General features: G+C 43.2%; 2 long non-coding RNA genes and 1 pseudogene across 3 annotated transcripts; 2 read left to right on the top strand and 1 right to left on the bottom strand.

Annotated features, from left to right (window-relative positions):
- Positions 1–25329: 25329 nt before the first annotated feature.
- Positions 25330–26828, top strand: LOC136463436 (uncharacterized). Its single transcript, XR_010761017.1, has 4 exons — positions 25330–25678; positions 25753–25949; positions 26043–26112; positions 26531–26828. It is a non-coding gene; the product is annotated as an uncharacterized lncRNA (long non-coding RNA).
- Positions 26829–43126: 16298 nt separating this feature from the next.
- On the top strand, positions 43127–53668 carry LOC136463433 (uncharacterized). 2 transcript variants are annotated; one of them, XR_010761016.1, is made up of 4 exons: positions 43127–43282; positions 51643–51844; positions 51926–52200; positions 52976–53668. It is a non-coding gene; the product is annotated as an uncharacterized lncRNA (long non-coding RNA). The 2 variants fall into 2 exon arrangements; XR_010761015.1 differs by having other exon boundaries at positions 51926–52886.
- Positions 53669–54556: 888 nt separating this feature from the next.
- Positions 54557–56864, bottom strand: LOC136465654 (serine/threonine-protein phosphatase 7 long form homolog; annotated as a pseudogene).
- Between the last annotated feature and the right edge of the window lie 15225 nt (positions 56865–72089).

The following is a 72089-nucleotide window of genomic DNA, read 5'->3' as shown; positions in this document are numbered from 1 at the left end:
TTATTAGTTGCTATAATTTATAATATCTAATTAAATTAAAACTCTCGTTATTGTTATATATTTTATTTAAAGTCCTTATTTTATAACTTTTTTGAAAATAAGGATTTTATATCGTAAACTATATTTTTAATTACTATGATGACATAAATGGTCGTTAAATCATACATCATGACTCTCAAGATACTTGAGAATTTAATTAAGGATAAATAAACCATATAAAGGAGTATCTCTCTACAATAAATAACGAGACATAAATATTAATTGTGACAAAGACTACTTCTCTTATCATGGACAACACCCTACCCAGCCCCACACTCTTGCAAAAAAATTATCATGGACAAATATTGTGGCACGTACTTTGTTAATTGTCGACGAAATCTAGTCGGCAGTCTATCGAGGGGTATGTCCACGGTAGTAGATGAATCGGTGGAGGTGCGTGAGATACGAACTAGATGGTGACACAGAACGCAGAGAGCGATTTAGGCAGGTTCAGACCGTCAGCTTGACGTAATATTCTACGTCTTGTGTCTTTGGTAGATTATATTATGAGATCAGGTCAAAATGAGGGGGTCCCTACCCGCCTTATATAGCTCCAGGGTAGGGTTATAGGTCGGTTGAACTTATCCCTAATCAGTTACACGATATCTATTTACAAGGAATACAATATCTAACATATCCGATCAGATCATCCTTCGTCATCAATGATTCTTGTAACACCTCTCGTGTTACGAGCTCACTAAGCACTAGGATTATGGCCTGAGAAGTAGATCTATAAATATAGTAAGTTAGTTTACTTTAATCTGCTAATGAAAATCTAACTTGACGTAAGATAAGCTCATTTCGTTAAATCGGTAAATGCTTAAATTTATGTTTAAAGTAACATTTTTGGTGAATTATATGGAGCGAATTAGTTAAATGGTGCTTAAATATTTTGATCCCACGGGTTAGTATAAGGTATGGAATATGGCATGAAGTATTTATTGGTTGAGGTTAGCAAGGTTTAGAGCTATTAAAAATTAGGATAAAAGAGTTAATGGTTACTTAGTCCTAACTGAAAACCTTAACGTTTCTAAGTATGAAGGGTGGTAGACAATGCTATTTTGGCATTTCATTTCTAACAAAAATGCCTAAACACTAACTTTATGTTTCCGCATAGTTGGTTGCACCAAGGTGAGTACACGAGCATGGTGTAGGTCGGCATTGTGTTGAATGTCACGTGGTTCGCTCTAAAATTGCCCTAACATCGCTAGAATGTGTTGCGGTCAGGTTTTGGCGCTCTGTTTGTGAACGAGCGTTCGGCGCGACGAGCTCATATTGGCATCCATCTATCTCCTTCTCTGGTTGCTCTCTGGTCATGATGATGGTGTTGCTAAGATGTTGGCAATGTGGACTTCACGATAGGGAGTTAGTTGGACTTCAACTGTGATCGTTATGAACTTTTGCTACGCTTTAAAACACGTCCACGTCACCTAGGGCAGTCTGATTCCTCTCTCCAGTAAGAGGCATAGGAGGTCAATTAGGTGCCCCATCTTCCCCATGCCCGGCCAGGTGTTACCAACCACCAATTTAGCGTTTTGCCCGCCGCCGGCCATGGGCGCCGCCGTAGCCCGTGGATCGGGGGTAAGTCCTTATCCGTGGGGAAAGAGCCCAATTGGTGGCATTTCTAGACTCGTGTTGATACCCTCCAGCTGGTGCTCATGACAGGTTGGTCTGGTTTCCTATCGTTGGCATGGTGCCACGTCGATGCCACGCTCAGGGCACTGCCGCATGGTGCGGGCGCACGTGGATAGCCTGCCCCAGCGCTCCCGCCGCCTCTACCCTTCCGAGAGCGCGTAGGTTCATCGGAACAAGCGTGCCACCACCGCGGTTAGCCGCTCACCATAGCCACTCCTGGTAGTACGCCGCTAAGTCCCTAACCGCCACTCAAGCTTGCCGATTTGGCCGTAGATGGTGGGTGGCCCGTTGTTCCTATCGCAGCGGGTCTAGCTCGCCCGGTGTAACCATCGTTGTCGCTGGCGTGCCGCACCATCATGCGCGGGTATGCCGGGGACCACCCCATTGCGAAGGCAACATGTTCCAAGGTCCTTAATGTAAAGTACGTCTCTCGTTCAATAGTGATCCGAGGTGCCTCGTAATAACCGATTAGTCTGGGGGTTCTTTTGCATAATGCAAGCGTGCGCAGGGGCCTTTCCGGTCTTCGGATGTGCTGGGCCATCACGACGCACATGTGGCCGCCCCTGCGCTGGGCTGTTGAGCCAAATCGGTTACCGCCGGCCCTTTTTTATTTCTAGAGCATTTTCTAATTTAGCTTATATGGTAAATTTGTAAATTCGATATAAAATTTTGCAGTCAACCAAAAATTATGAAACTAATTTTGTTAGACTCCTAAAATTATGATATATCTACTAGTATATTTTGTTCATATAGTTTTATAATATTCTTAGAAGCTATATAATTAAATTGAGATACTTAATATTGTTAAAATATAAACTTATAGGAATTGTTGTGGTAAATTGATGATGGTGTTGGCTCTGAAATTTTTACACTAGATTCCTAACAATATTTGGTGCTCACTGTAATTTTTGTAGCTCCATAGGAATTATTTTGTTAAGGTAACTAAATGAGACCTAGTATAAAAATATATATTTAATCAATAAAAGGTCAAAAATAATCGGGGGTTCGTAGAACGAAAACATGTTTTAGGGACGAGCCTTACTTGACAACGTGGATACGTAGACTAGCACGTTAGAGCTATCTCGTTAGCTCATGAGGCGTAATCAAATTTCTAAGAGTTTCGGCTATTGTTGATTATTTACATCTGTCGGCACGAAAATGTCGACACACAGTAAGCCAGAAGGATCTACTTAGGATGAGCCTAGAGATCCGCTTGGCTTTAACGCAGGAGTAACCGATCCTGTGAATTCCTCCCGAGGCATGCCAGTCAATTTGACCTGCAATTGAAAATGAGAGAAAGTTTATTAGTAATTTAAGGTGGAATATGCCGGTCTTTGCCCAGATAGTTCCAAGTGTGCCGCTTCAGGAGCAGCCAGACAGGAAAATTGACTAAATAGTCGATACGCGCAGAAATCAACTATTACGGACTGTAAAGCTCGTGGGTAGCGATTGATTTTATGTTGATGGGTATAGTGCACGTAGATGTAAGTGAGATCATCAGCTAGGTAGATATTACCAGTGTGAATCACTGAGCCGATGAATCTAATGAGAAAGGATATAACATGCAAACAAATCAACTGTTTAGTACAAATGGATCTACAAATGCTCTAAATCTAATATGTTACCATCAACAGTGAGGTTTGACCAGATCGATGGCAGCTATGATGATAATAACAAACTAAAACCTTAGAATTTGTAAAACCATCTATACATTGATAGGCTTTCTAAAAGACATGCTATATGTGTGAAAGCTCAAAGCGGATCGGATGAAATAGTGGATTCGAGTGAAGATGGACTACAGCATGCGAACAATCGACTATTTAACACAGATAAACCTATAAATTCATCAGATCTAACATGTTATGTCTAACAGTGGGGTTCGATCGAATCGATGCAGCCATGATAAAGATAACAAATTGAACCTTTAAAGTAAACAGATCTACCTATGTTTAACAGAATCATGTAGACACACTATAGGCGTTAAAGCATAGGCGATCGGCTATTTAGCCGATGTAGGCATAGCAAACAGTTAAGGTCACACCTAATCGAGAACAAATCTACTAACTAGCGTCCTCCAATCTATAGTGCCATCAGTGGAGATCGACCGGATCGTTGTAGCCATAATAGCGAACCATAGACCAGACTTAACTAGCCAGCAAATCTCTTCAAGATCATATGTGCCTTAACCATGTACTATGCATGATCAAGATCGAAATAGAATAGCCGATGAAACATAACCCATCGCTCAAAGTAAGAAACATCGTGTTGTGACAAAGCAAACGACGGTCTAAAAGGATATGAGGCTGATCTAAATCGATCTTGACCGGGCAGATTGATGTTGCTACAAACTAATAACAATAAGAACATCAGCAAGATCAGTAACTTAATGAATCTACCCGAAGGACGCCACCCTTAGGTAGAGCCGATAACTTGGCCTTAATCTAATTCGAGTAGTGGAGGTCGACCGGATCGATGCAGCCATACTTGAACTAGATAAGAGTTGATAACTAGCTTATACTAGAGTTCACAGTGGAGGTCGAACTTAATCGATGCAGCCAGACAAAAAGAAGTATAAGCCATGATGGTACTTACAGACAAGCCGAAAGTCGTCCGGACCGATGCAGCCCTGCTTGTTGAAGAACTCGCCGAGATCTACACTACTCCTACTCCTAACGGTTGGCACAGAGCAGAAAAAATTAAATTGTATTTGATTGATTGGATGTCCTTTTCACAATAGCTAGGGTCCAATATTTATACCTGGAACCTAAGCATGAATCCTACTTAAGTATGACTCATTACAATTTCTGGCATAAGATAAAACATTCCTAATTTAAGATAACTTGGACCCTAATCTTTTCTTTTTTGTAGAGTCCGACATTTTTTACCCGACGCTAACCGTAGCTTTTGTCATTATCTCCTGGCGTCATCTGAAGAGAGCCGATTCTAGTGCTGCATTTGAATCGGCTGATATCAACCCTTATGCAATTGATTCCTTGATGACATGATCTTAGAAACTTCAAGTTCCTGTGTTCCTCTTCCCAAATTTTGGTGTAAACACATGCCTCCCAATTTTAGGATAAAAGTAATTTTATTCCAAAATTACCACGCCTATGCCTTCGATAGGTCCATAGTCATGGGTAGAGAATCTTGATCTAGGGTCTACTATCTATCACCGCCTTTGCCAGCTTATGAACCCATGCTTCAAAGCTTTATGAGAGCATCATTGCTTCATGGATGCTTGGATCCATCTTTCCAGACCGACTATAAATGTCTATCTAACTCTAGCGAGAGCAACTCAACAACCTAGTTATGTTTTTCTTCTGCTTGCTTCCTCGAGTGCCCTTGGCTCCGCCAGACCCTCCATGGTCTAATCCTTTGCTATGAGGATCCTGAGTGGTTAGAAGAATTCTTGTGCATAGGGTGATTGTATCGCTCATTTCAGTGCCTTGTCGAGCAAGAGGATCAACTACTGCGGTTAGAAGAATTATTGTGACATCACCTGAGTTTTCTCACCATGATCACAGAGCTGTTCTAGTGTTTGCGAGGGCTAAAATGTGTGGACACCTTCCCCTTGTTTGCTTCATCAAATGCCCATCGGGAAAACCATATACTTCTTTCCCATGGTTTCCCAGCCACCGAGAAATGGGCATCTTTTAGTAAGCGGCTTTCTTTCCCATTGTTTCCCAGTCACCGAGAAATTAGTTGGGTATATGAGCATCTTTTAAGCAGGTGGCCTTTCCTCTTCCCCTGATGCAATTTTATCAATGGGCCGATATGACTTGGTCCATGATGACCTTCAGCCTTGTGGGGATCCAAACTCCCTACAATCCAAAGAAGCCTTAGTGGGTTGATTGTTAATTAATGTAAACCTTTCGTATCAATTCCATGATATTTTGTAATTATGGGAAGCAATAAGTCTGGATCTGTTGTCTCTTCATGAACCGTCCCCTGAATTTTTGGAGTGTCGACCCGTTTCCATATCTGACTTTAATTCCATAACCCCAGCGAAGCCTATCTTCTCACATTACGGGCTATATATACGGGCCACAGCTGTGGATCGAAAAACAACCTGCTTTGTCCCAAACCTTCTGTACCTTTGGTATGATTCTGCTTTCCCATAGGTTTGAAGGCATGGAGAACGGCAAGAGGTCTACTGAGGAGGCCTTCAACGGGTCTATGTCACCACGCCGACGTCTTCATCATCAAGAGGGTGCAACCTGAGATGCTCCCATCGTCCTAGAGCATAGGGCCAACTCCGCTCAACTTCTAGGGTTAGCTTCATCAACAAATCGCCACTAGCTCCCCTGCTACCCGAGGAAGCGGATACATAACGATGATCTGATCGCTCCCATCAATCAGGCTAGCAAGAAGCTCGCCGACTGCCTCTCCATCGTGGAATCAGCTTTGGCCATGGCTCAACACTGATCACCCTCCAAGGTCGACTAGGTGGAGGAGAGGTTGGCCAAGGCTAAGGCTAGAATAATGGGTGAGATGCCTACCACAATTTTCTATCTCTTAATTTTTGTGTTCAAGATCTTGATCATCTCTCCCTTGAATATTTTTAGATCTATCGGCTCAGCTAGAAAGCCTCCGATCAGCTATGAAGTACATGGCAGGATTCATCAACGCCAGGGGCACCGTTCTGATGGTTTGCTTGCACGACATCTCGAAATGTGTCAGAGAGCTTGCTCTTCATGGCATTCGCCATGGCACTGCCATGGCACTAGCTGCTGCTCAAGCTCATTCTGGCCATGAGCTTCGACTTCCTCCCCATGGTTTTCTAGCCATCGAACACCTTGGGGATCATCAGCGCCTAGTCAAGGATTTCTTCGATGCCACCAACTCCATAGCCCATGCTACCTAGGCCGAGGACATAGTGAATAAAGTGTTCCCCGGCCTTTAGCTTGTAATAGGAGAAGCTGGCAAACAATTTCTTTGTTTTAATTGGTTTCTTGTGCTCATATTCCTTGTATCAATCTGTGCTTGTTCTTGCTCTATAGGCGATACATATCGTACCAGCTTTTACCCCTTCGGGTTTATTTTTGAACTAGAGGCGATACCCTTCTGGTATCGGCTATTAGAGCCGATGACCGAACAAATCGGTTGTCAAGTATTAATCCAAACACTGGGATAATATTTCTTTAGATATTTCCCATTGATTGCTTTATCAAACTCTTCTTCTCCTCCTAGTGTTTCCAAAATATAAGCATTGCTAGGCGCACAACGTTTAATCCGATAAGGTCCTTCCCAATTAGGTGACCATTTGCCGAACTTGTTATCTTTTGACCCGATCGGCAATTTCACTTTCTAGACTAAGTCGCCTTCAGAAAATTGTTTGCTCTTAACCTTTTTATTGTAATACTTTGCAATCTCAGTTTATTGGCTTTGATATTCTCAAGAGCACACAGCCGATGGCAACTCAAGTCCTCTAAGTCGTCTATCATAAGATTCTTGTAGACTCTGGCTAACAAATTATTTTGCAATGTGACATGCCTTGATCCAGTTTGAATCTCCCAAGGAAGGATTGCATTATGGCCGTACACAAGTTCATAAGGTGATGTTTTAATCGATCCATGACAGGCCATCCTATATGCCCATAATGCCTCATTAAGCGTTGAATGCCACTTCCTTGGCTGCTCCTTAATCTTTTTCTTGATCAGCTTAATCATAATCTAATTGGACGCCTCTACCTAGCCATTAGCTTGAGTGTAGTAAGGAGAAGAATTTATCAACTTAATTCTCATACTGGTAGCAAAATCTCCAAACTCATCTGATGTGAACATTATCACTTGATTGGTAGTGATAGTTTGAGGGATCCCAAAATGATACACAATATGCTCCTTGACAAAATCAACCATGTTCTTTGAGGTTATCGTCTTCAAAGGAATTGCATCAATCCACTTAGTAAAGTAATCCGTTTCTACCAATATGAACTTATGTCCTTTACTTGAATGCGGAAAAATCTGGCCAATTAGATCAATTCCCCAACCTTAAACGGTCATAGTTTGATTATTGGATTCATAGCCGATGCGAGTGATTTTTGAACATTACCAAAACATTGACAGTCCTAGCACCCCTTACAATATTCAAAATAGTCTTCTAGTATTGTTGGCTAGAAATATCAAGTCCTGTGAATAATCCATTTCATCTTATAAGCTGATTGATGAGCTCCACATATCCCTTCATGTATTTCACCCATCAACACCTTAGCTTATTCTTGATTTAAGCATTTAAGCAACACCCCATCGACTATTTTGTAATACAGTTGATCATCTAGTAAAACATACTTAGTCGATTTATACCTTAGCTTCCTGGTAACCTTCTGTTATGGATTCCTAAGGTAATCAGCTATTTCAACTCTCCAATAATTATTCAAGGTTTCACTACTTAAGACCTCTTGAAACACTCGATAACCTAATGCACTCTAAGCGAAACGATTAGCCTCTTGATTATGTGCTCTCGGAATATGCTAAAGAGAGACATGAGGAAATTCCTTGAGCAACCTTTGGCACTCATCATAATATCCCCTTGGAGTATCTTCTTTGCACTAATATAGGCCGATCAACTGATTAATAATTAACTATAAATCTCCAAATACTTCAATTGCTTCGACCTTTACTTCATGAAGAAGTTGAAGCCCCTTAAGAATATCTTCATATTCTGCCTAGTTGTTGGTAATCATTGGCTCAGTTGGAAAAGCAAACTCAAAACTTGCCCCCTCTCGAGGCAAAATAATAACAATACCAACGCCACCACCTTGCTTGCATGATGACCCATCAAAGAACAACGCCCAAGGTACCGGCTCTATGTAGCCAATACTTGGCTTATGATGCTGGGTGACAAAATCGGCTATTACTTGTCCTTTGACTGCTTTAGCCGATTCGTATCTCAAGTCAAATTCTGACAACGCAAGAATCCACTTCCCCATCCTTCCATTTAATATTGGCATTGATAGCATGTGCTTGATCACATTAACCGTGGAAACAATTGTACACTCAGCTAATAACAAGTAATGTCGCAACTTAGTGCAAGAGAAATATAAGCATAAGCATAACTTTTCAATAGGAGAATATCTTGTTTCTGGATCCAAAAGTCTTTTACTTAGATAGAAAACAACTCGTTCTTTTCCTTCAAACTCTTGCATCAAGGCCGATCCAATTGTTTGGTTATTGGCCGATCTGTACAACTTAAAAGGCTTAACTTGCTGAGGAGGGATCAGCACAGGTGGACATTTCATATATTCTTTTATCTCCTCGAACGCCTTTTGTTGTACGTCACCCCACTTAAATTCTTGATCATTTTTCAACTTCAACAAGGGAGAACGGTAGAACTTTTTCCAAAAAAATTGAAATAAACCTCCTAATAAAATTAATCTTACCAAGCAAAGATTGTAACTCTATTTTAGTAGTTGCGGGTACTACCTCATCAATTGCTTTCATACCTTTTTGACCGATTTCGATTCCTCTCTCATGGACCATGAAACCCAAAAATTGTCTAGCTGATACTCCAAAAACACACTTATTAGGATTCATCTTTAGACCATGTTTTCTTGTGCACTCCAAAGTCTCCCGCAAATCAGCTAGATGCTCCATGTACCCCTTGGATTTTACCATTACATCATCAATGTAGATTTCCATAATTCTGCTGATCAACTTATGAAAAATATAATTCATTGCTCTCTGATAAGTTGCACCGGTATTCTTCAAACCAAAGGTCATCACAATCCATTCGAACAAACCGATTGCGCCAGGGCATCTGAAAGTTGTTTTTGCTGTCTTCCTCAGCCATAAAAGTTTGGTTATATCCTGCATTGTCGTCCATGAAACTAGTAACCTTGTGCCCGGTTGCTGCATCTACTAACATATCGTCTATCGACATCGGATAACCATCCATGGGCGTGGCTTTGTTCAGATCTCTGAAATTGATGCAAACTCTTAACTTCCCATTTTTCTTATACACAGAAACAACATTCGATATTCATTCTGCATATTAGCACGGTCGGATAAATTTCACTTCTAACAACCTTTCAATCTCCTTTTTGATATCATCAAGAATGTTTGGGTTGAATCTCCTCGGAGCTTGTTTAAACGGCCGATATCAAGGTTTGATTGGCAACCGATGTTCAACAATCGATCAATCTAGACCAGGCATCTCATAGTATTCCCAAGCAAAACAATCTTTAAACTCTTTTACTAGATCTACTAACTCTTGCTCATACTTAGGATCTAACTTGGCACTTATATACGTTGGCCTAGGCTTATCTCCAGAACTAATATCTATCTCTTCTAATTCATCAGCCAACGTAAAGTCATGTCCTAGTTTACCGTCTATACCATCTATTGGATTATCCATTAAAACAAACTCTCAGAGCCGATTGCTTGGATCGGCTGTTGGCTTTCATTACTAACCTTAATGAAGCCTCCTTCCCATATTTTGCTAGAAAAACACTCGAAGTCTTCTAGCTCCCAATACACTGGATCGACTGTTGCGACACTCACAGATTCATCAGCGTGAACCAGCTTGACATCATCCCCATGCCACTGAATCAAACATTGATGCATGGTTGATGGTACTCAACAATTAGCATGAATTCAATCCCGACCAAGGAGTAGACTATATGACTCTTTTCCATCAATGATGAAGAATGTAGTGAGCAAAGTTTTACTTTCAATTGTCAATTCGACGTTCATTGCCCCCCTGGTCTTGGATGCATTACCTCTAAAATCCTTAAGCATCATATCAGTTTCAATCAAATCTCCTAGCCCCTTGTCAAGCTTACGAAAAGTGGTGTAAGGCATAAGATTGATAGAAGCACCTTCGTCCACCAACATCTTGCTCATCGACTTCCTATCAACAAAACATTTTACATATAAAGCCTTTAAGTGCTGATGTTTGACTGGCTTATTGAATATAGCCTGCTATATAACCGTCAACTTGGCAACTATCTCTTCATACTCCGATTCATCAAAATCCGAATAGACTTCTTCATCTGCTGGAGCTATAAATTTTGATGGTAATAAAAAAGTCATTTGTATATTAGCTGATGGTTGACCCCTACCGGCTGTTTGTTCAGCATGCCACACTTGAGGCTTACCAAATGCCTGAGCCTATTCTAGCTCTCTGTTCCTTAGGCGTTGCACTCTTTTTTTCTGGCTTCTTATTAGACCTCCAGGACACCATTGGCTATCCTACCAAACATATTCTTCCTCATTACTTTCTTCTTCATAATCAGCCCAATTTTGATCAACAACTCGTTTCCCAAGCCGATCATGAACACTTCTATTTTTTAAGCGCCGAACCATATTATGATGATACTCATCTCGAGCATGGATGGACCGGCGGTTGGCTTGAGTTTACCTAAACTCCCAATATTGCTTGCTGCACTCCGGATAGTTATTTCTAGTAGGCAATTTCAAACCTTTGTTCCAGCAATGTCTGAAGAAAGGACAATTCCAATGTAATTCAGCTTGCTTTCTTTCATACCTCTCTTTTTCCTATTGACGTTGACATTCTTGCTTTTCTAACCAACGCTGATAATCCTTTTCCTTCTATCACTGCCATTTATTTTACAAAATTCAAGATGTAACACGCGGCCTTGTCGCCCCATCCTTCGACGTTTCTCTCTGCTCATATCGGCTCTTTTGTTGATCACGACACCCTCTAACCTCTCTATATTTATCAGCCGATATTTGCATCTCGAGATCGACTGTTCTAGTTTCTTTTGATCTAACTGATGTTAGGACTTTAGTCTTCCCTTTGAGCAGCCTAGCATCAACCATGTTCTGATCTCTTGGGAAAGGATTATTATCAACTTTCATCTTTCAAGGCGTATTAAATTTGAGCCTTCCTTACTTAGCCCTCTATATATGTTGCCAGAAAACTCTACACTCATTAGTGGATTGAGAAATGGCGTTATGAAATTTTTAGAACTTCTTGTTCTTCAACTGATCAAGGGGCAACATAACATGATTATCGAGCAACTTGATCTGTCCCTTCTCGAGCAAGAAATCGAAGAGCTTGTCTGATTTTCTGATGTCGAAATCATAGCTCTCTTTGACTCCTCTTCCCCAAGAATTTGGCACCATTACTGTCTTCTTACCCCAATTCTATTCGACCATAGCAACCTCTTCTTCTTCATCGTCTTCATAGCCGTCATCAACCGAATATGGATTATAGGTTTCGGCAATTGCGGCATTCTTCTGGAATGGGGTATCTCTATGCATGTTCTAAAATTGGCTATTGAACGTTGCCACTCGTTGAGCCAACTGACCTAAATTGTCAAACACTTGTCCCAGCAGCTTCTCTCTCTATGTTGGTAACATTCCTTGAACAGCCAAAGCAGGTAGCTGATCATCAGTTAAGTTCAGTGAGAAGCACAAATTTCCGGTCTCTCAGAACCTCTGAAGAAACTCGATGCCCAATTCATTAGTTCTCTGTCTTATAGTCATCAAATCGGTAATTTTCTTTTCTCCTATCCCAGTATAAAAATATGTATGAAACTTTTTCTCTAGGTTAGCCCAATTGACAATGGAGTTAACTGGCAGTGACAAAAACCAAGTGAAGGCTGGCCCTGATAGAGACAAGGAGAAGAAACGAACTCGATGGGCCTCTTCAATGGATGCTTCGCCCAACTGTGTAAGACACCGACTGACATGTTCTATCGTGCTTGTGCTATCTTGCCCAATGAACTTGGCAATCTCTAGGAGCCTATAATTTGTAGAGAGAGCAACCAAATCATACCACCCTGGATATGGGCGTTTGTACGAGAAGGTCTGCCATTTTGGCTTCAAACCAAACTGATTCTTCATCATCTTGGTCACTCTAAGCAACAACTCATCAGCATTTGAATTTGAATTTCTCTATAATTGCTGACCCATCTGTAGATTAAAATTTTGGACACCTTGATACCCCGGATTGGGAATCATGTGAAGGGTGTTGTAATTTGTGCCATAATGATACCCTTGTAGAATCTCTATCCGCTAGGTCCTTTGTTGGTTTGCTGTTTGAAGTCTCTGGTTATAGACGTTAGGATCTATATCTCTACGAATCCTTTGAACTGATGGCGCTATCTTTTGAGCCGACAACGGAATTTGGCCTAATGTGCCAAAATTGACCATTTGATTCTGAACTTGCCCCATCGGCTGTTGCACATGTTGTACTGATGATTTATGATTATACTGTATCTAATTATTAGTAGCACCTTGAACTTGCTCAGATGAGCTATGAACTACCTGGACATCGTCATTACCAGCTAGTGCTGCGTCTTGATGGCTAGTACCAGATTTATTAGTCCCCTGAGTCGACGGATGTGGAATGTTATAATAAGATGGCCCAACCTGATCAATTGGAAACCCATGAAACACCTCTTTCATGGCATTGTAGAATGTGTTCAAGAAAATTGCATTATGGTTTAATATGGCGTCATGAACAAATTTGTTTACAGCCTCCACGAAGAAACGCCTATCCTCAGCTTTATCTGCATTTGTCTGCCCATGCAATAGAACTCTTGGTAGTGAATATTTCTGAACAATTGTATTGTCACATGTCTTGGTGTAAGACAACAAACACTTGTTCTAAAATTCTTCTATAGCTTTGTAGATGATATCTTTATCTCCATCAGGTAGGTCTTCATAAGGCACCATAAGGATGTCATTGCTGTTGTAAGTCACCATGACTATTGTGGGGTCCCACCGAGCATGCCAAAACATGTGTCAGCACGAAAATGTCAACACACAACAGGCTAGAAAAATCTGCTTAGGATAAGCCCAGAGATCTGCTTGGCTTCAACACAGGAGTAACCGATCCTGTGAATTCCTCCCGAGGCGTGCCAGTCAATTTGACCTACAATTGACAAGGAGAGAAAGTTTATCAGTAATTTAAGGTGGAACATGCCAGTCTTTGCCCAGACAGTTCCATGTGTGCCGCTTCGGGAGCAGCCAGACAAGAAAATCAACTAAATAGCCGATACGCGCAGAAATCGGCTATTACGGACTGTAAAGCTCGTGGGTAGCGATTGATTTTATGTTGATGGGTACAGTGCACATAGATGTAAGTGAGATCATCAGCTAGGTAGATATTACCAGTGCGGATCATTGAGCCAATGAATCTAACGAGAAAGGATATAACATGCGAACAAATTGACTGTTTAGTACAAATGGATCTATAAATGCTCTGAATCTAATATGTTACCATCAACAGTGAGGTTCAACCGGATCGATGGTAGCTATGATGATAATAACAAACTAAAAACCTTAGATTCCGTAAAACCATCTATACATTGATAGGCTTTCTAAAAGACATGCTATATGTGTGAAAGCTCAAAGCGGATCGGCTAAAATAGCCGATTCGAGTGAAGATAGACTACAGCATGTGAACAATCGACTATTTAACACAGACAAACCTATAAACTCATCAGACCTAACCTGCTATCTCTAATAGTGGGGTTCGATTGGATCGATGCAGCCGTGATAAAGACAATAAATTGAACCTTTAAAGTAAACAGATCTACCTACATTCAATAGAATCATGTATAGACACTATAGGTGTTAAAGCATAGGCGATCGGCTATTTAGCCAATGCAGGCATTGCAAACAGTTAAGGTCACACCTAATCGAGAACAAATCTACTAACTAGCGTCCTCCAATCTACAGTGCCATCAGTGGGGATCGATCGGATCATTGCAGTCATAATAGCAAACCATAGACCAGATTTAACTAGCCAGCAAATCTCTTTAAGATCTTACGTGCCTTAACCGCGTACTATGCATAATTAAGATCAAAATAGAACAGTCGATGAAACATAACCTGTCGCTCAAAGTAGGAAACATCGTGTTGTGAGAAAGCAAACGACTGACTAAAAGGATATGAGGCTGATCTAAATCGATCTTGATGGGGCAGATTGAGGTTGCTGCAAACTAATAACAATAAGAACATCAGCAAGATCGATAACTTAATGAATCTACCTGAAGGACGCCATCCTTAGGTAGAGCCGATAACTTGACCTTAATCTAATTCGAGCAGTGGAGGTCTACCGGATTGATGTAGCTGTACTTGAACTAGATAAGAGTCAATAACTAGCTTATACTAGAGTTCGCAGTGGAGGTCAAACTTAACTGATGCAACCATACAAATAGAAGTATAAGCCATAACGGTACTTACAGACAAGTCGGAGGTCGTTCGGACCGATGTAGCCCTGCTTGTTGAAGAACTCACCGAGATCTACACTACTCCTACTCCTTAGGGTTGGCATGGAGCCAAAAAAAAAGTAAATTGTATTTGATTGATTGGATGTCCTTTTTACAATAGCCAGGGTCCAATATTTATATCCAGAACCTAAGCATGAATCCTACTTAAGTATGACTCATTACAATTTCTAGCATAAGATAAAACATTCCTAATTTAAGATAACTTGGACCCTAATCATTCCCTTTTTGTAGAGTTCAACATTTTTCCCCGGCGCTAACCGTAGCTTTTGTCGTTATCTGCTGGCATCATCTGAAATGAGCCAATTCTAGTGTTGTATTTGAATCAGCTGATATTGACCCTTATGCAATCGATTCCTTGATGACATGATCTTGGAAGCTTCAAGTTCCCTTGTTCCTCTTCCCAAATTTTAGTGTAAACAATATCTATGCGTTGCATCCTCGTATATCATTATAGGAACAATGATGGACTATGGAGACGACTGGAGTAGCAGAAAAGATGGTGCCTTGGTGATCGTGTCGCCATGATGGGATGCTAACTTTTGGTTATATCTTACCTTGGCAAGTCTCGGTGCATAACCCCTACTTTTCTGCACTTTATATTATGTTTGTGCATTAAGTTTTAAGGAGTTGATGAAACCCACTTGCATATATATATCTTTATCCTATGAGTCTTACTAGTATGACAAGATCATGTAGATTGCTATGCTATAGGACTCCGGTAGAAGTCGAGTGATTATCTATCACTCGCAAGAGATAGAAAACATATTATTATTGCTATTATATTATTATCACCTGAAAAATATATATGAATAATAATTGGAGACCGAGCAGAATGGTACTTTGGATCTGGACTTGGTTTGGCATTCGAGCGAGGCTCGGATTGCACTTGTTTCACCTGTGTCGGTTAAGGATCGGTCGTTGCATTGGATTCTAGGCAGGTCACAGACTTATTATCCTGAGCACATACTTGTTTATGGGACTAGGGAAGGCTCGTTACTCTCTTGTCGTGGGTTCTGGCTCTTTCCGGACCGACTGATTGGAGGCGAGGATGGTGGAGGTCTAAGCACCACACTGAGTTCGGGACTCAGGTGTGGGGGCTTGGAGTCCAAGTTTGGACGGGGACCTAGACCCCTTGATAGGAGAGTGGTGGGTTGGTCCTGCTTGTGCTTGGGGTACAAGCGGGGCATGTGTTTCGGGGTACCCAGCTGGGCACATTGATTCGCGAATCTTCGGGTAATCTGGTATGACTTGTTTATAGTCTAGCACCGTAGTAAGAAACCAAAGATGAAAGATGGTAAAATGATTCTAATTGCTTACCACCTGCTTGAAAGTAGCACAAGTGCTTATATAGAATGGTTAGTTAATGAACTAATGCTAACTGCTAATAAAATTGAATATACGGACGCACGTTTAGTAATGCTCCTGCAAATGCAATAAACCCACAAGCCAGATAGCCTTGCATACCCTTGGAGTCTTTTCTTTCCTTCTGACGGGTAAGTCTTGTGGAGTACAATTGAGTACACAGGGTCTGTTCTACCATGTTGCAGGTGACAGGAACATGTGAAGCTAACACTTGGGTGTGGAAACCTCCTGGTGGGCTCAGCAAGGATTTCCTTAGCGATGTGGACATAGAGTTATTTGAAACTTTCACCCAAAATGTTTTACTATGGAAAAACTTATAACATGTTATGATGTATATAACAGATCATCATGTTAAAGTTTAACTTATCATTAAATGATTTTATTTCCGCTGAAACTCTGATAACATGATTATATTTCGCTGTTATAAACAATAAATATTATACTCTGATGTTGCATAAAAAGTGATGTAAGAAATGGCTAAATGTTGTAAGCTTTATTCTCTCATTTGTGATCATGATGGAAAAATGTGGATTTTCAGGTTCTCCCATGGGGTGTGCTCGACAGAACTACGTAATTTAGTGTCTTCTCTTGAGTACTTAGGGTCTAATAGAAGACAAGTACTCCTAGAAGGCATTAGATTAGGCGGTTTCGACACAGGTGGTATCAGAGAATAAATGAGGAAATAAAGCTTCGGAACCTATTTCTAAATTAAAACTTGACAACAAATTCTTTTCAAAAAGTTAGGATGTTGCATACGAAGTTATATAAGTAGCCCAATTACTATGGTTATGTATCTAGGATAGATGGCACTCTACTGACTTATGTAGGTGTAATCAAGTTTTCTATAGGTACACTGACCCCGAGCATAGTCCGATAGTATCGACTAGCTACAGGGAGAGAACGAGGTGCCAAAAATCTAAGAATGGTTGCCCTATATGTTGGCAATAGTAGAAGGATGTATAGGATGTGGATTCGTGCATATCCTGTTTGTCAAATGTAGTGGCTATATTGCTTGCAGATACGCCATCTATAGGTGTCACGCGTGTCATATTGCGCACGACTAACCCGTCCTTGTTCCGGAGTTATTTCTGCACTGTGGTTTCGTGCTCTACGTTCACCTGTGGTTCATGCCTATTGTGACCCATGTCTCCCCATACTCTTTTTGCTCTCTTGTTAGACTCTTGTCATGTAGTCGTACTAGTCATTAATGGCCTCGGACATCGCTCGCCTCGAACGCGCAAAAAAAATCAGTCGATTCATTTGTAGTGGCCCGCGTAAGAACCTTGGTGGACTGCGCCAGGACCACTGACCGCTCTGCCATTATAAGCAGGGCCTGGCCTAGCCATTGGTACCACCACTCGATGCACTTTAGCTCGCCTAGCTCTTTTTTTGAGCAAGCTTTTCGCTCAGTCCTTCCTTGCAACCATCGCCAGGGATGGTAGGAGCCTAGGTTAGTAGTTACTGTCTGAACACTGCCGATTTTCCCAAAATCTTGTATGTCACCCTACAAAAGCTCAGAGTCAAAGATCGTCCTGAGTATGAGGGTCATGAGTATGGAAAGCATGGCACTGAGTGGTGTGAAGTTACCATCTATATTGGAAAGAGTGAGGAGTTCCCCGACATCACTGAAGCCTAGAATATGACCGCAACTGGGTTTCGCTTCGTCGACACCTATCAGGTTATGGCCGCAAAGCCTTGTGGTATCTTTGCATGATCTATGAAGAGCTCATTCCCCATACCCCCATGAGGTTCTTTCCACCTTTGGAAAAGAATCAATAGGCATGGAGGGCTTGCATGGAGGCTTTGCAAGGGTGGGATGCACAAGAAGACAGTCCAACCATGGTGCACTTGACCACGTACCTGCTTGCTCTAGATGAGCAGTATGACCGGCAAGCCTTGGAGCTGAGGAAGTGCCTCCGGCGAGCCGAGGAAGCCGAGATCTTTTTCAGGATGCTCTAGGTGTAGCTTGCCGAGGCGCATGCCAGTGCGGCAGCCATAGAGAGTCATGACGCTGCCATGTCGGAAGCCCTAAAGGAGGCTGAAGATTGACATGCCCATTAGTTGGGAGAGGCCTACCTTGTCACTAGGGCCAAGCGGAGGACACTGGCTACTGAACGGCAGGATCCCTTGATCGTGGAGGGAATCCCTATCCACACACCAGAAAGAAGGAGAACCGGTGTTGTAGTACCGCTAGCACCTCCACCCTCGGAAGTGTCAGAAGTAGAGCCTTTGCTTCGTCTCACTCAGCCACTGCCAAGAGAGGAGGTAGCTCCATAGCTAGGATGGTAGAAGAATTTGCAGAGCTCGAGAATGAGGATGTGAGGTCCAAAGTAGATTAGTTGCCTTGGGATGATGTACCCGTAGTTAGTAGTGTCTTTCATCGCTGTCCTCTAGTATTGTAATCTTTTCATTGTATTTCGTCCATAGTTGTCGAGATTGTTCGGCCGTAGGGAAGGTGAATGATGTGTTGAGAATGGGAGGGTGAGTATATGTATGTTGTGCTAGCATAAGAACGTTTGAAATGTGCATTTTATTATTTTGCTGTGGCTATTATGTCCATCTACTCTTAAGTTTCGTTAGACGTGCTTAGGGTTTTTAAGGGCTATGTTAAGTGGGTTACAAGAGAAGTTACTATTTAGATGCCAGCAGACCAGCCGTGATTGGATAACATAGGACGTTGTATCGACTAATTGTGGATGTCCCAGCAGAACACTTGGATCTTTTTAAATCAAATCTGTCACTGGATTTGAATTCCTTGTCCCTTGTTGCAAAAGGAACCCTTGTTGCCTAAATCTTCCCTTGCAATACTCCTCTTATTCTGAGGTCTATGACCCCACCACCTTCATTGCGTGTAAGTTGGTAGTAGTTGCCTAGTTAATAGCTTATGGTGCCACGATGAAACTGAGGGCCCCTATGGAATAGCTACCACATGGTGACGCTGCTCGGCACACGCTGGTATCGAGGTTGTTGACCAAGTACCTTTACCAAGTTGCACCGCCATACCGCTTTTGATACAAATATTCTTCTTAGAAATATTCGGGTGTTCCAATAGGAAATCCACAATGGGTTGATGAAATAGTGTTCCCTCAAAGTACACAAGAGAATGTGGTTTTGGAGGAGGAACGTATGACATTGTCTTAGTCTAGATGAAAGACGGATGTGGTCAAGGAAGGGAAAGAAAATGAAGAGTAGCAAGGAAAGTTAGCCATGGGTAGTCGGGAGTGATTGGAAAAGGCTTAGTGAACGTCATGTCCCAAGCCCTATGTCTAGCTTGACCGCACTACGCATGCCATGTCATTTCATCGCGTGCCCTGTGGAAGTCATCTATGTCAGGACCATTAGCACTCCATTCTCGTGTGGCCACGACATCATGCTGCACTCGCCGTCCTTGTGTACTATGCGCTTCCCCTCCTATCGGCTCTCGACCCCACACCCTTGTCCCCATATAGGACCCCCCATTCCCCCTCCCTCATTTTCTTCTTTTGGGGACACAGTCGCCCGCACACCTTTCCCCTGAGCGAATCTCCTCCCCTCTTCCTTATCCTCCCTCCGCCCGCTCGTGCAGGGAGCGCACCATGGGCGACTTCATCCCCACAGCATGAACCGTCAGTGTCTTCCATCCATGCTGTCTCCACCTCTGGTCAATTGTGCCCCATCCATGTTCACCACTATAAGATACCCTTGGTCCTTGCTCCTCTTCTTCATCCCCATCCCCCTCACATTCGAAGCAGAGCTACGAGATCCAGTCATCATTCGAAGAACTAGGTCGTCAGTCAGAGGTGATGGCATAATTCGGGAAGAAGGGATCAGGATTTCTGGCAAAGAAGTTCAAGTTCCCTTTAGTTAGTTTGGTCTTATGGTTCACAATGTTTGAGTTCTCAGTCTCCTGTTTCTGGATCTATTGGACATACGCCATGTTTTGGATAATCATTTTCTTGCTATTCCTCCATTGCCCTCGTCTATCTCGACTTCTAGATTAAGCTTGGGTTGTACTAGGTTGCTCTTAACCATGTATCTTTAAATCCCCATGTAGTTTAGTGTTCGACGTCGTGTAATCTTTCGGGTAATTTTTGATCTATGAAATATAATCGTGTTTCCCCTCTTCTGATTCTTGCTCTGAATCTCGGGATGAGATTCTTTTTAGGGGGGTTGGTTGTAACACCTCTGGTGTTACGAGCTCGCTAAGCATTGGGATTATTTCCTGAGAGGTAGATCTATAAATATAGTAAGTTAGTTTACTTTAATGTGCTAATGAAAATCTAACTTGACGTAAGATAAGCTCCTTTCATTAAATCGGCAAACGCTTGAATTTATGTTTAAAGTACCATTTTTGGTGAATTATATGGAGCGGATTAGTTAAATGGTGCTTAAATATTTTGCTCCCACGGGTTAGTATAAGGTATGGACTTTGGCATGAAGTATTTATTGGTTGAGGTTAGCAAGGTTTAGAGCTATTAAAAATTGCGATAAAAGAGTTAATGGTTACTTAGTCCTAACTGAAAACCTTAACGTTTCTAAGTATGAAGGGTGGTAGATAATGCTATTTTGGCATTTAATTTCTAACAAAAATTCCTAAACACTAACTTTATGTTTCCACACAGTTGGTTGCACCAAGGTGAGTACACGAGCATGGTGTAGGTCGGCATTGTGTTGAATGTCACGTTGTCCGCTCTAAAATTGCCCTAACATCGTTAGAACGCGTTGCGGTCAGGTTTTGGCGCTCTGCTTGCGAACGGGCATTCGGCCCCGACGAGCTCATATTGGCATCCATCTATCTCCTTCCCTGGTTGCTCTCTGGTCATGATGATGGTGTTTCTAGGAAGTTGGCAATGTGGACTTCACGATAAGGAGTTAGTTGGACTTCAACTATGATCGTTATCAACTTTTGCTATGCTTTAAAACACGTGCATGTCACCTAGGGCAGTCTTTTGGATGGTGTTCACGATCACCGCGTGCATGGGCACTACTGGCACCGGGCTTAGGCCGTGGCCAGGCTGCTGCCACTAGCTAGCTTGCACGCTCGGGTGATGTCACATAATGCCTATGGCCTGGCTTTGGTCGGTCCCATCTGGCTATGGCTGGTACCACCGCTGCATGCGTGTCACGCTCACATGGCTGGCCGCTAGCCATGGAATGGATGCGACTATGTCGTGCAAAGGACATGGTGCTCGCCCCGCCCCTTGTTCTACCTACCCCGCCTGGTCCTTAGGCTAGAGCCTTGCTGACGTGACAAGTAGAGGGTCGGACACAGCGATGATGGACGTTTTCCCTGCCTCTCCCTGTTTCACTAGCTGACGCCGGTGAGCCGCTCGGGTGTTGCCACTTCATTCAAGCACACCGCAATAGGCCGCCTGATCACGTCACCCATGTGCACGTGCTCTTAGTTTAGCTATCGGTCAAAGCCGCCGTCTTAACCCACTCGAGCTCACTCGCGTACCTCTCCACGGCATGACCTTGGCCAGAGCACTGTGCTGCCGCCTAGTGGTTCACCTAGCTCAGGTCCACCCAGTCCGATTCCTCGCACCAATAAGTGGCATAGGAGGTCAATTAGGCGCTCCATCTTACCCATGCCCAGCCAGGCATTACCAACCGCTAATTTAGAGTTTTGCCCACCGCCGGCCATGGGCGCCGTCACAGCCCGTGGATCGGGGGTAAGTCCTTATCCATGGGGAAATAGCCCAATTGGTGGCGTTTCTAGACTCATGTTGACACCCTCTAGCTGGTGCTCATGACAGGTTGGTTTGGTATCCCATCATTGGCGCGGTGGTGCGTCGGTGCCACGCTTGAGGCGCCGCCGCGTGGTGTGGGCGCACGTGGATAGCCTGCTCCAGCGCTCCCCTGCTTCAACCATCGTTGGAGTGTGCACCTAGGTGAGCTGCTGATGCTCCACTGCCACCTCTACCCTTCTGAGAGCGCATAGGTTCGTCGGAACAGGCACGCCGCCACTATGTTTAGCCGCTGCCGCTCACGGTAGTACGCCGCTAAGTCCCTAACCGCCACTCATGCTTACAGATTGGCCGTAGATGGTGGTCGGCCCGTTATTCCTATCGCGACGGGTCAAGCTCACCTGATTTAATTGTCGTTGCCGCCGGTGTGCCACGCTGTCGTGCGTGGGTACGCCGGGTACCGCCCCGTTGCGAAGGCAACATGTTCCAAGGTCCTTAATGTAAAGTACGTCTCTCGTGCAATAGTGATCCGAGGTGCCGCGTAAAAACGATTAGTCCGGGGGTTCTTTTGCATAATGCGAGCGCGCGAGTGGACCTTCCGGTCTTGGGCTGCGCTGGGACATCGCGACGAGCGCGTGGCCGCCCCCGCGCTGGGCTGCCGGGCCAAATCGGTTATGGCCGGCCCTTTTCAATTTCTATAGCATTTTCCAATTTAACTTATAAGGTAAATTTGTAAATTCAATATAAAATTTTGCAGTTAACCAAAAATTATGAAACTAATTTTATTAGAGTCCTAAAATCATGATATATCTGCTAGTATATTTTATTCACATAGTTTTATAATATTCTTAGAAGCTATATAATTAAATTGAGATACTTAATATTATCAAAATATAAACATGTAGGAATTGTTGTGGTAAATCGGTGATAGTGTTGGCTCTGATATTTTTACAGTAGATTTCTAACAATATTAGGTGCTCACTGTAATTTTTGTAGCTCCATAGAAATTAGTTTGTTAAGGTAACTAAATGAGACCTAGTACAAAAATATATATTTAATCAATCAAATGTCAAAAATAATCGGGGGTTTGATGAACGAAAACATTTTCCGAGAACGAGCCTTACTTGACGACGTGGATACATAGACTAGCATGTTAGAGCTATCTCGTTAGCTCATGAGACGTAATTGAATTTCTAAGAGTTTCGGCTGTCGTTGATTATTTACATCTATGTGTTGCATCCACGTATATCATAATAGGAACAACGATGGATCGTGGAGACGACCGTACTAGCAGAAAAGATGGTGCCTTGGTGATTGTGTCGCCACGATGGGATGCTAACTTTTGGTTATATCCTACCCAGATAAGCCCCTGTGCATAACCCCTACCCTGGTACCTTGCTCTCTTATCATGGGTTCCGACTCTTTTTGGACCGACTGATTGGAGGTGGGGATGGTGGAGGTCTAAGCACCACACTGAGTTCAGGACTCAGGTGTGGGAGCTTGGAGTCTAAGTTTGGATGGAGACCTAGACCCCTTGATAGAAGAGTGGTGGGTTCGTTCTGCTTGTGCCTAGGCTACAAGCGGGGCGTGTGTTTTGGGGTACTCAGCTGGGCACATTGATTCGCGAATCATCGGGTAATTCAGTACGACTTGTCTACAGTCTAGCATCGTAGTAAGAAACGAAAGATGAAAGATGGTAAAATGATTCTGATTGTGTACCACCTGCTTAAAAGTAGTATAGGCGCTTATATAGAATGGTTAGTTAATGAACTAATGCTGACTGCTAATAAAATTAAATATAAGGACGCATGTTTAGTAATGCTCTTGCAGATGCAATAAACCCATAACCTAGATAGCCTTGCATATCCTTAGAGTCTTTTCTTTCCCCCTGACGGGTAAGTCTTGCGGAGTATAATTGAGTACTCAGGGTTTGTTTTACCCTATTGCAGGTGATAGGAACATGAGAAGCTGACACTTGGATGTGGAAACCTCCTGGTAGGCTCAGCAAGGATTTCCTTAACGATGCGGACATAGAGTTATTTGAAACTTCCACCCAAAATGTTTTACAATGAAAAAACTTATAACCTATTATGATGTATATAACGGATCATTATGTTAAAGTTGAACTTGTCATTAAATGATTTTATTTCCGCTGAAACTCTGATAACATGATTATATTTCGTTGTTATAAACAATAAATATTATACTCTGATGTTGCATAAAAAGTGATGTAAAATTGGCTAAATGTTGTAAGCTTTATTCTCTCATTTGTGATCCTGATGAAAAAATGTGGATTTTTTGGTTCTTCCGTGGAGTTACTCGATGGAACTGCATAATTTAGTGTCTTCTCTTGAGTACTTAGGGTCTAATAGAAGACAAGTACTTCTGGGAGGCACTAGATTAGGCGGTTCTGCCACAATTCTTCATGTAATCTTGTGGCGCACGCCGACCTGTGCCGTGCCCCGCGCGGCTTGATCTTGTGGGCTAGGCCTCCCTTGGCAGCTTGGCCCATGTACGCCCCTATGGGTATCCGGAGTTATATCCCCACAGCTAGTCCCCGAGCACCTTATATCCGCTCAAAGCTATGGTTCAATTCTATAATGGGAGGAAGTAATAATTGATTGTGAGTCTTTTCATGTATATACTAGATATATGTCCGTGCATTGCACCAAGATAACGATTTTCTAGACTGAACCTTATAAATATTCTGACAAAGACTACTTCTCTTCTTTGGAATCATTTTTTGTACTCTTTATAGTATTAATTATCATGAACAAATATTGTGGCAGGTACTTTGCTAAGGCAGGTTAAATATTTTATAACGGGAGGAAGCAATATAGAGGCCGCGAGTCTTTGTCGTGTATCAGCTCTGTTCCGAAAAGAATACAATTCTAATACAGTGTCAGGTTTTACTACCTTAAATTTAATCAATTATAAATAAAAATATTTATATTTATGATACTAAATAAATATCATCAGATTAATTATAAAATGTATTTTTATAATAAATTAATTTAAAGACATAACTGTGAATATTATTCATTAGAATCTTGGTTAAACGTGAATTATTTTTTTATGGCACATAATCCATAGTTATATTTTTTTTTAGGACGGAGTCAGTTATATATATATATATATATATATATATATATATATATATATATATATATATATATATATATATATGAAGATCTCTATTTTTGGCGAACTGCACTGTAGTTCAATAGTGTCCCTCTGATTTCTCCTCACACAACACTGGTCATCCATAGTGACTACCTGCTTGCCGTCCGATCCTGCCTGATACTGTCTGATGCCCGACACGCTCGCGTCCCACGCGCAGCCCCGCCGGCCAGCGCTCCAGCCCCAGCGGGGCCCCCACAAGCCCAAATCGCCGCACAGAGCGGTGCGTCACAACTCACGACGAAAAAAAAACTGCGCAGCAGCGAGGGCAACGACAGCGATGACCTCCGTTGCTCCTGCGCCACCAGCCGCTTGCGACCCCACCTGCGTCCTCCGCCCGCTCCAGCGCCCTCCGCTGGCTGCGACTCCACCTACGACCTCCGGCCGCCCCGCGGCGTGGCCGCAGCGCCCCGCAGCCGCGCCGCCGCGACCTGGTCTGGCAACAGCGCGGAGCCGCCCCCGGCCAACTCGCTTGCGGGGCTCCGCGGCGTGGCCCCGCAGCACCATCGCCGCGGCATGCCCCCGCAGCAGTGCCGTCCGGTGGACCTGACAACCTGTTGATCTTCATCCCCATCCACACTGCCCAAATCTGGTGAGTTCATCCAGAAATCCTCTCCCCCTCCTCCGCCATTATTTGTCGATCCATCCTCTCATAGTTTTTCCCAGCATGCTATGCTGCAGAGATGGCGGACAGTCGGACATGGCCAACATGGAGGGACCTACGCAGCCGTGCCGTTCCTTGGGTGACCCAACATCCGTTCCTTTTTCAGTACTGCATCGCGTGGATACAGCAAAATCCACTGCGATTATGGACTGCGCTAATTGTGCATGGTACCGAATGCAGTTTCTGTTCTAAAAAAAAGGTTAGTATTTTTCCAGGCCCCCAATTCTTCTCCTTTCTGTCTTTTTTTTTTTGGCTTACCACAGTCTTACTTTTTCATCTGCCGTCGGTTCAGGTGTGTGCCATATGCTGCAGTGCAGGACGAGCAGACGAGGTTGTTGTTCTGTCCGGTGCCATAGTGTAAGGTCGTAGCCAAATACTCCCTCCTCTTCGTCCCTTCATTCTCTATTTATTTTTTGTATTTATTTGTTTTGATTTGTTTCCCTGTCAAAGCAGCAATAGATCACCAGCACTTTATGTTTCGGTGTCATATAAGATTTGGTCATATCTCGTATATATAGTTGCAATGGTTATAGTATGATTTTTAGCTTACACATTTCACACCTACATAGTATTCAATGTAACTCACAAAAACAGATGCTGTTTGGTCTTGAGGATGGACGTGGCGAGCACCGGACGTCCGGACGCGAGCTCCGTCCGGACGCCCGCTTCTATTTCGCCCACCCCGTATGCCTGATGGGTTTTGTTTAAAAGCAGTAGTGATCGAGAGAAAGAATGAATCGAACCATACTTTTCTATTGATCGATCTCACAATTTATACAGGTTGAAGCGACGCCACGGAAGTTGTCAGACGCCCGTTCGGGGACGCGGATACGCGGCTTCCCAACGGGTAGCGCTCCCGGTGATGTCGGTTCCGAAAGATGGAGTAGTCCGTACGAAACTACAGTGATTACAGGGAGAGATTACACTGATGGTTGGATTTAGATCTAAGGCTAAGGTTGATCCATGTCACTAATCTGATTGGATGGGATCTCTGTAATCCTATTGGTTCTTCTTCTTGATGAACGGATTGCTTCGTAACACTCCCCCTGATCGCATCCAGTCTTGAGATCAAATAATATCTTCAGGGCCTCTAAAAACCTTGTAGGAAAAATATGAGGTGCTATATTGTTGATATGTCATTAAACTCCTCAAAAACCCAGTGGGGAAAAATCAGGAGAAATGATATGACATATTTTTAGATTATTGTCCATTGTAAACTTATACGGAAAAAAAACTTTATAGGAAAAATCCATAATTTAGTTTAGAACAATATAATGGTCTATGGGCAATGTCCTCCTCCAAAACCACGTGGGAAAATATGAGGAAGAGAATGCCTTTGATATTCCCCTTAAAAACCTCTTGTGAGAAAATAGGAAATATGACATATTATACATTAGATATTGCCTCATTAAAAACCTTTTATGAGAAAGTTTTTTGTAAAAACTCATAATAGGAAAAGAGTGCAATATAATATTTAACACAAATGATTATTTTCAGAGATTATCTCCCCCTGAAACTTGCAAGTCTTTAAGTCGTCGCATACCAATACTATGAACAAAATTTTGGAACATGGGACCTGGTAATGACTTAGTGAATAAATCTGCAAGATTATCACAAGACTTTGTTTGCAAGATTTTTATTTCTCCATTCTTTTGTAATTCATGAGGATAAAATAATTTGGGAGAAATATGTTTAGTTATATTGCTTTTGATATAACCTGTTTCCATTTGTGTAATACAAGCAGCATTATCTTCATAGATAATTGTGGGTGATTCAATGGGACCAATCCCACCAGATTGCTGTATGTGATTAATCATTCTGCGGAGCCATACACACTCCCGTGATGCTTCATATAGTGCAACAATTTCACAATGATTTGTGGAAGTTGTTACTAAAGTCTGTTTAGATGACTTCCATGATATAGCTGTTCCTCCATATAGGAATACAAAGCCTGTCTGGGATAGGCCATTATAGGGATCAGATAAATAGCCAGCATCAGTGTATCCAATTACAGTTGGATCTTGGTTTCTTTGGAAAAATAATCCAAGATCTTTGGTGCCATTGAGATATCGCAAGATTTGTTTGGCTCCCGTCCAATGACGTTTAGTTGGAGTAGCACTATATCTAGCCAGTAAATTTACTGCAAATGCAATGTCAGGTCTAGTTTGATTTGCAAGATACATTAGTGCTCCAATGACACTGAGATATGGGACCTCGGGCCCCAGTACCTCTTCACCTTTGTTCTTTGGTCTAAATGGATCTTTCTCCATGTCTAGAGTCCGAATAACCATGGGAGTTTTGGATGGATATGATTTATGCATATTAAATTTCTCTAGTGTTTTCTGGATATAGGCAGATTGATGCATTAATATTCCTGAGTGAAGGTGCTCGATTTGTAAACCCAAGCAAAATTTAGTTTGACCTAAATCCTTCATCTCAAATTCCGTCTTTAAGAGATTGCGTGCTTCATTGATATCATGTGGGTTGCCAATGATATTTAAATCATCCACATATACGGATATAATACAGAACCCTGTTTGGGATTTCTTTATGAAGACACATGGACAATCATCGTTATTGGTGTATCCCTTTTGTAATAGGAATTCACTCAGTCGGTTGTACCACATCCGTCCTGACTGTTTTAAGCCATATAGTGACTTATTAAGTTTCACACAATATGTGGCGCGACTTGCTTTAGGATTCGGAATAGGAATTCCATCGGGAACCTTCATGTAAATGTCCGAATCAAGTGACCCATATAAATATGCTGTCACTACATCCATCAACTGCATAGATAGATGATTTTGAACTGCCAATGCTATTAAATATCGGAAAGTTATTCCACTCATAACTGGAGAGTATGTTTCATTGAAATCAATGCCAGGTCTCTGCGTGAACCCTTGTGCTACAAGTCTCGCTTTGTATCTCACCACCTCATTATTTTCATTCCATTTTCGGACGAAAACCCATTTAAATCCCACAGGGAAGATTTGTGAAGGTGTAGGTATTGCTGATGAGAATACCTTTCTTTTTGTGAGCGAGGCTAACTCTGCTTGAATTGCTTCTTTCCATTTGTTCCAGTCCGAGCGCTTTATGCACTCTGCCATGGTCTTGGGATCTGGATCAGTTTGGATAATTTCGGCAATTGTTTTGGCAAAGTATATGTCGACAATTGTAGTCTTTCGGTCATATGATTCTCCAGAATCAATGTAGTTTATGGAAATTTCTTGTACCCCTCGTGACGGTTCGTTATTTCCCAATACGATAGCGTCAGGGTGTTCCGATGTCCCAACATCAGGTATTGAGTGCACTGTTGATGTGGGATGTGAATTTTGTTTATTCACTTGGTGTCCCACAACTTGTTGTTGTGTCACATTTACTGATTTAGAATTTTTGTTATCCTGTTTCCTTTGGCGTTTAGGAGCCACATCCTGATTGATAGCCTTACTTCTCCCCCTCTTACCTAGAACCGGTTTCGAAGGTGGGAGTTGAATAGTTTTATTTGGTACCTCTATTCTTTCAGGCACATTCCTAGCAGGATGATAGGATTTAGTGACACCTTTATAATCAGTAAATGCGTCTGGCAGATTATTTGCTATGTTTTGCAAATTTATGATTTTCTGAACTTGAAGTTCAGATTCTTGTGTACGTGGATCATGAGTGGAGATGTCTTGTGCATCCCAATTTATTTCCGGGCATTGATTTTGGTACTTGTAATCTCCCCCTAATGCCGGAAAATGATCCTCATTGAAGATACAGTCAGCGTATCGGGCCGTGAATAGGTCCCCTGTAAGGGGCTCCAGGTATTTAATGATCGACGGAGATTGATACCCGACATAGATCCCTAATTTTCTGTGTGGACCCATAGATGTACGCTTTGGTGGTGAAATCGGTACATATACAGCGCAACCGTATTTCCGTAGATGGGAAATACTCGGTGGATTTCCACGTACTAATTGTAGTGGGGAAGCAGTATGATATGCAGTTGGTCGCAATTGTAGTAAGTCAGCAGCGTGTAAGACTACATGACCCCAACATGAAGTCGGTAGATTACAATTCTGCAATAGTGGTCTTGCTATTAGCTTAACTCTTTTGATAAGAGCTTCTGCTAAACCGTTTTGAGTATGGACATATGGAACTGAGTGCTGAATTTGAATTCCTAGAGCCATGCAATAGTCATTGAAAGCTTTTGAGGAAAATTCAGCAGCATTGTCCATTCTAATAGATTTTATCTGATGTTCAGGATGATTTGCTCTAAGTCTAATAACTTGAGCTATTATTTTGGCAAAAGCATAGTTGCGTGTGGATAATAAGCACACGTGATTCCATCGTGTAGATGCATCTATTAGAACCATGAAATATTTGAATGACCCAGATGATGGAGTAATAGGACCACAAATATCTCCTTGAATTCTTTCAAGAAATTTAAGTGGTTCAGCTTTGATCTTAAGATAAGATGGTCTTAAAATCAATTTCCCAGTTGCACATGCGGTGCATGTAAAATCAGAAGATTCTGGGAACTTAGAATTAGCTAAGTTGTGACCATGGGAATTGTTTATAATTTTTCGCATCATCCCTATGCCAGGGTGATCAAGGCGATCATGCCAAGTTTGGAATGCATTAACATTCTGAAAAATTATTTTATAGGCAACATGTGGTACGGGTCTGATGTATGTATAATATATTCCAGATGGTAAAGAGGGAATTTTCTCAAGAAGTTGTTTGCCATGTTCGGTATCTTTAATTAAGAGGAGAAATTCCTCTTTATGTTCTTCATGTGTTTCCACGTGAAATCCGTTTTTACGGATATCTCTATAGCTAAGTAAGGTACAAGTTGAATCGGGATACAATAATGCATCCTCAATTGTTATTTGAGTACCCATGGGGAGCGTAATAGTAGCGCAACCAGAGCCTACTATCGTCGCATCGCGTCCAGCGATTGTTATGACATTTCCTTGTCTCTTAGTTAGAGTTAGGAAATATTTGGTGTCCCTTAGTATAGAATTTGTAGTACCACTATCTACAAGGCACATTTCCTCCTCCATTGGATTTGTCTCGTAGAAATCTTTCTCGACGAAACTTCTCTTGATTCTCAGAGCGTGCTGATAACGTGTTTAAAAGCAGTAGTGATCGAGAGAAAGAATGAATCGAACCATACTTTTCCATTGATCGATCTCACAATTTATACAGGTTGAAGCGACGCCACGGGAGTTGTCAGACGCCCGTTCGGGGACGCGGATACGCGGCTTCCCAACGGGTAGCGCTCCCGGTGATGTCGGTTCCGAAAGATGGAGTAGTCCGTACGAAACTACAGTGATTACAGGGAGAGATTACACTGATGGTTGGATTTAGATCTAAGGCTAAGGTTGATCCATGTCACTAATCTGGTTGGATGGGATCTCTGTAATCCTATTGGTTCTTCTTCTTGATGAACGGATTGCTTCGTAACAGGTTTTACCGCACGCTGCACCTGCTGTCGTCTGCCTCGTTTGTGCCCCATATGGCTGCAAATGTCCCCCTGCCCGCCCGGTGCTCGCCCCCGCATGGTGCTACACGTACGCACACAAGCCCGTGCTTCCTGCTGCCAGTTTCGCTTCGTTCTGTGTTGCGCGCCGGTGTATACAGGTGGGAACCACCCACGTCCGTGCCCCCGCATGCTGTTGGGTCCCTCGCTTCGCTTCTGTGTTGTGCGCCTGTGGACGTGCATACAGATGGAGACTAGATATACATTCATGTAACGTTCAGATGCAACATATGAAACATACGTTTGAAATACATAAAATATATTGTGCCTACTAATGAAAACACTTGCTGCAACATACGTCTGAAAGAAGTGAAATATTTAAAATATACGCTTGCAACATATGTATATAGCCACTACAACATATGCAACATCCACATAAAATACTCCAACATACGTTTGAAACAAATAAAACATTTGAAATATACACTTGCAACATACGTGTATAGCCATTGCAACATATAAAATATACGGATAAAATACTTGTAACATACGTCTGAAACATATGGAACATTTGAAACATACACTTGCAACATACGTGTATAGCCAATGCAACATATGCAACATCCAAATTAAACATACATCTGAAACGCATCTAACATACGGAGTTCGGTGCCATAGAGTGGCGAAACAATTTGGGCCAGCACTCAGCTACCAATGGCAATGGTTAACCGTCACGGAAGCAGCAAACGACGCGTGCAGATGTGGGCCCATGCTCCTCTTACAAACAGGCAAGCCGCCTAGGCAGCCCTGTAGCTGGCTAATCCGGACAGCCAAGCAGCAACGCTGCAGGCAGCATGCGGCAGGGGCAGCTTGGACTGGGCGCAGACAACACAGAAAGAAAAGAGTAGGACGTCAAGAAGCACCAGGCCTAGGCGTTAGGCAACAGAGGGCATGCGTGATAGGGAGGCCTGCGGCCCTCGGCGTGTGCGGCTAGGGCCCTGGCTGGCTATTCCAGCTAGCAGCGAACGCAGTAGGGAGCCTGACTCCATGGTCACGCGCATGCACGATTTCCCATGAGCCACATGCACCCTGAACTGCACCCCGAATGACACGCTTCCATGCACTGCCCCGTAGAAACCAGAAAGGATGGATGCGGGTCCGTCTGACTGTAACTGCACTACACGTCTCTCTTTTCTCTTAGATGTTACGTGTGTGGGGTCGGTCCATCTGTTCGTCAGGATGCCCTCAATCCAGCATTACTATTTGAGGATCGAAGAATTACTTTTGTTTTTGAATCGAGGTAGTATTTGAACAAAATTTATTATAGCTTAATAAAACAATAATAATAACTCCCTAGGTCGTGCTGGCGTGGAACTTTGCGGGGGATGGGCCCTCTCTCGATCCTTGGTGGAGTCAGGCAGGCCTTGTTTAAATTTAGAGTGTAAAGTTTTAGGATGTCACATCGAGTGTCATATGAGGGTGTCGTATGAGGTGTTTGGATACTAATAAAAAAACAAATTACAGAATCCGTCAGTAACTCGCGAGATGAATTTATTAAGTATAATTAATCCGTCATTAGCACATATGTCACTGTAGCACCGCATTGTTAAATGATGGACTAATTAGGCTTAAAAGATTCGTCTCGCAAATTAGTCGCAAACTATATAATTAGTTATTTTTTAGTCTATATTTAATACTTCATACATGTGTCTAAATATTCGATGTAACAGAGAGTAAACCTTAGGGGAGGAACTAACTCAGGCCACCATCTTGGCCCCGTTCGGCTTGCTGAATTTTGGCTGAAACTGGTTGAAAAACATTATTCTAACTGAATTGTTGTAAGAGAAAAATATTATTCCGTCTGAAAAACAAGCCGAACAAGCTGAATATGGGATAAGCCGAACGTGGCCAATGAAATATTGGAGGAAGAAAATTTGATGCAGGCCGACTTCACGGCGTCTCCGTACAGGCCAGTGTGAATGCAAGCCACGTGTTCCGAAGCGCCCAGGCTACGGGTGAAAATGGTACGAATATTTTCCAACTATATTCAAGACTGAATCTGTTTAGAGGGGTTTTGATCTGTCCGTATTCGAGTCTGGATATTCAACATCCGACACCGTATCTATATCCGAATACTCAAATCATATATTTATGATGTCGATATCTAACTGTATCATATCCGGCATGGTTGACACTATCCGTATTCGAATCCAAATCCAAACAAAAATATAAAAATAAATATAATATCGATAATATCTGTCCGTATCCAATCCATTTTCATCCTAGCCCAGGCGAAGCGCAGGACCCTCGCGGCTCCTTTTCCGAGGTCTTCGGCTCCCTTGCTCGGCTTGGTTGCAAGCGCATCTCTCTCTCTCTCAGCATCAAGTAGTTTTCTTCTCGTAAAATCAGGAACGTGCTACCTCATGCCGTCGCACAAACGCCTCAATCCTAAGAACCCATGGAAGAGCGACTAGGACATAGCCGCCAATGCCCATCATGGCAGGAGATACACACCAGACCACCGTTGCCGCTACCATCGTCGCCACTGCCGTGATGAGTAGGGTGCAAATGGTAAGCATATTTTATGACCATATTTGAGATCAAATCTGTTTAGACAAGTTTATCTATCCATATCCGAGTCTAGATATTCAAAATCCGATACTATATCTATATTTAAATACTCAAGTCGTATATTTATAATATCAAAATTTAATCGTATTCTATCCGACATAGCCGACACTATCCATGTTCAAATTCTATATAAAAAAACAAATGTACCGATGATATCCGTTTTATCCGATTCATTTACATAGCCGGTGACGAGTACACAGGCTTCGGTGTCTTGGTAAAAGTACCGTGTCAGAATGACGACACACGGCCGCCGGTGTTCGGGGTCGACGCGATCACCAATAGTCGTAGAAGAAGATGCGGTGCAGACAAGACATGTATATTTTTTAATCAATATTTTATTTGATTATCATGTAAATTGCATCTACTTATTACTTGTTCGTGATGATTTGCTTGATTGCACATACCGCCGAGACGATCGCACGGATCGCCGAGACACGATCACTAACGACCACCAAATGAGGTAATAAAATATAAGCACGTGTTTTACTTTGAAAACAAGATATGGAAAATATGAGGTCCTTTGAAAACAACAAGATATTAAAATATGAGCACGCGTTGGACACAAGGGAACATCCAGATGATTATATGTTCCACAAGATTATATCCATTTAAGTTTCTCATTTTATATTATCGGAAATGCATTTGTAGATATTACAATCGGAGAAGTAGCATGTGTTGCTCTGCTCCAAGTTCTTGACTGGGAAGAGGACACCCCAGCACTTGATCCCCGCGACCATATAAATTGACCATACAAACCCTCAAATTACAAAGAAGGGTTACAATCATCAAGTCCCATAGAAAGTTCTACGTCCGTCGTCAGTCTCCCGAGCTCTAGCATGTGTTGCTCCATGTGTTTGACTAGCCAGAGGACACCTCATCCACAGCTCTTGCAAATTGAGCCAAGAACCTATACAGCTGAAAACATATACTTCTATGTATTTTTTTAGCATTCAAATCTTCCAAATAGCAACTGGGGTAAGCATGTGCATTAGGGGGTGTTTGGTTCCTACAAGAAAATTTTAGTCCCTGTCCCATCGGATGTTTGGACACATGCATGGAGTATTAAATATAGACGAAAAAAATAACTAATTACACAAATTGTGACTAATTTGCGAGACGAATTTTTTAAGCCTAATTAGCCCATGATTTGACAATGTGGTGCTACAGTAAATATGTGCTAATGATGGATTAATTAGGCTTAATAAATTCATCTCGTAAATTAGTCTCCATCTATGTAATTAGTTTTATAATTAACTCATATTTAATTTTCCTAAATAACATCCGAACGTCCGATATGATATGGACTAAAATTTAGTCCGTGGAACCAAACACCCCCTTGGCCAATGACTCTCAAAACTTGATATCTCTGAATGGTGGCCGGTTGAAGACATGATGAGCGTGCTGCAGAAATTGGCAGATATCCCATGTAATTGTGCATGGATAATCAACAATGAAGTTGGAGGATTTCATGTGTAACAGATTGAATGGTTTAGTATAGAACTTACACAGCACAATGTCAGGCATACTATCGAGGAAAAAGTCCACATTACCTCTCTCAATTTTTACGAAAGTTTATTTTTTCTCTCTAAACTCTAAAACCGGATAAACCACCTTACTAAGCTTTTAAAACCGTTTATTTTACGTCCCTGACGGGTTATAAGCGGTTTTCAAAGGCGGTTTTGTCTTTTTCTTTTTTATTTATTTTGGTTGAATCTTTAAAAAATCATAGTAAATCATAGAAAAATCATAAAATAGAAAATCTAATTTTGTTGGACTCCACGTGAGTAGATCTACACGACGAACATATAATATGGTATGCTTTAGTATAATTTTTTGGATGTAGCTTTAGATCTATGTTCTTCTATAATTAATTTATAGCTACAGTTTCTATGGCACAATTGTGGTGAAATTTTTATGGTGGGCTAATTATTGTATGCTTAAACTGTAGTAAAAATTTCATACTCATTATCTATAACTAAGGTTATACATGATCCAATGAGTATGAAATTTTTACTACAGTTCAAGCATATAATAATTATTCTAACATAAAAATTTCACCACAATTGGACCGTAGAAACTGCAGCTATGAATTTATTACAGAAAAGCATAGATATGAAGTTACAACAAAAAAATCGAACTAAAGCATACCATATTATATATTCATTGTGTACATCTACTCATGTGGAGTTCAACAAAATTGGATTTTCTATTTTATGATTTTTTTGTGATTTATTGTGATTTTTCAAAGATTCAGACGAAATAAATAAAAAGAAAAAGACAAAACTGTCTTTGAAAACCGCTTACCAAACAGTTTTAATAATTTAGAGAGGTGGTTTATCCGGTTTTAAAGTTCAGGGAGGAAAAACAGACTTTTGTAAAAGTTGAGATGCAATGTGAACTTTTTTTTACTATTGAGCATGTGGTGGGTGGGTTGCGCCAGCCGTGTGCCCTAGGCCGTGGCGCATTCTTACGATTACGAAGCCCGCTGGGTCGGGTTTCCAGTCTGCACACAAGGTCGACGCGTGGGGCGGGGCGCAGGGCTACCGGTGCCAGCTGCCTGCCTGCAAATCCGAAACTCCATAGCCATCGGGCACGAGCTGGCGCTGGGTGTGCGTTTGGGGTCCTTTTTGCCTGGACAGCTGGACTTGGCCTTCCTCCCTTCCGGTTTTAGAGTTCAGGGAGGAAAAACAGACTTTTGTAAAAGGTGAGAGGCAATGTGAACTTTTTTTTACTATTGAGCATGTGGTGGGTGGGCTGCGCCAGCCGTGTGCCATGAGCCGTGGCGCATTCTTAGGATTACGAAGCCCGCTAGGTTGGGTTTCTAGTCTGCACACAAGGTCGACGCGTGGGGCGGGGCGTAGGGCTGTTGATGTCGGCTGCCTGCCTGCAAATCCGAAATTCCGTAGCCGCCGGGCATGAGCCGGCGCTGGGCGTGCGTTTGGGGTCCTTTTTGTCTGGACGGCTGGACTTGGCCTTCCTCCCTTCCGGTTTTAGTGTTCAGGGAGGAAAAAATAGACTTTTGTAAAAGTTGAGAGGCAATGTGAACTTATTTTTACTATTGAGCATGTGGTGGGTGGGCTGCGCCAGCCGTGTGGCATGGGCCGTGGCGCATTCTTACGATTACGAAGCCCACGGGTCGGGTTTCACACAAGGTGATTTTTTTAATTTTAACACTTTTTGGAAAATAATTTTAAATCTGACACAGCCGATTTTTTTAAACTAACACTTTTGGCCGTGCCTATTGCCCTGACATGGCCAAATGCCTGTGCCGCGCCATGTATGGTGGCGCGGCACATGGCTGACGTGGTGGTAACCGGGTCCGCTGACCGCTGACGGGGCAGGTCCTGCCGCGCCACCGATCTTGGCGCGGCAGTGCCGCGCCACGGAGCATGGCGCGGCTGCGCCAAATAAAACCCCGCTGCCAGTCATGCCTGCCCGAGCAGCAAGCAAGCCTGGCCGCCGCGCCCACCGCCACCCCGAAACGCGTCGCGCCGATAGTGGGAGTTATTATAAGTATTGCTTAACGTAAAGTCAATAATGAATTTGTTTCTATATTTTGTTAAATTTTTTTCACAGCCGAATAGAGAATTTGATAAGCCAATGATATTTTTGGCCCCATATTATAGGATCGGCGGCGACGCGACCATGGACCCCGGCTTCCTCGACCCCTCGCGCAAGACACCAGCCACCGGCATCAAGATACCCCGGGACTGCCGGTTTCTAAACTAGTTGCTACTTAATCTCGAAAGCAGTGATGACGTGACGCATCGAAACGGATATGAAGCAAATAACATAAGTTGACAAGCTGCCACATAATATTTTAATTGGTTTGACATAAGTTCAACATAACATAACCAACTAAGCCTGTAAGTTTCAGACGTCAATAATAGTTCGACCTAACAAACTAAGACCCGGGAGTGTAAGGATCCCTCGGACGTCTTTGTCTTTTCGGATTTGTTGGCAACACATTGGGAGTGTAGCCAACGTCGGTGTGGTCGCGTTGTCAGTGCGTATGGCTCGTACCCTGCAAGTATGTGATATGCACGATTACTTAGAATTCTTTATGATCGTTAGTTCATGTAGCCTACGTATTTAAAGAAACTACCTTTGTTAGTACCTGTGAGGCTCATTGGGTACCAAGCGGGGCACCACCTACCTGAGACATGTCGATCTCGTCCTGCAGCCAATCTTCCCACTGGTCGTCGTCGTCATCGTCGTCCTCCTCGTCTTCAGTTGCAGGGTCCTTGCCAGCGCTATGATGTGGTGGTGTACGCACCGCGGAAGTGGCACCTGTCATCTGTTGAGAAGAGCCGACTGGTGTCCTCAAAGAGGCTAAAGATGTGGCACCCGACCACGTCGAGAGTGGCGGTTCCTCATAAGGAGTGTCCATACAGCTCAGCTTCTGGGCTAGCTTCCTGCAGTTCTTCTTCACCTTCTGCATAAATAGACGTTAAAGTTAGTGCATTTCCCAAACGCATATACACTGAACAAACATTTTTAGAATGGACAAGTTTATGTTTATCTCCACAAAAGCCGCGAGAACACCTGGCCCTAGCCCTCTAGACTCGTGAAGCCGGTACGCTGCTTCATTGGACAGCCTCGATAATTGTGTCGCCTGGGTACAGAAACATGGTTCAACAGTTTTAGTATACATACTTAATACCAAATGGATAACAAATTGTACCATTCAAGTATCTTACCATGTATCTTTATAGCGGGGCTCTCTGTAACTGTGTGTCCTCTCTAGTGGCAACGTCGTACACATCTTCGATCACATCTTCCTCCGAGTCCTCGTCAATCGCTTCCTCAGTGTACGGAGGCTTGATATGTGTCCTCGTAGACCTGTGAAGCCGGCGCAGGTACTCGTCGAAGGTGTGCTGGTCGTGTGGAGGACCCGCATGGACCGGCTACCATTCCCTAGTCTCCTACAAGTGGATGTGCGCGTTGTGTGTCACGCACCAACCCTTGGTCTTGTACCTCTTCCTGTGGTCATACCTGCAACAAAACGATGTTAGTTGTACCACACACACCTCTGAATTATAGCTCTATTATTAATCGATAACTCACTCGTGCAATCCTTGGTTGGTGGAGTAAAGCGGTGGTGGGCAGCCTGTCATTCTTCCAAACTGTCTACAGACCCTGATGGGCAAGTGAATCTCGACCACGTGGAAGAAAATAAGAGGGGCGTTGCAGCGATACTCATCTGACTCGTCCCTAGTGACAGGACTGAGATAGTACTGGAGCTCCGGAGCATTCCAAGGACACCAATGCACCTGAAATTTGGTAATTGAGTTAGGTTGTGATATAGTGTAGATCGAACAAGACACAGGTATGATAGTAAAGAGAGCGTAACCTGGTGCTGTATCAGGACGTCGAGACCGTCCGTGTACTCCCTGTACTTGCACCTCGCATTCTCTCTAACTAACTCTGATTCCGTCAAGATAAACAGAGCTGTAGGGAGTGTATCCTGCCCGTTCCATTGCTGCATTGAACATGATAATGAATTAGCCATTAATAAATGCATCATATGTAACCATATCGAAGAATATAATGAACCGAAGTACTTACCGGTAAACCAGTACTAAGTGGCCTCCCAACGGGCCATCGTTTCCAATACCAAACCTGGAGTAGGTACGAGCAACCCCCAAGGTTCACGTACATTGAGGTGCGATGGCAGGCAACGCATAGCTGTCGATACATCCATACCAGGACTACGCTGCCCTAGCTGTACGCCACTATGTTCTCCCACGGCTGGCATAGTATGTCAAGAAAGATCCAGCTGATGGTATTGCCCGAGACGTCTGGGAAGAGGAAAGCACCAAGAAAGTGCTAGAGCCAAACTCGAGTGAACCTGTCGATCTGAGCCTCCTCAGCCTATGGGTTTAAGTAATCAAAGCGCTCCGTGATTCAGGACGACAAAACACCGGAAGTTTTCCTAAAATTTACCAAACAAAATGAGACCCGATGGCTGCAGGAAAGTAATGCAAGTATTAAATAAGCTTCAATTTCTCACTTATTTTTCTTGGAAGCCTCGTCATCGGGTGGAAGAAAGCCAGTAAACTGAGCCACCAACTCCCTCCAGTGATCGTTGTCAACTATCCCTATCACTGAAAGTCCCCCAACCGAAGGCCAAAAATAGCCTTCACGTCCTGCATGGTCAAGGTCATCTCGCCACAAGGTAGGTAGAACATGTGGGTCTCATGCCTCCACCTGATATAAGAATAGAACGACTGTTACTTGCCTCAAATTTGTTATAAGAAAGTTTACGTACAAAGAATGCACTCGCACCTGTCTACAGCTGTAGTAAGTAGTGCTGGGTCAAGGGGCGGAAGACCGTGGTTGACAACACGGACAAACTCGAGGAAGCCGACACGCCGTATGTATGGCGCGTAACGCTTGTCCCACTGGTGCGCCCTAGTATGCGTGCGGGGCCTCAAATGAGGCAAGGCCACCTCTGCGTCGTTGTCACTTAAGATATGTGCTCGGTACTGGTCGTTGTACTCCACCTCAAGAATGGAGTATAACGGGTGCTGCGTGGGTGGAGTCATCCTGTTATAAATTGATTAAAAAAGTGTTAGAGTATTCAAATTAACAAAATTCAAATTAACATTATGTAGCATTGCAAAATTTGAACTACTTGTTATGCAATACGAACACAATATGAAAGCACATGTATATATTCAAAGTAACATTAACAGACATATCACGCACTTGTAACATAAATAACTTCACTAGGAATATAAGCATTTGACGAAACTTCATGAAATCATCAAAATCGACGTATCACACACTAGTAAGTACCGACGTTTGTAAACTAGTAGGTATACCTAAAATCCCTAACTAAATAACTAACTATAAATTAATTAATAAATACCTAATCAACCCCTAAACCCAAATTCCTAACTATACTAGAACACACAACCTCGAACATAAAAACTACATACGTAAATCACAAACAAATTCACTAACCGAACTATCCTAAATCAGTAAGTATCCTAAATTTAACAAACTATCATAAATCAATAACAATCATAAAACCCTAACTATCCTAAATTACTAACTATCATAAATCACTAATTATCCTCAATCACTAATTATCCTAAAATAATAATAATCAAAATAACATGAAATCGAGAGGGAGATACCTTAGGAGCTGACGACATTGACGCACCGGCGTGGGCGTTGCGCGGCGGGACTGGCCGGGCGCGGCCGGCGTGGGCGCTGCGCGGTAGGAGTGGTCGGGTGCGGCGTAGGCAGGCGGACGCGACGTAGGCGGCCGCAGGAGCTGCGCGGCGGCGGGGTAGGGCAGAGGCAGCTGGCGGCGGGCGGGCGAGCAGGGCCGTGGGCGGGCGGGTGGCCTCACTGCGGGGTTTTATTTGGCGTAGCCACGCCAAGATCGGTGGCGCGGTAGGACCTGCCCCGTCAGCGGTCAGCGGACCCGGTTACCGCCACGTCAGCCATGTGCCGCGTCACCATACATGGCGCGGCACAGGCATTTGGCCGCGCCAGGGCAATAGGCGCGGCCAAAAGTGTTAGTTTTAAAAAAAATCGGTCGTGTTAGATTTAAAATTAATTTCCAAAAAGTGTTAAAATGAAAAAAAAAATTCCACAAGGTCGACGCGCGGGGCGGGGCGCAGGGCTGCCGGTGCCGGCTGCCTGCCTGCAAATCCGAAATTCCATAGCCGCCGGGCACGAGCCGGCGCTGGGCGTGCGTTTGGGGTCCTTTTTGCCTGGACGGCTGGACTTGCCTTCCTCCCTTCCCTTCCCCCAAACACTATTCTACGCGCGTGCGCAGGTCGCGCTAGCCACGCACGCTTTCTGTTTCTAGCGTGGTTTCCTTTTCCGTCCGGTGTTTCTAGGATTGTTTCCTTCTTTCAGATTGAGCGCATGTTCAGTTCCAAAAATACTCCTTAAAAAGTGCTACAGTACTCATCACATCGAATCTTACGATATATGCATGGAGCAGTAAATGTAGACGAAAAAAAAACTAATTGCACAATTTAGTTGAAAATCGCGAGACGAACGTTTTGAGCCTAATTAGTCCATGATTGAATACTATTTACCAAATAAAAACAAGAAATGCTACTATACCCAAATTCCAACTTTCCCTTCAACTAAACACAGCCTGAGCGTGGATGGTGGACGCGGGAGAGGGAAGGGAGGCGCATGCCTATGTCAGATTTGTGTCAGATCCTGTTTTTACAGGATAGGTAAGTAAACTTTAAAACATGATAACTTTCTTGCTAGGTGTCTATTTTTAATTCCGTTAACATCATTATATTTATTAAAACGAGATCTATAAAAGTAGATCTATATTGAATATGAATATGTTTCGAACCAATTTTCGTGATGATAAGATTTTGCATCTAGGAGTATAAAGTTTCTAATGTTGTAGTACAAAGTTTCAAAACTTGAAGTGCAAAGTTTTGAATTTCAAAGTTCCATTTGAGGTATAAAGTTCATAGCATGTCGGTACAAATTTTGAAATGAGCCGGTACAAAGTTTATGAATTTAGGTGTAGAGTTTTGAAATCTCAAAATTTTGAACCTAGCAATATAAAGTTTATAATGTGATAATTTAAAGTTTTGAATCTCATAGTACAAAGTTTATAATGTGCTAATTCAAAGTTTTGAACCTAGCGTTACAAAGTTTCTTATATGATAGTTCAAAGTTTATATAAAGTCTAAGTGTAAAATTTTGAACCTATTAGTACAAAGTTTATAATGTGATAGTTCAAAATTTATAAATTCTGAGTGTAAAGCTTTGAACCTAGAAGTACAAAGTTTGTAGCTTGATAGTTCAAAGTTTATAAATTATGAGTGTAGAGCTTTAAACTATAAAGTTTTGTACTATTTAGGAGTATAGTGTTGGAGTATGTAGAAAGATTCCAAGTACTCTCTCTGTTTTTTTTCTTTAGGTGGACAGACCAAGAAAAAGTTTACAGCAGAGTTAAACCTTCTCGTTTTTTCGTGATCCGCGTGATAATACTGCTACTTACGAGTGCCTGGCTGCATGCAAAATCCATTCGCGTGCACCGCCCAGGCTCCGGCCCTCGCCAACATCCTCCCTGTGCGCTCGGTATATCCCCGTGCATGCTGCTACTCGTAAGGACGCGCGCGCGCCGGGTAAGATCGTCGTCGCGTGGTGTCCGTGCCCTGCCCCTGCGCTGCGCTAGTAACACGAGAGGCGAGCGTGACATCGTCGCGGGGTGGCTTCTCTATCTAGTCGCTATAAAATGGCCTCTGGTTCGTCGCCTCCCTCCCAAATCGCCATCCGTCCGATCTAACCGTCCCACCACTTGCTGCTGCCCTGGCCCCTGGCCCTCTCCCTCCGTCCCTCCTCCGCAGCACCGTCTCGTCCGACCATGGCTGCGGCTGACTCGGTCAAGAAGCCGTCCGCCGGCGGCAAGGCGACGCCGCCCAGGTCATCCGACTCCGGTACGCCTCTCTCCTCCCTGGCTCCCTCCCAGTGCTCTCTATGTCTGTTTGGAGATCTTCTTCCCTCGTCGGTAATAAATAAATAGAATAAAATAAAATAAAAACACAACGCGATAAAAAAGAGAGAGGATTTGTCGCCAAGTGAAGTGAAATCCTGTGGAACGCATGCATGCGTTGCATCATCGAGTAGCGGCGATCGGGTGACTTTTGATATCTTGACACAGCACGCAATATGACTTGCACCTTTTATATTATTAGATTAGAGGTAAAGATTTCAACCTCAATGGCTAGGGTCGGGTGATGATCAACGCGAGAGAGGGGTCGTTTGATCAGCATGTCAAACTCTGCCGCGCCCGAATCATGTTATTAGCTGTTACGACGACCGGTTGACACCATCTCTTCCCTCGACTCTTCTTTTCCTTTCCTTGTATAAAGCTTGTTGGGTGCTCATCGTTCTAGTCACGGGTGTCTCTCCTCGTCTCCTGCTGCAGAGTCTGTCCAGCCGGCCAGGCAGGCTCCACCTCCGTCCTCCGGGCTCCAATTTTTTTTTAACATTTTTTTAAACTATTTTTAATTCTGTTGAAAAATAAGGGATTTTCATATTTATTTTAATCCATAAAAATAACGCAATAAAAAGAGAGTGAAGTCATGAATGAAAAGACAGAAACAGTTCATGACAAATGTTAACATGATGATAAGACAAATTACAGAGCCGAAACATATGTGAAACATTGTTTTACATAGCTGACGCATCACAGACATGATCGTTTTATATAGCTGAAGCATCACAGACATGATCACAAATATAAAAGATGTGTTCTCAAATATTAAGATCATGATGATCACAAGAATAAAAGGAACCAGAAAAACAGTACTAGCATAATCATCCAAATCAACCAAATAGAGCATGTTGAATATGAACGCAGTATTGCCTAGGAACATCATGATATTGATAATGAAACTCAGAAGAGGATGAAGGAGATTATACCCTGCGGCGGAGCCGCTCGCACCAGGAAAAGCCATGGTGGTGCTTTGCTGTTGTAGTCGTCCCACTCGATGCAGTGCAGAAAAGGACGCCGTGAAGAGGGCACCGCTACAGGTTCACCAGCGAGTAGTCGTGCCACCACCGACACTCCCCAAAAACGTAATCGCCCGTCTTCACCCGAGCAGGTGAAGCCCACTCCCCAAAAACGTAATCGCCCGTCTTCACCCGAGCAGGTGAAGCCCACGACGGAGACGCGTTCCGGAGGCCTACTCTTCCATCTCTGGTGCTCGCCGGAGGTGGAACGGGAAGAACTTGCGCTGCTGGAAAGTGGTGTATTTCGCCAAGAGAGATTAACCGAGAAGGGAGGATTTGATTTATAGACAGAGGCCAGAAGACGAGAAGCCGACGGCACCGAGGGGTCACACCTCCCTTCTGCGGTGGAAGAGACGGAGACGGAGAACCAGGAGTCACGGGAGTTACCAGAAACTCCTCCAATCAATTCCAATCAATTCGTCAGTTTCAAAAATAAAGGCCTCGCCCGCCCGTCCGCTCGCTCGCCGCCGCCCGCCCGCCCGCCTGCCTGCCTGCCTGCCTGCCTGCCTCGCCACGCCACGCCACGCCCCGCCCACGCCCACGCCCACGGGCACGGGCTCGGGCCGGGCGGCGGCGGCGGCGCGCGCGCGCGCGTGTGGCATCCAGGTGACCCACTTTTACTTCTCAAATAGATCGATCAATGATCAAGTATTTAAGTAGAGTCGTCTCTCGATTAAATTCCCATATGGTACAAAACCATGAATGTACATGTACGGACCATAGAGTTTAATAGAGATATTAAATAAATGGGCCAAGCCCATAATATCTAACAAATCCCCACCAAACTCTAGGGTACGCAGTTTGAAATTCTCAGAACCACATTCCTTTTATATACCAGTGTTTCGATAGAGACTGTTAAGTTGAACATCCATCTAGAAAGCTAGCTACACTCATCCACAACTGAACAATGGACAGAACCTTGAATTGACAGTTTTGTGCGAGATGAGTTTCACATAACCTCTTAACTGATACTAGGCTGCCAAGTGCCTTCCCTCTGTTTTGAAGCATATAAGTCACACTTCGAGGCCTTTTCATGAGCATCTAGAGATTACCCACATCTCATAGATTGTGACTAGCAATCGAGCTCATATAGGTGTGTTCCTTATAGGATGTTCTGTAGGACAACATCCCCGCTATACCAAGCCGCTCGGATCACATTAAGAACTTAATCATCCTGCCTAACAGTATTAGAGAGACGGTGCATCTCCAACGAACTGAGCTATAATCTAAGGGGTCTCTCCCTCAGTCAATCAACAGCTTGTTTCGTCATCCTAATTCACGGGATCTCCGATCACATAGGATAGGTTACCACTGTTGATGGCTCTATGTGGGTCTCAAACCCAGTTCCCTCGACGCACCTTCTATCACATTGCGTGACAGACCCTTAGTGAATTGATCTGCCAGATTATTTGATGTATGGACATAGTCCAATGCAATTACTCCGGAGTTTCTCAGTTTTCTGACAGTCTTCAAACGTCTCTTCACATGCTTTGTGGACTTCATGTTATCCTTAGAACTGTTTACCTTAGTGATCACAGTTTGATTATCACAGTTCATGGAAATTGCTGGGATTGGTTTCTCAACAATCAGCAAATCCATCAGGAGATCACGGAGCCACTCTGCCTCAGCACTAGCGGTATCCAATGCGGTCAGTTCTGCTTCCATTGTAGACTTCGTTAAGATAGTCTGCTTGCAAGACTTCCAAGAAACAGCGCCACCTCCAAGTAAGAACACGTATCCACTCGTGGCATATAGCTGATCCGCATCAGAAATCCAATTAGCATCACAATAACCCTCTAGTACCCTCGGATACCCGGAAAAGTGAATGCTGTAACTCATTGTCCCTTTCAAATAGCGCAGCACTCTCTCAAGAGCATTCCAGTGAGTATCTCCCGGATTTGACACAAACCGGCTCAGTTTGCTTACAGCGAATGAGATATCAGGCCTGGTTGCGCTAGCTAGGTACATAAGAGAACCAATTATCTGTGAATATCTCAATTGGTCTCTTGCAATTCTGTGATTCTTCCTCAAATGAATACTTGGATCGTACGGAGTAGGAGCAGGCGTACACTCATTGTACCCAAATCGGTTCAAGACCTTTTCCACATAGTGAGACTGCATAAGAGTTACCCCACCATTTCCTTCCTCCCTTGAAAGCTTAATGTTGAGAATAACATCAGCCTCTCCCATGTCTTTCATCTCAAAGTTACTCGACAAAAAATCTTTTACTTCTTTAATCACATTTAGATTGTTGCCAAATATTAATATATCATCCACATATAAGCATAGTATCACACCATCACCACCACCAAACCGATAATATACACATTTATTAGCTTCATTCACAACAAAGCCGGCTGATGTTAAAGTTTTATCAAACTTCTCATGCCACTGCTTGGGGGCTTGCTTTAGGCCGTACAGGGACTTCAATAACTTACAGACTTTACCCTCTTGACCATTTGTAATAAACCCATCAGGCTGATCCATGTAGATCTCTTCCTCAAGCTCTCCATTTAGGAAGGCTGTCTTAACATCCATCTGATGAATGAAAAGACCATGTGAGGCAGCCAGGGATAGCAACACACGAATGGTCGTCAATCGAGCAACAGGTGAGTAAGTATCAAAGTAATCTTCACCTTCCTTCTGTGTATAACCCTTAGCAACAAGCCTAGCTTTGTACTTCTCAATTGTACCATCAGGCCTCAGCTTCTTTTTAAACACCCATTTGCAGCCCACAGGTTTGCAACCAAATGGACGGTCAACCACTTCCCACGTCCCATTGGACATAATGGAATCCATCTCACTTTGCACTGCCTCCTTCCACATGTCAGAATCAGGAGAGGAGTATGCCTCAGAAACTGTTGTGGGAGTGTCATCCACGAGATATATAATAAAGTCTTCTCCAAAGGATTTTGCAACTCTTTGCCTCTTACTCCTTCGAGTGACAGTATTATCATCCTCCTCAGGATTTTGCTCAAGCTCATGGGTGTTATCATCAGCGTGTATATTCGATTCATGAAATTCAGGAACAGGATCATGACTAGACATGCTAGATGCACCTATTTTCATTGGAAATTCATTCTCAAAGAACGTGGCATCTCTAGACTCCATGACCGTTCCAACAGCCATATCAGGAGCACTAGAATTTATTATTAAAAACCGATAGCCCACACTATGAATGGCATAGCCTAGAAAGACACAATCTACAGTTTTTGGTCCAAGCTTTCGCTTTTTGTTTATTGGCACGTTCACTTTGGCCAAACAACCCCAAACGCGAAGATAAGAAATATTTAACCTCTTTTTCTCCCATTCCTCAAATGGAGTGATTTCTTTGTTCTTTGTGGGCACTCTATTTAGGACATGATTCGCAGTTAAAATTGCCTCACCCCACCATTCCTTAGATAAACCAGCTGTCTCCAACATGGCATTCACCAAGTCAGTTAGAGTGCGGTTCTTTCTCTCAGCAATCCCATTGGATTGTGGTGAGTATGGAGGTGTCCTCTCATGAATTATACCATGCACCGCGCAAAACTCAGAAAATTCATTAGAGAAATATTCTCCCCCGCGATCGGACCGCAACCGTTTGATATGCTTTTCAAGTTGATTCTCAGCCTCAGCTTTAAAGGTTTTAAAATAATGTAATGCCTCATCTTTTGTTTTAATTAGGTACACATAGCAATATCGAGAGCAATCATCTATGAACGTTATGAAGTATCTCTTACCACCTTTTGTCAAAATTCCGTTCATTTCACAAATATCAGAATGGATGAGTTCAAGTGGTGCCAACTCTCTCGCCACAGCTGCCTTGTGAGGCTTGCGAGGTTGTTTTGCCTCAACGCATGTATGACATTTGGAGCTTTTGGCAACGTCAAATTTAGGAATTAAATTCAAACCAGCTAAGCGGGACATGCAACCAAGATTAACATGACATAATCGAGAATGCCAAACATTCATCTCAACATTAACGTTATTAACGACATTATTCACTGCAAGAGGTAAAGTATCAACCAAAGACAAGCGGAACAAACCTCCGCTCTCATAGCCTTTTCCAACAAAGGTTCCATACTTCGACATAACACATTTATTCGACTCAAACACAAGTTTAAAACCGTCTCGACATAGCAGAGAGCCACTAATAAGATTTTTCCTTATTGAGGGGACATGATGCACGTTCTTGAGTTGCACGGTCTTCCCCGAAGTAAGCTTCAGATCCACCGTACCAACACCATGAACACCAGCACGCGCGCCATTCCCCATCAGCAAGGCTCCACTCCTCTCGGCCTGGTAAAAAGAAAACAAGGACTTATCACCACACACATGTATATTTGCACCTGTATCAACCCACCAATCAGGTGAGGAACAAACTGTAAATGCAGATAAATTACCGTACCCAGAAGCATCTGCATCAGTCTCAATGGTGTTGACTGTCTTCGCCTTTGGTGGGGGCTTCCACTTAGCCTCAGGACACTCTCTAGAAAAGTGCCCAGTGTTCCCACAAGTGAAGCAGTTCATCTTTGCCTTGTCTAATCCCATCTTCTTAATATTACCTTTCTTGAAGAAGGTAGTGGATTTCTGCTTAAGCTCCTGCTGGGGCTTCTTCTTTTGTGGCTTAGGACGAAACTTTTGCACCACATGTGCACTAGTAGTCGCCTCACCATTCCTGCCCTTGCTCTTTCCCTTAACATCCTTTGCTCTTGCCTTGTCCTCAACATCAAGAGTGCCAACAAGTTCAGCAATGCTAAACTGCTGCCTCTTGTGTTTCAAGGTAGTAGCAAAATCAGTCCAGGAAGGTGGCAGCTTAGCAATAATGCAACCTGCCACGAACCTGTCAGGGAGAGGACAGCCGTACAGCTCCAATTCCTTCACCAGTCCCTGTATCTCATGAGCCTGTTCGACTACAGGACGGTTATCCACCATCTTGTAGTCATGGAACTGCTCCATGATGTACAGCTCAGAACCGGCGTCGGAAAGACCGTACCGGGCCTCAAGGGCTTCCCACACAGCTCTGCCAGTCGGGAGTGGTATGTAGGCATCAACCAGAGAATCATTGATGATGCTCAACAGTGCAGCCTTGCACATGGTCTCAGCATGTCCCCAAGCCTGCTCATCCTCATCGGATCTCACAGTAGCAGGCTGCTCATTGAGCACATGACCACAGCGCATGGCCGACAACCACAGAAGGGCTTTCTCACGCCACCTCTTGTAGTGAGTGCCCTCAAACGGCGTAGGCTTTAGCATGCCCGCAAAGCCAACAGATGAAAATGGCCTGAAATTACGTTTTTGGATTGTTGAAAAATAAGGGATTTTCATATTTATTTTAATCCATAAAAATAACGCAATAAAAAAGAGAGTGAAGTCATGAATGAAAAGACAGAAACAGTTCATGACAAATGTTAACATGATGATAAGACAAATTACAGAGCCGAAACATATGTGAAACATTGTTTTACATAGCTGACGCATCACAGACATGATCGTTTTATATAGCTGAAGCATCACAGACATGATCACAAATATAAAAGATGTGTTCTCAAATATTAAGATCATGATGATCACAAGAATAAAAGGAACCAGAAAAACAGTACTAGCATAATCATCCAAATCAACCAAATAGAGCATGTTGAATATGAACGCAGTATTGCCTAGGAACATCATGATATTGATAATGAAACTCAGAAGAGGATGAAGGAGATTATACCCTGCGGCGGAGCCGCTCGCACCAGGAAAAGCCATGGTGGTGCTTTGCTGTTGTAGTCGTCCCACTCGATGCAGTGCAGAAAAGGACGCCGTGAAGAGGGCACCGCTACAGGTTCACCAGCGAGTAGTCGTGCCACCACCGACACTCCCCAAAAACGTAATCGCCCGTCTTCACCCGAGCAGGTGAAGCCCACGACGGAGACGCGCTGGAAAGTGGTGTATTTCGCCAAGAGAGATTAACCGAGAAGGGAGGATTTGATTTATAGACAGAGGCCAGAAGACGAGAAGCCGACGGCACCGAGGGGTCACACCTCCCTTCTGCGGTGGAAGAGACGGAGACGGAGAACCAGGAGTCACGGGAGTTACCAGAAACTCCTCCAATCAATTCGTCAGTTTCAAAAATAAAGGCCTCGCCCGCCCGTCCGCTCGCTCGCCGCCGCCTGCCTGCCTCGCCACGCCACGCCACGCCCACGCCCACGCCCACGCGCACGGGCACGGGCTCGGGCCGGGCGGCGGCGGCGGCGCGCGCGCGCGCGCGTGTGGCATCCAGGTGACCCACTTTTACTTCTCAAATAGATCAATCAATGATCAAATATTTAAGTAGAGTCGTCTCTCGATTAAATTCCCATATGGTACAAAACCATTAATGTACATGTACGGACCATAGAGTTTAATAGAGATATTAAATAAATGGGCCAAGCCCATAATATCTAACAAATTCTAATAATATTTTTTTCAAAAATGGTATTTTTGGACGCGCCTGTTTGCATGGCGTAGCAAATTCACGCTGCCACGCCATGTATGGCGGCGCGGCATGGGGCGGTCAACGGTAGCGACGACCGTTGACGTGGCGGGGCCGACGCGCCGTGCATCATAGCGCGGCGGTGCCGCGCCACCCATCATGGCACGGCGAGGCTTTACTTACTCGTTACAGCGCTGGCTCCCTCCCTCTGTCTGTCTACCCGACTCAAGGTGAGTCTGCTCGCGGCGCCCGCGCCATTGCCTCCCGGCTCTCCCACGACCAGCCGTCGACTTTCCTCCCTTGCCGGCCCCCTCTCTACCTTCCCTGAAGCTCCTCCTCGGCCTTGTCAAGGTAATGAAGCTCCTCCTCAGTCTCCACGGTGGATCGAAGGATTTGAATGTGCAGTTAGGGTATGGAGGAAAATAGTCTCCACGGTGGATCGAAGGATTTGAATGTGCAGTTAGGGTATGGAGGAAAATATGAGTTCGTTAGAACGTTGGATTGAATTATTAGGATTGGGATTGCCAATGTTAAAGTTAATTGGTTAGTTAGAATTATGATTATCATATATTCTAAGGTCAATTTTTATATAAATTTTGCTTTTTTGAGTTTGCATCTCAACTTTTATATGTGAATAAATATATGGACACACTGTTGATGTACCAAATTTTATTTTTTTAGTGACCAAAGTATAGTTTTTATATATTTTGCATGTTTACATCTAAGATAGAGTTTACACTAAAGTGTAGGTTATATTTTATTTGTTGTAATGCAAATGGTTCTCATTGACATTAATTTGTGATGTTTTGATTTTTATTTGTTAAATTACAACCGTTTTGTTAGATGCAATACATGTATCGGGATGAGTTTTGGCAAAAACGGGGTCGTTCTAGAGAATTATACCCCGATGCATCTAGCAAAGATGTCCCCCGTCCCTCCTAACCTCCCTGTCCCTAGCTATGAATGTGGTTCCCCGGCCGACGTGTTTCAATCGAGACATCCAGACACAGCGACGCGTTGCTTCTACACATGCAGTCGTTTTAATGTAAGTTATTATTTCCACTATCTTTTTTTCTTTATTTGTGTAAGTAGGCTACTAATATTTTGTTGAAATCTTGTGGTGTAGGTCCATGAGAGGTGCTTTTTCTTTTAGTGGATCGACGGTGCAGAAAAGTTTGACCCTAAGTACCTCTTTTTCGACGATTGGTGTAGAGGGAGATATCCACGTGAGCACTTTCGAGCGGTGGGTTCCACCCTCCCTAACCCCTGCCAATGACGGCTAAGGAGAAGCACCTAGCCGCAGTTAGACGACTCGAGGAACCTTCTCTGTGCGAATGCGGAGATCGAGTTGTGATAAACCCTGAGAATATATTGGAGTTTGTATGTCTGAACAAGCACGAAGTAAGTGGGAAGTGTATCTGTTTAAATGTTTATCTCTATATGTGTGCGTGTTCTAAAGTATTATGTTGTAGCATTATGGATTTGCGAAGTGTCGTTTTAATGAGTGGCTCTACGGTCCTAAGAATCAATGGCCGAAGCCACCAAAGGCAAAGGAAAAGAAAAAAGAAATTTTAATTTACAAAGCACCTCCAGTCATGTGCGAATATGGCGTTAAATCCAACTACGGTCTAGTCCCTTCGGAGCTTGTAATAGACCATTATTGCGGCCATATGGTTGACTATGATGAGGTTGATTATTTTTGTGGTAAACATGAAATCGTATTTTGTTTCTTTTGCTAGGACATATATGATATAATTTTTCGTTTGAACAGAGCACTAGGAAATGTAGGTGGGAATGTTATGATGGTCAAGCTAAGTTCTTGGATGAACTGAAGGAGAGGCAAGTAATTGCATGGAAGAGGGGATATGGACCATACTACGTCAATCTATTCGTTAAACAGCGCAAACAGAAGATGCGTGAGTTTGCTAGACAACGCGGTATTCATAACCCGATCGATGTTAGGCTTGACTAATGGGGGTTAGAGAGACGGAGGACGTTAGAGGAGGAGAAGGCAAGGAAGGAGGTAAGGGAGGAGACAAGAGTACAGATGCAGGTCTTGAATTATCATGTTGTTGCATTATGTGTCAGTGAGTGCTTGAAAGCCTTTTTATTTTTGTTGCCTAATTTTAAATGTAATATAATCACGTTGCTAACTGGTTGCATTTTATACATGAAGGGATTGGATGTAGCGAGAACCATGCCGTAGAGGTGGCCTGTGAAAGGTTTGAGGAAAAGAAGTTAGATGAGCACAGAACGCGAGCTGCTCGCACCATCCAATCTCTGATTGTGTTGGCCGATGATGGGGATGAGTATGACGACGACACTGCTAGGTTGAGCGATCTCATCGCTCTAGTGGAGGCGGGCTTGTAGGTGGAGGAGGCTGAGAAAGACACTGGCAGACTTAGCGAGCTTATTGCTCAAGCAGATGCGGGCTTGCAGGCGGAGGAGGACACGTTCTTCTCTCAGGCCGTAGAGGCCACAGATGAAGAGGAGGCCACTTACTACGGGGGACAGACAGATCAAGGCAATGCAGGTGAGCCTAGCCACATGAGCCAGACGAAGGAGCATGCGTTCTTGACTCAGGCCACAAAGGCCGTAGGTTAAGCGGAGGCAGCTTACTACAGGCGACAGGTAGATCAGGGCAATGCAGGTGACCCTAGCCACAACAATGAGGTAGTGGTAGAGGACTGGTACTCGGATGATGAGTTGCTTACTCAGTATATTTCAGACTGAGGATTGGTACAGATGTGCTAGTTCAATACTTTAGATTTGGTATTTGTAATGTAGTAGAACTTTCTCGGTGCTGCATTGTGTTTCATTTGAACTATTTATGTATTGCACCCATGTAACAAACACTGTTTAATTTTTGTAACAGATATTGTGTCATCTCATAAAACTTTCACCACAAAAATGGTATTATAATGCTACAATTTGCATGTATTTGTTACATTCTTGGTATATAATGCTTTTGCTTTTATCATTGTCACACATTTGGGTATTACTTTTGGGTCTTAGTTTGGTGTCCATCTTGTCCAAACATTATCTAGAAGACTATACCAATCACTAATAACCTTGTGTCATGTCTATGCTCTGTTTTAAAAAATATATATATAAATAAAAAGTTGTTCTCACCATTGCGATCTTTCGAAACCCCCTAAATTATATGCATCAAAATCTTGCTGCTGCTGATGCTCTCAGAAGGGAGTCTAGCCAGCGCCCAGCATGGGTTTGCCGCACCACCGTCCATGGTGCGGCTAGGCTAACACACCAGCTGCCATGGCGCGGCAAGGCTGACGAGCCCTAAGCCATGACGCGGCGGTCAAAGCGGCAGCAAATGGAACAAGGCACTTCTGTTATGTTCTCACATGAGCCAAGTTATTTCGTCGTGTCAGTTTAACAAATAGGTCAGCAGGAAGGTTAAGTGCACGAGACAATCAATACACAAGTTCAGCAATACTAACTTGTACATGTTCCAAGTTCATCGCAAGTTCGACAATACCTTTGTTCGACATAAGTTCAGCAAGTCATAACTACGACACAAGTTCATCAATATATAAGTTCGACATTACTCGACATACTACATATTCCATCGGTATATGGGTGTTCGAGTACAAGTGCATCATGTCATCCTAAAGAACTCCTACGACCTAGGAGTATATGGGTACCGTGGACGTCACTGTCTCTTCGGACGTGAAGGCAGCACGTTAGGGGTGAATCCAAAGTCGGTACGGTCTCGCTGGCGTTACACTCGGTGGTACTACTGAGTGTAACTAGGACCCTGCAATTACAATATAGGCATTGTTACTTACAATGTTTAAGTAATTGTGACATATATGGCGAAGGGTTGTTTCAAGTACCTGTTCGTCGAACTGTGTAGGAAATGGTACATCACCAAGCTGAGACATCCCAATCTCATCGTAGTCCTCCTCCTCCTCCTCGTCCTCGTCCTCCTCATCCTCGTCCTCCTCAACATTGTGCTCCGTAGGACCCTTGCCTGCATTGTCGGGAGCACGAACATAAGAGGTCCCAACAGCCATCGTGTCGGAGGAACCTGCTCGTATCGGCATAGTGCTCGAGCGTAAGGAACTAGACAGGTCCGGATCATAGGGCATCTCCCACGGAGTATCCATGTAGCTAAGCTTCTGTGTCAGCTTCTTGCATGTCCTCCTTACTTTCTACAAAAAAAAAGAAAACACAGATGAATGAGTCATAGGAACCATTTAACCATTGTCATGGCTTTGAGAATAGAATGTACATCGATGAAGACGTGTAGAATGCCGTGCGGCTCCCCTCTGGTCTCGTGAAGTCGCACGGATGCTTCGTTGGACAGACTTCTCAACTGTGTTGCCCGCATACACAATCGAGGTAAGTTCATATCACTACAATTAATAGGAACGCCGACGTGCAATTGTATTGAAATTCAAATTTCTTACCACGTATCTCTATAGCAGGGCTCTCTAAAGCTGTGTCTCCATCCTTGTCGCCTCGTCATATGCATCAGCAGTGTCTTCCTCATCTTCGTCCTCTTCAATTGTCTTGTTAGTGTAGGGGCCTGCATATGTGTGCGGGTACTCCTATGCAACCATTGGAGGTAGTGGTCGAAGTTGCGTTGGTCATGCGGCAGTTTCTTGGCGATCAGGACCCTTTGCCTATTCTCCTAGTCATGGATGTACCCCACGTGCGTCACGGACCAATTCTTCTCCTTGTACCTGTTCCTTCGATCGTACCTACAAGTTTAACGTAAGTTAGTGGTTGTATGTATGCACATGAATGCTAAATTATTATGTTATAGTCGTCGCACCTGTGCAACTTTCTATTGGTTGTGTACAACAGCGGTGGGCATGGCTGCAATCTTTCGAACAGCCTATACACCCTTATAGGGTAGTGCATCTCGACCACATGGAAGAAAATTAGTGGCCTGTTAAAAAGCCACTCGTCCAACTCTTCCTCAGTGCGAGGACTTAGGTACCCCTCTAGCTCAAATCTGGACCAAGGACACCAATTCACCTGAAAGTTAGGTAACTATAGTTAGGTTTTTGGAATAATAAAAAAGCAACAACACCGACTAGTAGTATCAAAGTGGTCATTACCTGGTGCTGTGTGAGAACGTCTAGCGTGTCCGAGTACTGCCTGTACCGCCGCTTTGGGTTCCCTCTAACTACCTCCGCTTCATGCCAGACGTACAGAGCAGTTGGTCCTATGTCCATGTGATTCCATGTCTACATTGAATAGGATAGTCAGTCACAAGTGCGGCATCAAGTTTGAGAAAAATAAAAAATCGATGCACTTATAGGTAAACCATGAACAACGGGCCTCTCGACTGGCCATCACTCCCAACACCAAACCTATAGTAGGTGGGAGCAACCTCCTAGGTTGGCACCTCATGTACTACGTCGGTAGGCAACACAGAACTGATGATAGATCCATGCTAGGACCGCGCTGCCCTAGCTGTACGCTCCTATATTCTCCCATGGCTAGCTCAGTATGTTGAGGAAGGCCCAACTAATGGTGTTACCCGATGCGTCGAGGAACAGGAAGGCGCCTAAGAAGTGCCACAGCTACACCCTAGCATACCTCTCGATCTCTTGCTCTAGAGCATATGGGTGCAGTGGCGTCCTGAAGTTTTCTGTTATCCAGACCGAACTGACACCAGATGTTTTCCTAAAATTTTTGAAGGACAATTACATGAGAGCTAAGGGAACAAAAATAAACATTAAATTAGACAAAGACAATACGCATCATAAAAGTTATGTACTACACCCTCCTTTTAAATAGCAAAATAATTTGTAGAATATGTAGATCAACGACAGACTTAGACCATAACATATATTTGTGATATAAGAGACCAACCAAAGACTTGCATGTGCTGGTGTCAAAATGGTAAATGTTTGGAACGTAGAAATTCTTACTTTGCTCTCTTAGCATCCTCGTCCTCGGGTGGTCTTCTACCACAGAACTGCTCCACCAAGTCCATCCAGTGATCGTTATCAAGGATCCCAGTCACTGCAAGACCCCCCCAACCGCAGACATAGAATCATCTTCACGTCTTGCATCGTGATAATCATCTTGTCACAAGGAAGGTGGAAGGTGTGGGTCCCTAGCCTCCACCTATTGGTTTTTAATTCAATACAAGAAGTTTTTTAATTCAAACAATGAGACAAATCAATGCTTTGTACTTCACCAAACATGTATCAAATCATACCTATCGATAGCAGTAGTGAGAAGTGCAGGGTCGAGGATCGGTAGCCCAGTGTTGAAGACCCAGACGATCTCAAGGAAGCTGGCACGCTGTATGTACGGCAGGTATTGCTTGTCCCAGCGGTGCGGCTGGTGCGTGCATAGTCTAAGAGGTAGCAAGTCCTAAAGCTCTGACAGGTGCTTGGCTCCGTGGTCCTTGTCGTAGTGCACCTCAAGAATGGGGTACTATAGATGATGATCCCCCATCCTGATTCAAATTTCAAATGGATGTGTTAGAACAAACATTAAGAGTACTATAATATGATAGAACATTAGTGCATAAAAACAAAGTAAATGTAAAAGGAATAAACTATTATGCAAAATGAGAGAATAAACATATATCATAATTGGTACTAATATAATAAAATATATGCTATATGCACCTGCTACCCTTGTCTTCTATGCCTGCTAGCCTTGTGACCAGGTTCTTTGAAAATGGAGCAAAGATTCCTGCCATGGGTCTCCTTGAAGTCTCCCCCTCTGTACATGTCTTCGTTGTACCCTCTCATAGCGTCCATGTCCCCCTTGAGTTGCTTCTTCTTCCTCCTACCCTTGCCTACCTTCATTAGATTTAGATGCGACACGTAGTCATAACCATGATAAGGTGGCCACTGTGCCGGGTAGGGATCAAAACGGTACGGATATTTTCCGATTGTATTCGAAACCAAATCCGTTTAGAGGGGTTGAGATCTGTCAGTATCCGAGTCTGGATATCCAACATCTGATACCGTATCCGTATCCAAATACTCAAATCGCATATTTATGATGTCGATATCCAATCGTATCCTATCCGACATAGTTGACACTATCCATATTCGAATCCGAATCCGGACAGAAATATGAAAACAAATCCAATATCGGTGATATCCGTCCGTATCCGATCCGTTTTCATCCCTAGTGTCGGGTCAAGGTATGGCTCGAAGCTCCTCCCCCAAATACTAACGGTGTTCGAACGGAGATACAAGGGTGACATATATGGCAGATCCTCAAAGTTATACCCGTGAACCCTGCAGACTGTGATCATATGAGAGCAAGGGGCATGCATGATCTAAGGGACGTTGCAACTACACTCTACTTTGTCAAGATCAACTCGGTAGTTTCGTCCACCATAACGTTTGTCGCCCAAGCTTGTGTCACCCTTGCCCCGTACACTAAAGATATGGCGACGGGGTCCATACGGCTCGGTGGTGTGCTGCTTGGCCAATTCCTCAGCCTCCTTCAAATGTTTTGCTCCAGCCTTTCTAAATCGCCCTTGCTCAGCTATATTCCTTTTCGCAAGTTCCCCCCTATTGACAAAATATTTGTTGCACTTATGAAAGGAGAACTCAACAATTCCAGACACATGCAACGATCAAACTCTGGTGAATACTAGGTTGAAAGACTCCGAGGAGTTAATGGTCATGATGCCATACCTAAAACCCCCTCATCATATGCTAACGCCCACTTAGCCTTCTGTTCCATCTATGCCTCTAACCAGGCCTTGCCCGCTTCATTAACATCTTGTCTAGTTCTCTCTTTGTCTCATTGAACTGGTGCTCTGTACGTACACAACATAGAGCCTTTATCTTGTCACATACCTCCTTCTTCCTCTGACACTGCTAGAAATTAGCGGCAAAGTGTCTCATGCACCATCTGTGCACTAGATGTGGGAACCCATCTATATGCTCAGCTGCAGCATTAAGAAGCCCTGGGTGATGGTCCGAGATCAAACATATAGTGCGAGATGGGCCAAGCACTTGTACATGTAGAAGCTGCATGAACCATGACCATGATTCATTGTTCTCTCTCTGCCAAAGCAAAAGCCGTGGGTACTATCTGGTCCTTCGGATCAATAGCAGCAGCCATCATCAAGGTGCCCCTGTACTTTCCTGTCAGGAAAGTGCCATCAACAAGTACGACTGGCCGACAAAACTAGAATGCATGTTCCGTTTGCACGAATGACCAGAACACACGATGCAAGACATGCCTCAATGGGTCCCAAAAATACATCCCTCTGGTGTCCATAAATCATTTCAAGCCAGGGTTGTAGTAATGCATTGCACATAAGATGTGGGGCACCCTGTTGTACGCTTCCTCCCAACTACCCCAACGAATCGTCAGGGCAATTTGCTTAGCACGTCAAGCCTTTCCATACTTCACATCATACTTAATGAATACATATATGGATTGTTGTAATGAAGACACCGAAATGTCGTTATTGTCATCAACGAGCCCCAATATACGACAGACAAGGTAACGTGCAGTGAGCTGTTGATGATTTTCCTTCCCCCTATTTGATAAGAAAGTGTGGGGTTTGACCACTTTACTTATCCTCCACTTGCCATCACTTTGTCTCTTTCATGCATTTAACCTCCACATACAACCGTTTTTGCAAATCACGTGGTACCTCAACTCCGGGTCCGAATGAGTGACGTTATATGGCCTATGGTGATACATAACATAGTCCTGAAGGAATAGTCTCATCTCTGACATTGTATTTAATATCATCCCTTTACTAAGTATTTCTTTCTCATGGTCATACAATGATTTCCTACACATCTAGAGACTGGTGTCACAAACTGCCATATCCATCATGCCGACATCCCTATAGTTTGGAACACCCCTAAAAGGTACGTTCAGTGACTTTAGTTGCTCAAGCACTGTCGCTGTGTAAGGTGGTGGTGGAACATGCTGTTGTGCTTCGCTAATTCTACCCCATGAATCACAGGGGGTATCATCTGCTAGCAAATCTATGACTAGTCTATCCTGAGCCGACATAGCATGCAAAACCTCAATTGGTACTGGTAATAGCATACCATGAATAGGTACTGGCATGACATTAATCAGTGTGGGTATAGCATGTCTATCTCCCTGGTCATCATCTGAATCGTCTGAATCACTCCTAACTACATCACCGATCCTGCCCTCCTCCTGCTCCTCCTCTTCCTGTTCGAACTCGTTCACATCGAAGTCATTGCTTATACAGCCTACTTGACTTGAATGAAACTGCTCCTGCGTCAACTGACCATCCAAATCCATAGTACCCATAGTTGGTTCCACATGAACCCCACATTCTTGTTGAGTATCATCATCGAAGGATGACCCCTCCTCGAGATCATGCATCTTGTACCCATTCTCCACAACCACCTCAACCAAGGCCACATTGGAACCTTGGATTACCCTATTGTAGCGGGACCAGTGGGCATGATCCTGCAAGGGTATCAACACGTAGTGTGCCCTAGTCTTTCCACTATCAAACATCCCCTTTAGTGTATAATCATCACCAAACTTTCCATTCAAACGGCCACAAAGATTGCTGAAGCTAGGAGATTCATCAAACCATTCCAATTCTTCTTCCATATCCTCAAACATACCATCTTCTCTCCTAACACTTCCTCTATAGAAAACTCTAACACAACAATCCATCTACAAAAGCATTTCAAAAACTTCATCAGGTCATCGAAATCGTCGTGCGTACTAGCTAACTAACTACACCTATACTAACTACACCTATACCAACTAACTATACTAACTAATCTAATATTAATACCTATACCAACAATTCTAACTAACTACACTAGCTAACTACACTAAATAGACTAATATTAATACCTATACTTACTATACTAAGTAACTTTACTAACTATACGTATCTAGCTAACTGTAAAACTATACATAACTTATATTTACTAACTTCACTAAATATCTTTGCTAACTAATTATATAAATCTCTATCCAGTCAAACTAAATTTGAATCCTAACCCTAGAAAAAAAATTTGACAGAGATGCAGAAGAGCATTACCATGGTGAAGCAAATGAAGATTATGACATGATGATGGTGATGCCAAGGTGATGATCAAGTGCTTGGACTTGAAAAGAACAAAGAGAAAAACAAAAGGCTCAAGGCAAAGGTATAAATGGTAGGAGCCATTTTGTTTTGGTGATCGAGACACTTAGTGAGTGATCACATTTAGGATCGATAGCCGTACTATTAAGAGGGGTGAAACTCGTATCAAAATGCGGTTATCAAAGTGCCAATAAATGTTCTAACTCATTGCATATGCATTTAGGATCTAGTGGAGTGCTAACACCCTTGAAAAATGTTTTGTGAAAATATGCTAACACACATGTGCACAAGGTGATACACTTGGTGGTTGGCACATTTGAGCAAGGGTTAGGAACTTCACCGATGGAGTGTCCGCCCGTAAGTGTGGATAGTCCAATGGTGCCACCGGCGCCCTATATAGAAAAGATGGAGGTCACTATGAGTGACTGAACACTAGTCTCAGAAGGATCGACGCGTCTGATCAGTAGAAGCAGCGAAGACACTGGCATCAGTCTTTGACTGGATGCTGGAGGGCTGTGTCCGATCCCACTGACATGGCAGTGCATAGAGGAGACGCCAAGTGATCGGACGCTGGGAGAGTCCGGTCGAGCATGACTAGACGCTAAGGTCCAGCATCCGGTCACTTCACAGCAGCGTGTTCGGTCATCACTTGACCGTTGGGATCGGGTGCTCAATATTTGAAGAGAGGGGACACATGGCGTGCATCGCATGACCAGACACTGAGGTCTAGCGTCCGATCAATCTAACTGGCGCGTCCAGTCGGCCCATGTTCAGTGCAGTGAGGAGCCCAATGGCTCTATTTGGTGGGGGCTTCTATTTAAGCCCCATGGCCTGCTCAAGCTCACTCTCTTGGCCATTTGTATTGACATAGCAACCTTATGAGCTTAGCCAAAGCCCTCGCACTCATCTCCATTATTGATTCATCATCTTTGTGAGATTGGGAGAGAATCCAAGTGTATTGCTTGAGTGTTTGCATCTAGAGGCACTTGGTGTTCGTGTTTCGCTGTGGGATTCGCTTGTTACTCTTAGTGGTTGCCGCCACCTAGATGGCTTGGAGCAGCGAGGATCGTCGAGCAGAGGTTGGTGATTGTCTCCGGCTCCGATCATAGTGATTGTGAGGGGTTCTTGACCTTTTCCCAGCGGAGAGCCAAAAGGTACTCTAGTGGATTGCTCGTGGCTTGTGTGATCCTCATCTTCTGTTGGTTGTGCGGCACCCTATTGAGGGTTTAGCATGTGATGCCAATTAGCGCGTGAACCTCCAAGTGAGTGAATTGCCACAACGAGGACTAGCTTACCGGCAAGCAAGTGAACCTCGGTAAAAAATCATTGTGTCATCATTTGATTCCAAGGTGATTGGTCTTCATTGTTATTCATTTTTGTGATTGATTGGCTCCTTCCTTGACACGGCGGTATAACCTTCTTGCTCACTCTCTTTACTTTACCACAAACTAATTGTCAAGCTCTTTAGTGTAGCTAGTTGTGAGAGCTTGTTAGTTTGGTTAGCGTGGCTCTTTAGTTAGCTTTTGAGAGTACACTAACTTAGTGTAGTGTCATAGCTATTATGTAGATAGAAACTACATAAACTAGAATTGTGGTAGGTGGCTTGCTATTTTAGTAGGCTAGTGCAACACTTGCTTCGCCTCATAATTGTCTAACCGGTTTGTTAAGTGTTGTGGTAGAAATTTTTAATAGGCTATTCATCTCCCTCTAGACATTAGAACCTTACAAGTGGTATCAGAGCTAAGGTCACTGTGATTTGAGGCTTAACAACCTTCGGTGTAAAAATGGCTTAAATCAACAACACCAAAAAACCACTCCAATTTGATGGCTCAAATTATCCCTATTGGAAAGCTAAGATGACAACTTATATCAAGTCAATCAATAGGAAGGTTTGGAAGGTGGTAGAGACAAAAATTGAGATTGGTGATCCGGAGAATCCCAACACGGCTGAAGATGTGCTTCTCCAAAACAATGACATTGCTCTAAGTGTCATTCATGAGGCAATTGAAGAGAGAACATTTGAGCAAATCAAGAATATTGAGATGGCTCATGAGACTTGGAAGAAGTTGGAAGAATCATTTGAGGGCACTCAAGCCATGAAGGGTGCAAAGGCTTACATTCTCAAAGAGAAGTTTGCAAGCTTCAAGATGAAGGAGGATGAGAGTGTGCCGAAGATGTTTCATAGGCTTCAAGTGCTTGTCAATGATCTCAAAGCACTTGGAGAAGAGGTGAAGGACAAGGACTTCTCCCACAAGTTCTTGAGATGCTTACCTTCAAGATTTGGCACATTGGTCACTATTCTAGTGAGGAGTGGTTTGGACACCATGACACCAAACCAAGTGTTGGGAGATATAATGACCGATGATATATATAGAGATGATGATGAGAAGGAAGAAAAGAAGGGAAAAAAGATGAGAAGAAGAAGAGCGTGGCATTCAAGGCCACATCATCCAAGGGCAAGGCAAAGCAAGATACATCAAGTGAAGATGATGGCTCATGGGATGATGAGAAGATGGATCTCTTTGTCAAAAAATTTGGCAAGTTCATGATGAAGAAAGGGTACCATGGTAGAAGAAAGAAATCTTCATCCAAGAACAAGGAAGAGTCAAGAAGGTGCTTCAAATGTGGAAGCAAAGATCATCTTGTTGCTCAATGTCCATACAATAGCGACAATGATGATGACAACAAGAAGAACAAGAAGAAGGACAAGAAGGAAAAGAAAGAGAAGAAGGACAAGATGACCTTCAAGAAGAAGAAGGGTGGTTCATATGTGGTCACTTGGGATAGTGATGCTTCCTCAAGTGATGATGATGATAGTGATGATGACAAGACCACCAAGAAGAAGGCACTTGCAAGCATTGCAATCAATGAGAAGCCTTCTCCCTTTGACACTCCATCATGCTTCATGGCTAAGGCCACTAAGGTATAAATTTGTGATGATGGAAGTGATGAGGAACATGATAATGAAAATGAAAATAAAAGTGATAGTGATGATGATGAACCTACTAAGGATGAACTATTTGACATGCTAAAAGATGCTAAAGAACACTTTGACATCAAGAGAAGGGAATGTAAAAGCTTGTGTAAGGAACTAAAAGCCCTTAAGCAAGCCTTTGATGAGCTCAATGCATCTCATGAGAAGCTAGAGGAAGCCCATGAGAAGCTTGGCAAGGCTCACAAAAAGCTTGAAAAGGCTCATTCCTCTTTGCTTGATGAGCAAAATAAAAAGAAGTATGTTGAAACTTGCAATGTAGGCTTAACTTGTAATATAATTAATGAATCATTATCTATGCCTATCATTGTTGCTCCCGCTAACCCTTCTTGTAGTACTTCCACTTCCACCTCATCTAGTAGTGATGGTTTCACTTGTGATGTCTCACTAATGGTTGAGAATGAGACCCTCAAGAAGGAGGTTAATGAGCTCACTCACACCTTGGCTAAGGCCTATGGTGGTGAGGACCGCTTGCTTATGTGCTTGGGTAGCCAAAGAGCTTCTCTCTACAAAGAGGGATTAGGCTATACCCCTAAGAAAGGCAAGGCGGCCTTTGCTCCTCACAAGACTAGTTTTGTGAAGAACAATGGTCGATTTTGCACTAGTTGCAAGCAAGTTGGTCATAAAGAGCATGAATGTAAAAATAAGAGCAAAAATGCTAATGTATCCTCCATTAAGCTTGATTCTTTATATGTGCTTACTAAGAGTACAAATGGTGTGAAGACTAAGTTCATTGGTAAACCATGGATGGGCTCAAAGAACAAAGCCATTTGGGTACCAAAGAGCTTAGTGACTAACCTTCAAAGACCCAAGCAAGTTTGGGTACCTAAAAGGAATTGATCTTCTTTTGTAGGTCAATTACAAAGTTGGAGGAAGGCATTGGGTTCTTGATAGTGGGTGCACTCAACATATGACCGGTGATGCAAGAATGTTCAACTCAATCAACACCAATAGCAATGATGGTTATGATAGTATCACATTTGATGACAATGGTAAAGTCAAGGTCAAAGGGCTTGGTAAGATTGCAATATCCAATGACATGAGCATTTCCAATGTGTTGCTAGTAGAGAGCTTTCCACTTGCTATTCGTGGCTCAATTGTGTGATCTTGAATTCAAATACATATTTGGGGTAGATGATATAGAGGTCATAAGTGTAGATGGCTCAAATTTGATCTTCAAAGGCTTTAGATATGAGAATCTATACTTGGTTGATTTCAATGCTAGTGAAGCTAAATTATCTACATGTATGTTTACTAAATCTAGCATGGGTTGGTTATGGCATAGAAGGCTTAGTCATGTTAGAATGAAACAATTGAATAGATTGGTTAAGCATGACTTGGTTAGAGGCTTGAAAGATATTGTGTTTAAGAAGGATAAGCTTTGTAGCTCTTGTCAAGCCAGCAAACAAGTTGGTAACACCCATCCTAAGAAAAGCATGATGAGCACTAGTAAATCATTTAAGTTATTGCACATAGATTTGTTTGGGTCAACTCAATACACTAGCATTGGTGGTAACAAATATGGCTTTGTGATAGTGGATAATTATACTAGATACACATGGGTATTCTTTCTAGTGGACAAAAGTGATATGTTTGCAACATTCAAATCATTTGTCAAAGGCATTCACAATGAGTTTGAAACAACCATCAAGAGAGTTAGAAGTGACAATGGTAGTGAGTTCAAGAACACTAGAATTAATGAGTTGTGTGATAAATTTAGAATTAGACATCAATTCTTAGCCAAGTACACTCCACAATCAAATGGCCTTGTTGAGAGGAAGAATAGAACACTCATTGATATGGCAAGATCTATGCTTAGTGAGTACAATGTGAGTCAATCTTTTTGGGCCAAAGCTATCAATAGGGCTCGCTATTGTAGCAACCGCCTCTATTGTCACCCATTGAAAGAGAAGACACCATATAAGCTCTTGAATGGTAGAAAGCCCAACATTGCATATTTTAGGGTCTTTAGTTGCAAATGCTATATCTTAAAGAAAGGCACTAGATTGGACAAGTTTGACAAGAAATGTGATGAAGGATTCCTACTTGGTTATTCCACTACAAGCAAAGCATATAGAGTTTGGAATTTGGATAGTGGTACTCTTAAGGAAGTTCATGATGTTAAATTTGATGAAACCAAGGGTTCACAAGTAGAGAATGAGAACTTAGAAGATGTTAGAGGCATTCAACTTTCAAATGCCATGAAGAACATGGATGTTGGTGAATTCAGGCCTAGGCAAGTGAATGATGATGAAGATGATCAAGTGCAAGTGCTCTCTAACTCAAATGTGCAAGATGATACAAATCAAGTTAGTACAAGTACCTCTCATGATAATGAACAAGATCAAGTGGCTAGTACATCTTCTCAACCCAATGATCAAGCAAGTGCAAGTAATCAACTTCCAATCCTCCAACCAACCAATGTTGTAAGAGATCATCCATTGGACACTATCATTGGTGATATTTCTAGATGTGTACAAACAAGATCAAGATTAGCTTCATTTTGTGAGCACTTCTTATTTGTGTCATCCATTGAACCAAAGAAGATAGATGAAGCATTGAAGGATGTTGATTGGGTGAATACTATGCATGAAGAATTGAATAACTTCACAAGAAATCAAGTGTGGGAATTAGTCAAAAGACCAAAGGGACACAATGTGATTGGAACCAAATGGATCTTTAGAAACAAGCAAGATCAAGATGGGATAGTAGTAAGGAACAAAGCAAGATTGGTAGCACAAGGCTATACACAAGTTGAAGGTCTTGACTTTGGAGAAACATATGCCCTGGTTACTAGATTAGAAACAATTAGAATCTTGCTAGCCTATGCTTGTGCCCACAACATCAAGCTCTATTAAATGGATGTTAAGAGTGCATTTCTCAATGGTTATATTAATGAAGAAGTATATGTTGAGCAACTTTCCGGTTTTGAAGATGACAAGATGCCCGACCATGTGTACAAGTTGAAGAAGGCATTATATGGCTTGAAGCAAGCACCTAGAACATGGTATGAGAGATTGAGGGACTTCCTACTCTTTAAAGGATTCATAATGGGCAAAGTTGACACCACTCTTTTCATCAAGAAGATTAGAAAAGATTTATTTGTGTTGTAAATCTATATTGATAACATTATATTTGGATCAACAAATCAAGACTTTTGTGATGAGTTTGGAAAGATGATGGCTAATGAGTTTGAGATGTCCATGATTGGAGAGTTAAGTTACTTCCTTGGTCTTCAAATCAAATAATTGAAGAATGGTACATTCGTGAGTCAAGGCAAGTATATCAAGGACATGATCAAGAAGTTTGGCATGAGTGATAGTAAAGCCATTAGCACACCAAAGGAAACAAATGGCAACTTAGATAGTGATGCAAGTGGAAATATGGTGGATCAAAAATTATATCGGTCTATGATTGGAAGCCTACTCTATGTGACCGCATCAAGGCCAGATGTCATGTTTAGTGTATGCATGTGTGCAAGATTTCAAGTCTCACCAAGAGAAAGTCATTTGAAGGCTACAAAGAGAATATTGAGGTACTTGAAGCATACACAAAATGTTGGTTTGTGGTATCCTAAAGGAGCAAAGTTTGAGCTAGTTGGTTACTCCGACTCGGATTATGCAAGATGCAAGGTTGAAAGGAAGAGCACCTCGGGCATATGTTAATTATTGGGAAGATCACTTGTTTTATGGTCATCAAAGAAGTAAAATAGTATTGCATTATCAACCACCGAAGCTGAATACATATCCGCCGGTAGTTGTTGTGCACAAGTACTTTGGATGAAGGCCACTTTGAGTGACTTTAGAATCAAGTTCAAGAAAGTGTCATCGCTATGTGACAATGAGAATGCAATCAAGTTGACCAACAATCTGGTTCAACATGAAAGAACAAAGCACATTGATGTCCGCCACCATTTCATAAGAGATCACCAACAAAAAGGGGACATTTGCATTGAGAGTGTAGGCACCGAAGATCAACTTGCCGATATATTCACCAAGCCATTGGATGAGAAAATGTTTTGCAAGCTAAGGAATGAGTTGAACATATTGGATTTCTCAAATATGTGTTGATTCACCCCCCTACTTATATAACATGCCTCTCCTTCGAGCAATCAAAGGTAAAAGTTGATTGGCATGGCATACATCCTTGCTAAGCACATGTTTAGTGTATCTAGACATCTTTCACATTTAATAGGCTCATTCATGAAAATCAAATGAATTTGATGATTGTATGGTACCACTATTATTTCTATGCTTGATTTGATCTAGTGGTAGCATATGACATATTTGTGAGCTTGTAAACCTAGTGTTTGATTTAGAAAATGAGCTCTAAGTGTTTAACTCAACATGGTACAAGATAACCCTTATTTGGAGGTGTGAAGAAGCTTGTCCTTGGATCAAACCGAGTTAAATATCTTTGACAAATGATCTAGATTGGACCAAATTTAGGAAAATGATCCTCACCCCACTGATTGACATTGATAATCTCAACCTATATATATTTTGAACCTTTGTGGTCATTGATGACAAAGGGGAAAAACAAAGATATTAGTACATGGGGAGAAAAACAAAGATATTAATATACTAAGATAATGAAAAAACAATAAAGGGGGAGAACTTGACATAGGGGGAGAGACATAGGGGGAGAACTTGAAAAAAAAAGGGATCAATTAAAATTTTGAGCACACAAGTAGGGGGAGCAAGCTCATAAACTTGTATGGTGCATTTGAATGTGGCATTTCATATGTTTGCTCTAAACTTAACCCTCGGGTTTGCGCTCCGCCTCACCCGGCCTCTGGGGGACGACTTCGCCTCGCCTGACCATTGGGTTTGCGCTCCGCCTCACTCGGCCTCTGGGAGAGGACTCCGCCTCGCCCGACCCCGAGGCCGCGGGCTCCGCCTCATCCGATGGAGACCCATACCGCCATCAACCACCCTAGATCCAAGCGTATGGGTCTGAGTCAAAGCTCTAACACCAGGGATGAGACCGGTACGTCTCGATGTAACCTGTGGCCGTGACGGGCCATACCGGAGGATTCACATCAAGAACAACGTCGGGCGTACCGGTGCTGTTCTGCCTAACTCTTGTACGAACACTAACGAATGTGTCAGTTCACCACGACGTTCGCCAGGACGGAGTGGAGCGCCATGATCGGCATATGACGCCTGCGCATGGCGCTAGTGACGGATAGGACCGCGACGTGAAGCCATCCTTGTTGACATCTACAGGGTCTGCGGGACCCGCATGAAGAGAAGAAGGTCCTGACGATTCTGAAGGCCTTCGGCTCTCTCTCTCATTCTTCTTTTTTCTCCGTTGTAATCTATGCTTTCCCTTGGCCTATAAAAGGGAAAACCAGGCGTCCATAAGAGGCATCGCAACACATCACATCGATTCAGGCTAGATCCGATCGAACCATCACGAACCCATCGAACCCCCAACACACGGCTGAGTAGCAACCGAGTCCTCTCAGCACCTGTTCACTCCTTTCACCAGAGACTTGGGACATATCCCTCTCTCGTCTATTTATAACCCCTACTATGAACTTTCAGTGCTAGTAACACGAGAAGCAGCAACAAACTGGACGTAAGGATATTCTGTCCGAACCAGTATAAACCTCGTGTCCTCTAAACACACCATCCGAGTTAGATGCGCAATATTAAAAATTTACTTATCGGTGACAACTCAAAACACCGACAACCGCGCTGTGATGCGTGGTGCGGCAGGCCTGCCACGCCGTGACAGGTGGCGCGGCAGACCTGCCACATCAGCGGTCGCCGCAGCCGCTGACTGCACCCTGCCGCTCTGTCATGCATGGCGCGGCAGCGTGAATTAGCCGCGCCGTGCAAACAGACGCGTCTAAAAGTGTTAGTTTAAAAAAAATTAAACAGTGTCAATTTTAAAAATAGTTTTAAAAAGTGTTAAAAAAATTCCGGGCTCCCGGGCCTAGAGAATAGAGATCATCCTTGTGGATCCGCATGTAACGCCGGCGGCGCGATGGGCGTCAAGCCCCGAGTTCATCCTGGTTTCTCCTTACCCCACGTGGGCGTTAAACCCAATGTTTGCTGGCCCCAAAGTGCCCATGTGACTTTCTTTTTTTCATCTATGCATGTGGTTGATGGACCATGTCCTTTTCGCTAGTACTGGACAGCGTCGGGCACTCAGTTGCCGGTCACTACTGCGTCGTGGGGCAGTCTGCACCACGTTGCTTGTTTCCGTGTGGTGTGGCAAGGTTTCGGTCCTTCTCTCGCAGTGAAGAATAGATGGCGAAAAAACGAGAAAACGGGGGTGTTTGGCTGTGCCAAAGGCGCTGGTTGTGGCGGCCCGCTGCAACTGCAGTGCTCTCAGCTTTTCAAGTTGCGTCGGAGACCGATATTGCGACACGCGATTTTCCTAGTTATTGCTACTACTACTTGCCCAAATTAAAGCGCCAAACAGTCAGATACCGAGTACCGTTGGCCCGTCCATTGTTTCCTACTACTCTATTATACGACCATACAATGACTCCGTTCGCTGGTCTAAAACTTGGCTAAAACTAGCTGAAAAATACTATTCTGACTGAATTGTTGTGAGAAAAAAATACTATTCCGACTAAAAAAAGAAGTTAAACAAACCGAATATGGGATAAACCGAACAGAGCCAATACGTAGTAGTCCTCCTACCTTTTAGCATATTCATTTACGTACAGATGCGAATCTGGAAGTTAGAACAAACTCTGCACCAATTCCTAGCAGTGGCGAATCTAGGATTTTATCTAAGGGTATGCCATCTAAAAATTTTCATATATAATTCGGTAAATCTATTTTAGTAATTCGATAATAATTATAAAATTGACAACATAATTCGGTATATATGGACTAAATAACATAATAAGGCTTCAATTCATGGATTAAGTTCAAATCATCCCCTAAGTATAGTATAAATAGTTCAAAAGCCATATCGATAATTGAAATAAGGCGTAAAAGAGAACCGAAGACTTACAATGCTATTCTTATGACTATTTTATTTGATGCTTTTGAAGGGACATAAATGTCTTGATTATATCATCTTCATCAACTTCAAATAAAATACCCTGCTCAATCAGTGGCGGATCTACCATTGGGGCTGGGGGGCTCAAGCCCCCCCCCCCCCCCCCTACCGTGGCCGCGCCTATGAAGCCCCCCTCAACCCCCTAAAGAATTTTTGGACAGTGGACTAACAATGGAGGAAGGAAAGGAAGGGCTGGAGACCTGAAACACCCGAGAGGTCGACGGAGGTTGAAGACGATGCATCGGGTGTTTCTCCATCTCTTTGTTTCCCCCACCCAAATAGGCCCAGTAAGGTAGTAACATCAATAGACCAAGTGGGCCGTGGGCCTTTCTCCTTTCCCCGTTTGTCATTTTCAATTGTATTTTTTTACTTCTTGTGAAATATGATGCACTTTCAATTGTTTATCAAAGTTATCGTGTTATAAAATGCTTAAAACTACTATATGTTAGTTATGTATGGGACATAATTGAGTTATAAGTTGGTCTTTCTCTCTTCAGTCTAGCCCCCTCTATATATTTTTTCTGGATCCGCCACTACGCTAAATCAAGATGACTAGACAACAATCATCAAAAAGACTATCTCCCATCTTATTTCTTAACTTAGTTTTCTCAATAACCATTACAGAAAATACCTTTTCAACGACACTTGTTGTTGCCACAGGTAGAGGCAATACCAATTTGAGGAGCTCATAAACCATATCATACACTTTGTGCCTCTTTGTTTCAACAAGCTTAACTGAGAGATCAACAATATTGTCTAGACCTTTGAAGCTATCATCCAGTCTCATGTCATCAATATAATAATGTAGCTGCCAATTCAAGTTTGAGCGATTAGAAATAACAGTAGCTGTCGTGGCCTTCTTCTTTGCTTCATGCTTCTGAAAAAGAGATGCAATGTCCCCATTTCTCTCCATAACTGCATAAATATTACAAAGAACACAGTGCCAAATAATTAAATAAATTGCGCTTGCACGATTGAACACTCACATGCAATTATGGATCACTCACATGATACGAGTACTGAACAAAAGATCAATCTTTATCGACTCTAATATTGGGACAAATCCTCGACATTGCTGCGTGATGGATGATTTTATGATTTTAGCGCTAAGCAATTAGCAATTAAAGTACATAGGAATTTTTTTAAAAAGCCGAAAACAAGGATTGAATCTCACCTTAACGGCTGAACAATTCTGATCACAAAATGCTG

Source organism: Miscanthus floridulus, chromosome 7 (genome assembly GCF_019320115.1).
Source record: "Miscanthus floridulus cultivar M001 chromosome 7, ASM1932011v1, whole genome shotgun sequence".
NCBI lineage: Eukaryota > Viridiplantae > Streptophyta > Magnoliopsida > Poales > Poaceae > Miscanthus > Miscanthus floridulus.
Note: the sequence above shows the minus strand (reverse complement) of the source record. Positions and strands in the feature narration are given on the sequence as shown.